This window comes from Gossypium arboreum, chromosome 3 (genome assembly GCF_025698485.1).
Source record: "Gossypium arboreum isolate Shixiya-1 chromosome 3, ASM2569848v2, whole genome shotgun sequence".
NCBI classification, from domain to species: Eukaryota; Viridiplantae; Streptophyta; class Magnoliopsida; order Malvales; family Malvaceae; genus Gossypium; species Gossypium arboreum.
Window position 1 is genome coordinate 124,261,560 of NC_069072.1, and position 72,089 is coordinate 124,333,648.

The following is a 72,089-nucleotide window of genomic DNA, read 5'->3' on the forward strand; positions in this document are numbered from 1 at the left end:
CATAACTAAAAAGGAAAACATCTCAGAATAATAATGAATACAAAACATAAAGAAAACCAAAACTTCTGAAGGGAAATTAAGGGGAGATCTTCAGTCTTGATGATGAATCCGGCTTTTGAGATGGATCAATCGGCTTTCTTCGAGTAATTTCTTCCTTCCTCTCTATGTGTCCCCTTTTCTTCCTCCTCTAGGGTGTACTTATAGGCTTTGGAATGCCTAAGAACCCTCGAAATTATCCTTTTCTGAATTGGACTCAACTTGGGCTCGACAGAGACACGCCCGTGTATGATTACTTCAGGCCATGCACGAACTTGTTAAATAGGCACGGCCGTGTGGTCCATCCGTATGTCGTGCTTCGATTCTGCCAAATTGACATGGCCGTGTGGTCTACCTGTGTGAGGAGGTCCAGGCCGTGTTGAATTCATACTTTGGTCCATTTTCTCCGTTTTTGGCCCGTTTCTCGTTCCTTTCGCTCTCCTATGCTCTCCTAAGTATAAAACATGAAATTAAGGCATTAGGAGCATCAAATTCACCAATTTTAAGGGAAAATCATCCAAAAAATGTGTTAAGTATGGGGTAAAAATATGTATAAATTACGGTTTATCATAAACCATAAATCTCTCGCTGAACTATTTGGAATACCATAGGATATTCAATAGCCCTAAACATGGAATAAGATGCCGAGACGATGTCCCAGACAGGTCTTACACTGACTTTCATATATCAAAGCTGATGCTGTGTCCCAGACAGGTCTTACACTAGCTCTCATCTATCAATGTGGATGCCATGTCCCAAATAGGTCTTACACTGACACACAACAAGCAGACGCCATGTCCCAGACAGGTCTTACACTAGCTTGTATGTCTCGAGGCTGATGCACGTCCTAGACATGTCTTACACTAGCTCTCGTCTAAAAGTCTATGTATGTCCCAGACATGTCTTACTCTGGTTGGTATATCTCGAGATCGATGCATTTCCCAAACATATCTCACTAGCTCTCATAATGTGGCCGATGCATGTCCCAGACATGTCTTACACTGGCACACGTATCACCCAATGTCATGGCATGAATACCCAATTCTATTCCTAGTGTTCAACCGAGATTCTTTATTACATTAATTTCTCAACATGCATACCCATACTCACAAACAAAACAATTTTCACAATATCAATTCAATCACATATCATAACAATATAGTTGCATTATTAACATACAACTTACCTCGGATTACAAAACGTAGGCGACTAGTTGGTTTTAGTCTACTTGCTTGGCCTTCCTCTGGTCTAAGTTCAGATTTTGTATTTCTTAATCTAAAATAATAAAAATTCATCTATTTAATCACTAGATAATTTATACAATCAAAAATTCATATTTTGGCAAAATGACTATAACGCCCCAATTTCGGGTTTTCTGTGTTTTTGTGATTTTTAAAATTTGTGTGTGTTCTGGTTGGTTAATATATATATTTTAGTAGGTTAGTGGGCCTTTGGAAGGCCCAAACTTAAGTTAAATCCGTGGTAGTTTTCAGAATTTTAATTTATGAACAGGTGATGCAATTGGCGTTTGGGCTTTTAAGAGTAAAGGGGTAAAAGATGACACAAAAAGGAGTGTGGTGTAGTGGCAAGGTGGCGCCACTTAGGGGACAAGGAAGTGATGCCATAGAGGAAGCAAGGGGTCCAAGGTTCAAGTCTTGGCTCTTGCAATATATTTTGGTTTTTCTTTTCAATAAATTTGGAAGCAAGTAGGTGCGCTTTAAAGTTTAATGTGTTGGATTTATGACACAAATGAGTTGATGGCCTAGTGGTGGTGGCGTGAGTTGGCATGTGAGGGGACTTTGGTTCGAATCCCTTGGCACGCAAAGGTTGATTATTTTGATATGTTGGGACGGCAAGAGTTGGTGTTGGTTTTAAACTCTAGTGATGGGGGGATCCCATATCAGGAAGCTAACATAAGAGTAGATGGAGAGCTGGCTTTAAATAGAGCAAACCATGATGAGAGTAGGCATACCCTTCTTGGCTGATCCCTTTCGCTTTGTTACGTGTTCGTTTGGGTTGGGCGTTAGCTAAAAGTGTTTGGAGCGCGGATTAACTGCAGTCTCCTAATAGGTGTGTATTTCTCATTACTTTAGCAGTAGGACGACTATTTCGAGCCGCGATGGGCTGAAATGGGCCATGTGGTCCCAATGGGTTCGTAGGCCCAAGTGGATAAGTTGTAGAATTACCGAAATACCCCTGTAAGGTAGAATTATCGAAATACCCCTATAACGTAGAATTATTGAAATACCCCTGTAACGTAGAATTATTGAAATACCCCTATAGGATAAAATTACTGAAATACCCTTGTAGGGTAGAAATACCAAAATACCCCTGTAAGGTAGAATTACCGAGATACCCTTGTAGGGTAAAATTACCATTTTGCCCTTAGGGTGTTAAATGACTATTTGGCCCCTCGTGCGTAAATGACTAACTTGTGTGATGATTGGGTTAGTTGACATGGATTTATGTTAGTTATCGTTAATTCGTAAGTCTAATGTGTTAGTGATCGATTGTAGGATTATCGCGTGGGATATATCGTCATCAATCGTCATTAACCAGGTGTGTAAACGACACCTTCCCTTAGACTGAATCGGTAAAAGCTGAAATACCGAAACATTGGTATTTTGTGAACTCACGAGCGTGCGAGCACTCCTTAGACAGTTGTTAATGAATATGGTACGTTTGGATGATTATAGTGCAGAGTGTGCATTTTCGTGCACAACGGTATTTTTGGGCTTAATGGGCTGAAAACGGGCTAATAGGCCAACGGGTCCACTTTGGTAAAAAGACGGGGTAAGTACTTCTGATTACTTGGTAAATGTTAGAATGAGCATGAGACCTTAGCAATAGGTAATAATTACTAAAATACCCTTATGCATGCAAAATTACGATTTTACCCCTAGGTTTATTTTTTTCTGAAAAGCATGATGTTACATTTACGTATCGTATGCCATGACATATTATTTACATTGCATGGGACATGGGTTTATATTGATGGAGGAAGTGTTACGCGACCTCATTTGCAATCGATGGCCTCGCCACATATATACGATACGGTGACTTCGTCACAATATCCGGCGACTTATTTGCAATCTGTAACCGTCACATATATACTGCTACGTGGCCTAGCCACAATATTTATATCTGGTGACTTCGTCACAATATCCGCAACCTTGCTGCAATTTTTGTGGTGTGTAGCGGTTGGGTGGGTCGAGTAGTCTCCCACATGGTGTAAAATTTGATGCGGGGTGTTATGGATGGCTCGGGATAGGATTTACGCATTCATGATATATTTGTTCAGTATCCGCTATGGGCCTATAGGTTTCATTCGATTTACATCTTGGGCCAAGGCCCGATAAGTCTGACTCGAGGTTTGATTTGTTTTGGGCTATGGTTGGGTTATGTTACACACTGAGTTTACCGAACTCACCCTTTATTTTTATTATTTTATATTCTGATTTAATTTTAGGTTTTAAGTTGTAATAAGGCCGCTATTTAAATTTCTTTTTTTCCACTATGGTTTTATTTTCTGATTATATTTATACTATGTCGAAACTACTAGTGTTAGGCTGTGCGGGTTTTCAAAATAAATAAACGTTTCCAAGACTCAACAAGCACAACAAATGGATAGCCTAAAGATTGATAAACAGACTTTTCATTAAACCGCTGTTTTTACAAAGACCACCCCAATCACTTAAACCAATGAATGCATACTAAGTCGTAAGTCCATGTGACACGTCAGATCTGGCCATAGCATCTGGGCCGGGTTTGGGGTGTTACATTTAGTGGTATCAGAGTCAAGTTGCAACAACTCAGCTGTGGAACGGGTCTAAAAATGGGAGTTTGTAAAGAAACGCTGAATAAAGGTTTTCGAAAATCATTTTTTTTGAACTTGATTATAAATTATTTTTGAGAATGTTTCCAATATTTTCTCTTTACAAATAGATGATTTTAAAGATTAAAATCGGTTTTCTAAAATTAGGTGTTTTTTTAGAAGGTGGCACACCGAATCTCCAACCCAAGTCAATAAGTTTTCTGAGCATTTCTGATTGTTTCTAAAATATCTGTTATATGCTTGTACAAAACCTTATCATGGTACTTTAATTAGGGTAACATTGGAATCGTAGAAACTCTGATAAGTAGACTGAGACTGTAGCTAGGCTACCACAAAAGGAGACAAACTCAAACTCTGAATTACTATTATTCATAAGATATCTGTAATAAACACTGAAATATTAAATTGATTCATAAAATTATTAATCAGATAATACGAAATGTGTACACGAGCAGCTCGTGGAAGAGGCCGTGGATGTGGCCGAGGTAATGCTCAGGCTGAATCTTCATGTTCAGGACATGTGCAGGCAGTAGATGCATCGGTACCACCGGCAACAGAGGTAGAGTCTCATGATCGAGGTGCCGGGGACGATGCTCTGTCCCAGGCAATGCTCCGAGTTTTGGAAAGGGTTGTTGGGGCAAGTACAGGAAACATAATTCGGGGGTCTATTTCTGAGCGGCTCCGGGCCAATGGAGTAGAGATATTTAGGGGCGTATCTGGTGTAGCTCCGAATGTGGTTGAGTATTGGTTAGAAGCCACAGAGCGAATTATGAATAATCTGGACTGCTCTGTGGAGCAGAAGCTGAAGGGAGCCATATCGTTACTCAAGGATGAGGCTTATTAGTGGTGGCTCACGGTGAGAGATGGAACTCCTGCTGACATTGTAACTTGTGAGCTATTTAAGACAGCCTTCAAAGGGAAGTATGTTGGGGCTAGTTACGTGGGCGCTTCACGGAAAGAATTTCGAACTGGTCCAAGGGAGTAAGTCGATGGTAGTATGAGTCTGAGTTTCGAGACTAAGCCAAGTATGCTACGGGATTGTTGCTACAAAGTATGAGCGTAGCGTCGCGCTTGAGGATGGTCGAGAGATGAACTTAGAGTCTGATTGCTCATGAGAGGGAGCGTAACTTTCTTGCTTTAGTGGAGAAAGCTAAGATAGTGAGAAGTGAAGCATCTGAGAAAGATGTAATCGTGAGAAAGATCAAAACTATTTTAGGAGAGATTCAGGACTTTCAGGTGGTATGAAGAGGAATGTTAAGAGAGCAAGGGTAATGGAGCTAGTTCGAGTAGTATCGATGAATGCTGTTAGGCCACAGGGTTGTCGGAATTGTGGGAAGATGCATATGGGTAAGTGTCAAAAACGTTCTAGTGCTTGTTTTCGATGCAGATCTATGGAGCATAGGGTTAAGGATTGTCCCCAGGAACTAGATCAGGTTCAAGTTTTAGAACAGAGGGTCGCTCAACCAGTGAGGGGTGGACCACAGTTTTCGAGAAGACGTGGGCAAGGCAGAGGTGGTAATGGAAACGATCGAGGAAGAGGAATGCCTGGAAGGGGTGCTGGATTTGCTGAGGCTCATCAGCCGACGTTGATATATGCAGCTCGTCGCCGAGAGCAGGGTGATGCACCTGACTTCATAACTGGTACATTTTTTATTTCTAATATGCCATACACTGCGTTGATAGATGTTGGATCTACCCATTCATATGTTGCATGTGCTATATCTGGGTCGCTGGTTGTGCGCTCTGAGGAGACCGTGAGTGGGGTATCTGTACTAAGTCGTTTGGGTCACTCGGTTAGGGTAGATAAACTGTATAGAGATGTACCTGTAGAAACTCAAGGAAAAGTTTTCTCTGGAGATCTGATAGAGCTACCTTTCGGAGAATTCGATCTCATTTTGCGAATGGATTGGCTTGTTAAGCATAGGGCTACTCTGGATTGTGCTGTTAAGTGAATAATGTTAAAGACCACAAAGAATGGGGAGGTTTTGGTGATAGGCGAGCGTAGGGATTATCTGTCTAATGTGGTGTCGACATTGAGAGCCGAGAAGTGGATTCGAAAGGGATGTGAGGCTTATTTGGCATTTTTAAGCCAATCAGAAACTGAGGATCTGACAGTGGATAAAATTAGAACCGTCAAATATTTTCAGGATGTTTTTCCAGAGGAGCTTCCGGGTTTGCCCCCGAACCGAGAGGTTGAGTTTGGAATCGACTTGTTGCCTGGAACGGCATCGGTGTCCATTGCACCTTATAGGATGGCACCGAAAGAGTTGGTAGAGCTGAAAGCCCAAATTCAAGAGTTATTGGATAGAGGCTTCATTAGACCAAGTGTTTCTCCGTGGGAAGCACCAGTGTTGTTCGTAAAGAAGAAAGATGGGTCGATGCGGATGTGCATCGATTATCGGCAGTTGAACAAACTGACGATTAAGAACAAGTACCCACTGCCGAGAATTGATGATTTATTCGACCAACTTAGAGGAGCTTCAGTATTATCCAAGATTGACCTTTGATCTGGGTATCATCAGTTGAGGGTTAAGGAGGTGGATATTCACAAGACGGCATTCAGAACTCGGTATGGTCACTATGAGTTCTTGGTTATTCCATTTGGGTTGACGAACGCACCTGCCGCATTTATGGATCTGATGAATTGAGTGTTCCAGCCATACTTGGATCGATTCGTGGTCATCTTTATTGACAATATTCTGGTTTATTCTAAAACTGAGGAGAAGCATGATGAGCACCTTCAGATTGTCTTGCAAGTCTTTGAGGAGAAGGAGCTTTATACGAAATTCAGTAAGTGTGAGTTCTGGTTGAGAGAGGTAACTTTCTTGAGGCATGTTGTCTCTACTGAAGGGATCAAGGTGGACCCTCGAAAGATTGAACGATTCTGGAATGGAAGCCACTGAGGTCAGTGTCAGAAATTCAAAGTTTTCTAGGTTTAGCTGGGTACTATATAAGGTTTGTGGAAGGATTTTCTGTGATGGTAGTGCCTTTGACAAAGCTTATAAGGAAGGGAGTACCGTTTGTTTGGATTGAGAAACAACAGGAATATTTTGAGAAGCTGAAAAAAGTTTTGACTGAGGCACCTGTTCTAATTCAGCCAGAGTCTGGAACAGATTTTACCGTATGTAGTGATGCATCACATGTAGGGTTGGGCTGTATGCTGATGCAAGAGGGTAAAGTGGTTGCTTATGCATCGCGATAGCTTAAACCACATGAAGTTAACTATCCTACTCATGATCTGGAGTTGGCAACGGTAATCTTTGCACTTAAGATTTGGAGACATTACCTGTACGGAGAAAGGTGTATTATATACACAGATCATAAGAGTCTTAAGTACTTGCTGACTCAGAAGGAGCTGAACCTTAGGCAGTGGAGATGGATAGAGTTGCTTAAGGATTATGATATGCGATTGAGTATCACCTGCAAAGCTAATATGGTGGTGATGCCCTAAGTCGTAGAAGCAGATGTCGATCCGAGAGCCATGTTTGCTCGTTTAAGTCTGTATGATGACGGTAGTCTGTTAGCAAAACTGCAAGTTAGGTCAACCTAGGTGGATAAGATTAAGGAAAAACAGTCGAGGGATGAGTCCCTGGTTTCTCAATTTCGGCAGGTTAAGAATGGGGATACTTCTGAGTTCAGATTGAACAGTGAGGGAGTTCTGTGTTACCGAGGTAGAGTTTGTATTCCGAAGGACTCTGACTTGAGGAAAGCAATTCTGAAAAAAGCTCATGGAGGTCTGTGTGCTATGCATCCTAGAGGGAGTAAAATGTATCGCGACTTAAAGGAGTTGTATTCATGGCCTGGATTGAAGCGAGAGGTAACGAAAGTTTTGGGAAAATGTCTGACTTGTCAGCAAGTGAAAGCTGAACATCAATTACCCTCCGGACTTTTGCAGCAAGTGAAAGTACCACTTTGGAAGTGGGAGAGGGCAACCATGGATTTTGTGAGTGGTTACCCTTGACAACGTTGAAGAAGGACTCGATTTGGATAATTGTGGATAGGTTAACCAAATCTACTCATTTCATACCTGTCTGCACTGATTATTCACTTCAAAAGTTAGCTAAATTGTATGTGGCGGAAATAGTGCGACTTCACGGAGTGCCAGTGTCGATTATTTCTGATTGAGATCCTAGATTCACATCTCGGTTTTGGAAAAATTTGCATGGGGCATTGGGTACGCGGTTGAACTTTAGTACAGCCTTTCATCCTCAGGCTGATGGTCAGTCGGAAAGGGTTATTCAGATTCTGGAAGACATGTTGAGAGGATGTGTTATCGACTTTCGAGGCAGTTGGGAGGATTACTTACCGTTGGCAGAGTTTGCATACAACAACAGCTATCAGACAAGTATTCGAATGGCTCCTTATGAGGCACTGTATGGGCGAAGATGTCGTACACCTAGTTGTTGGACTGAGTTGGGTGAAGGACAGGTTCTTTGACCTGAGTTGGTGGTAGATACTGAGGATAAGGTCAAGTTGATTAGAGACCGGTTGAAGGAAGCATCTGATAGACAGAAGTCATAGGTAGATTTGAAGCGCAAGGAAATTGAGTACTCTGTGGGTGATATGGTCTTCTTGGAGGTTTCACCTTGGAAGAAAATATTAAGGTTTGGGAGGAAAGGCAAGTTAAGTCTGCAGTTCATTGGGCCTTATCAGATTCTTAAGCGAGTGGGTCCAGTGGCTTATCAGTTGGAGCTACCTCCAGAGTTGAATAGGATTCATGATGTCTTTCACGTCTCCATGTTAAGGCGGTATCGTTCTGACCCTACTCATATTGTGCCAGTTGCAGAGATCAAGGTCCAAACAGACTTGACTTTTAAGGAAGAGCCTGTGCAGATTTTGGATCAAGATGTTAAGATTTTGAAGAGGAGCTAGATGAGTGGCAGACACGGAAACTGAGAACACCCGATGAACCAAAACCGAGCCAGGACAAGCTCAATACCTCACCAAATCAACTTAAGGTTGGAGACAAAGTACTACTAGATGCAGCAGATCCTCGCTTTGCCACTCCTGAACCTAATGAAGAAATTCCTCTTACGGTACTCAGTATTTTCCCATATGGTACAGTTGAGGTAATTCATTCCAAATTCGGCACATTTAAAGTAAAAAGTACCCATCTTAAACCTTATGTTGATAAAGTTGATAGCAGGGATGAGGAGTGTAAACTTCTCGCACCACCTTGACCCTGCAGAAGAGAGTTAAGTCGAGCTAAGACTATAAATAAGTGCTTATCAGGAGGCAACCCGAGCACTAACAGTGTTAATTTCTTTAAAATTTAGTTTCTAATATCTAACATATTAATCGAATCATGGAACGCAGACTTTCAAAAGACCACACGGCCGGACACACAGGCATGCATTAGGCCGTGTGAAAATAGGGCAAGATTTTTTCCTAACACGGGATGCAATAAGTTGCCACGGCCGTCCGACATGGCTGTAGGCAAAACTGCCAAAACAACACAGGCGTTAGACACGCCCGTGCCTCGAAACCGTGAATGTAACACGGGCGTGCGACACGCCCGTGCCATCCACCCGTGGTCGACACTGTCAAAACGAACACGGGCGTGGACCTATGTACACGAGTGTGGGAGAAGCGAATGAAGTAAGACACAGCCAAGCGACATGGTCGTGTGCACCCACACGCCCAAAGAACACGGGCGTGGGCCAAATTTCAGATACGCCCAAATTCAAAATTCGTAAAATACACAGGCAAAAATTAGGCCACACGGGCGTGTCCCACGGCTGTGTGCCCCAAAATCTTTATAAACCCCTCACTATTCATCATCTCCCTCCCCAAAAAACACTAACCCTAGTCGCTGCAACTTCACATGTCCTACCACCATGCCCGTGCGACTCCTACAACACCGATTCTGACGCCCCAAGCTCTTTCTTTTTGTGTTTGTTTACTCTTTTCTCTCTAGTTTCTTTAAATATGTTGCTTATTTCATGATTCCGCTGCTATATTTTACTATTTTGAATGAATATTCATAGTTAGAATATTAAAATACTCATGCTTGTTTAATAAAAAATTTTGTCATTTTAGTTACTACATTATGCTATACTCTTTCAGTTTTCCTTGTCATGAAATTTATGCCTACCCACATTCATTCATTATCTCCATAATCCTCTAACTTGATATATTTAGTGGTTTTACTTTGTATCATCTCGTACATAAATCTCAAAAAATATTCATATTTTGTAACACCCCAAACCCAGCCCAGACGTTATGGCCGGATCCGACATACCACATCGAAGCATTCAAAACATTTTATATTGTTGATCCAGAAAAACCTACTTAGTGTTTTAAAAGATAATTTCATTATAGGTTAAAGTGAATGGAAGTCATGCACCGTAGGAAACCGAAAAGAGGAGGTGAGTCTATCGGACTACTTAAGTACCAAGCTCCTTGGATCCAATCCTAGACATGCACACCGCCATTACCACACCTTAACGTCATGTATATTTCTAGGAAACCGATTTGATTAAGTCATTTTTTGGAAAAGTGATTAATTTTGGAAAATACTTTCATTGCGGAAGCTTTGCTTGTTGCCGTGTTATTTTGAAATCAATTGTTGTTGTTTTTTTTGAAAACGCCTAAAGCTATCCAATTTCAACAGTTAAAATAAGTAATACCTATCTTAGTAATACATATTAAAACCATCAAAAATAATTAAGCGGCCTTATTACATTTAAAACCCAAACCTCAACGTAAATAATAGGATGTCCAGTTCACGGAAGAAAACCAAACTTTCAGAACGGGTGGCCACTCCGAATTCCCTCACAGCTCCAAGCCACTATGGTTGGGGATTTCCTGCATGGATGAAAATAAAAGGGGTGAGTTTGGGGAAACTCAGTGTGTAAGGAAAACCCATTCAAAGCCCAAGTCACTCAAGCCTATTGGGCCTAAGCCCATTCAGTAACAATGGTCTTGGACGAGCCCTTTTGATTACAATAAACCGGGCCTTAGCCCTTATTCAGATAACATGATGGCCCATAGGCCCATTTCGAATACATGCAACATCAATAACATATGCAAGCCCATTTGGGAGACTACTCAACCCACCAACCACTACACTCCACCCGTACTAGCCCTACACTCCATGTGGGGAATAGCTCAACCCACCCAAACCAACACTTCACAGATTCTTGACCTTGCTACTCGATTAACGATAAATTGAGGCAAAGCCTCCAAGACATGGACAAGCCACTTTCAAGACTTCCTCCGTCAATATCCCAATCCCATGCATCGATAATAACAACATGGCATGCGATAAATAACAACAATCAAACATGCATTTAGGTCAATTTAACTCTAGGGGTATTTCTAATTTATCTACTAGGGTAAAAGCGTAAATTTTCCCTTTTAAAGGTATTTCAAGAATTTATCTATTTTAGGGTTTTTCATGCATATTCCTACTTTTCGTAGTAATGTAATCATGTACCGAGGGTTCTTCTTGAATTGGGCCGTTGGCCCATCATTCCAATTTTGGCCCATTAAGCCCAAAAATATCGAGGGCAAAGAAATCATGCACTTTGCAGTCAAATTTTGCAGCTTACCAAAAACATTAATCGATTTACCTCACGAGCATTCGTACACTCGCAAATCTACAAAATATCGGTTTTGGCATTTCGCTTTTGACTTTTGCCGATCCGACTAAGAAAGAGGGTGTTAGTTACACACATTTGCGACGATATCTTGTGAGATCTACACACGAACTGCCTACAATTGGATTACTAACACATTAATCTAACTATTCAAATAAAAACTACGTATTAACCCTGTCGAAACCATTTTTAAATCGAGTTTTGGAAAATGAAAATCGATTTTAAAAACGAAAACGAGAGTCGACACCAATCTTTTTAGGTGTGATTGGATCACCTTTAAAACATTTTGTTTTAAAATCATTAGTTTTGGTCCACGAAATAAAAGAACGGGTCCGGGAGTCGGTTACGTACGAGGAAGGATTAGCACCCTCGTAACGCCCAAAAATTGGTACCTAATTGATTATCAAATGTCTTTAATGTCGGAAATTTAAAAAATTTTAAGATGTAATCCTCTTTAAAATATTTTTATTTTGAAAATTTGGGTTCACTCGTATCAACATATTGACACTAAGTTAGCCCCCCTTTTAGAAATCCCTATCTCGAAACGACAAAATGCCACATCCAATAAGTTAGGACACAACGCTTTGAAATTCCAAGACAGTTGCTCGTATTTTGAAAACCTTAAAAAAAAATTAGAAGGGTACTTGACTATTCGAACTCAACGAGAAAAGTTGCAACCCAATAAGTTAGGGCACTACTTTTTTGAAGCTTCCAAACACCTAGCATTGCCTTTTTATTTTTGAAAACTTTGAAATCTCGTTTTTAAAACTGATGCATGAAGGAGCACATCAACATAATAAAACATAACATACAAGATAACATATTATAGAAATAGGTAAATAAAAGCATAATAACAATAACATAAATGTCATACATTAATTAATATATATATATATATATATAAGAAATATAAAATATGGCAAATTTTAAATAAGTAAAATATACATACAAAAAACAACAAATATTAAAGAAGAATAGATAAAACATATAAACATGTAATTCAACATATATTTAAACATATTAATAAACAAGAAAATGATGCATGATGTATGATTGTATAAAACAAAAGAAGACAAACAAATACAATAATATATAAAAATAATAATAATAATAATAATATAGTAACATATGTTATCAAGCAATCAACACTTTATAAAATCATGAAAATAGCATTTAATACATGGACAATTTATAATATAAAAAATATAAAAGGTTTAATAAAATAAAGTGAGTAATTTGGATATATATGTGTATATAATTAAAATACAATTTAGAAATGGGTGATACTAATATATTATAGATAAACTTTAATTTTAAGATAAAATAATAAAAAAATATGATATTGTATTATATCAAATAATATAAACATTTAATAATACATAAAAATATAATATTTAATAGTGAATTTTAAAATAGATAATATATGATAGTATATAAAAATAATAATAAATGAAATAATTTATAATATATAATATAAAATGTAAGTTTTAAAATAATGTATAATATAAATAAATAAATATATAAGATATATAAGTTAAAATATAATATATAATAATAATTTACAAATTTTGAAAATATAAATAATATATATAATAAATTAAAAATAAGTTTAAAAGTATATAAAAAAGGGGTGAAATAAAAAAAAAGTTGAAAAACTAAGATAGACGAAGAATAAAATAAGAACAAACCAGAGAGAGTAAGAACGCAAGATGGAAAGAAATTTGAGTGAATGCTCTCAAGAATTCTTATTGCTTCCCAAAACTCCAATCCCTTTACAATAAAGGGAGAGGCCTCTATTTATAGTTGAGCCTCCCCAAATCCAACGGTACAGATCAATTACATCAACGGTTAAGATTAAAGGATATCTACAAATTAAATCTTCAAGATTACAAAATCATATCTTTTAAGATTGTATATCATATCTAAGATTGCAATCATATCTAAGATTGTATCATATCTAAGATTGCAATCATATCTAAGATTGCATATCATTGAAGATTATATTTCCATATGAGTCAAGCTTGTAGATGGACCTTAAATCTTTTCAAGTAATAGGCCATTCCGATCGGGCCAAATTATATTTGTAATTCTGGACTGAACTTAGACTTCGTTTTTTTTTGGGGTTTATTATTTTAAATATTGAAATGGGTTGGGCAAAATTGAGTGTCTACAACTACCCCTCTTTGCTCATTGCTATGTAATAGGAATTGAGCAAAGACCATAAAGGACAAAATTTGCCCGGCCTAGCCCAATCTTTGCGATCTTTTCCTCGAATGGTCTTCTACCTTCTCCTCACGACCTCAAGAATGCTATGTTGATATCTTTGATCTGACTTTTCCTTGTCGAACACGAGTCTGTTTGAGACACCGAGTCTGCTTCTTTGATTTGTAAGGATGTCAAATCATTTTAAGTCTGTTTGAGAACATTTGAGAATCATATCGCAAGGTCCTCGACTTGTTCCTTGTAAGCACAAGGATGCCTAAACCATCTTGAGTCTGCTATTTGAGAACATTTGAGAGTCATGTCTGTTATATTTGAGAACGCAAGGTCCTCGATTTGTTCCTTGTAAGCACAAGGATACCAAACCATCTTGAGTCTGATTTGTTCCTTTGAGAACATTTGAGAGTCATATCTTTGAGAACGCAATGTCCTCGATTTGTTCCTTGTAAACACAAGAATGCCAAATCATCTTGGATCTGCTTCAGTATAAACATTTGAAGGTTAGATCTGCTATCTTCGATCTGTTCCCTATAAACAGAGGGATGCCAAATCTGTTATCTTCAACTTGTTCCCTATAAACACAGGGATGCCATGCTGAAATCTTCAATCTACTTTGCTGTAAGCACAGGAATGTCAGATCTACTATCTTCGATCTATTCCCTATAAACATAGGGATGCCAAATCTTGTTTCTTTGATCTACATTGTCCCATAAAAGACATAACCCGTAGAATGCGTATGAGTTCATGCCTATTATCGAAGTGAGTCAAATTCTCCTAATTAGACATGTTATAATGCAAAATGTTATGAATATGACCCATATTTCGGGCGTCATCACTCATTCCCTCATCGAAGTTTTAACTTTATACTTCTTGATGTATCAATCATACTCTGCTTGTATGCTTTGATTCAACTTAGTCCTATTGTGCCATTCTCCAAATGTTGTGACCCGCTGGAGATGTTTATGAAATGATCCTTTCTTAAGATCAATTTAAAATGTCCAACCACCTTTTGAACTGAAGAAGAAATTTCCCCGAGTACATCCGACCCCCAAATGTGGAAATTCTTTAAACAATTGTCTTGTTTCAGTTTCTTGTATTATCTAGAAATTTCCAAAGTAATATGCAAAACTTCGTTTGTAAAGATTTTTAGTTCATCAATCATTATTTCTAAGCAACACACTTTATGAATAATGGGACGAATAAATTGATCTTGAGGGTAATGATTTATCAAAAAGACAAAGGAGGTTAATCTAGGAATCTATCTTTGAGAAGAAAGAGAATCCAAAGATAGTAAATAGGACAAAAAATCAAATGCCCCAGATATCGCCGCTTGAGCGTCTATACACCAGCTCTATGAAGACTTTCTTGAGTTCAACATGTGTTTAAAAGATCCAAATTAATTCATTGATGCCTCGATATGTAACATACTTCACTTCTCGTCGAATCCGGTATAGCAGGGTCACTGCATGACTTTCCAAATTTGAGCTGCCCTTTCGGGTTTTCAACTCAAAACCCCTCTAGTCTCAAGGCGCCCTTTGCGGGTTTTCACCTTGGCCTCTCCATTTTTTTCTTTTTTCTCTTTATTTTTTTCTCTTTCTCTTTTTCTTTTCTTTTTTTTTCTTTTTTTTTTTGAAATAGAAGTCCCAAAGTGCCCTTTGTGGGTTTTCACCTTGGCTTCCCTTCTCCTTCAGACAAAGTACTCTTTGACTGAGTCCGAATTCACTGGATCAGATAAATTCTTCCTATCCATTTCTTGTCAAAATCAATGCACCTCTAGAGAAAGCCCTCTTCGTAACATATGGCCCTTCCCAATTCGGTATTCTTTTGCAAGGTTTCCTTTATAAGATTCTTTTGGACGAACCTTCTTTGTCATAAGTCTGTGTCATCCATTCTTGGTACATTTGCTTAGGATGAATACTTTCAAGTTAAGTTTACTAGAGGTATTCAATTCTTGACTCCATCAAAGCTTGGAGGAAAAATCTTGATTCATAAACCCATGAGAAAGGGATTACCCCAGCAGCCGTCCTGGCTGTTGTTTGTCAAACCCTACAAAAAGATGGTTCAATGATTCTCAGCAGACAAGAATGAAATTTCTGACTTTATCCTTCAACCTGGAAAGCTGAGGTACAGAGATTACTCTTGGAGCATACATCCCACCATGACTCGATGATGTTTCTGAAGCATCCCTAAGCTTCATAAATTGCCCCCAACTGTGAAGCTGCCAAATGAGCGTAGCAAATAGGAGGCACAATAAATATGGCTGTAGTGCTCCTTTGATACATATAGGATAGAGAATGAACAAACTTTTGCAGATCATCAGCCGAAAACCCAGCCTGGTCTAAGAGAACATGATAGTGGGTCTGCCTCATGATTCCAATCATTCCAGCATGGGTACCAAGGTAAAAATCATTGTTCTTTGGATGGCATACTTTGTTGTCAATAACAGTACCATGTAGCACATTGTCAGGAGATCCCTACTGAAAAAAAACTTGGTATGATGGTTTTTCGTACAATAATAACCACAATCTTTAGGGTTCCACTTCTCGCCAAGGAACTTGCAAGCCTCAATAACTTGATCAAAACTTGATTGAATTGAGACTCGCTAACCCTCTCCCTGAAAATAATGATTTGATCAAGTTTCCTCTTCTCTGAACTTGTATAGAAGTCTAAGAGAGCTTCCTTCATGATACCGTCATCAACTTTGTCAGAAATTGGTTTTGAAGAAAGAATCTATCATTTTAAGCTTCAGAGACTGTGTACGGCCTGATGCCCCATAGCTGAAAATCAATGGCCACCGCCTGGAGCTAACCATCGCAGCTATTGACGGCACATCAGACTACTCAGGAAAGCCAAACAATGTACCTATTCCAAGGATGATGGTTGGAACCTTTGAAACAACTGGAATTGAAGGTGTTTGCCCCAGCGTAAGCATAGAGAGTAGGCGGTAGTTTCTTATGCCAATTTTTACCAGTCTCGGTCATCTTTTGTAATTTTTTTTTTCTTTTTTTTTCTTTTGCCAACCTCTGTTGTCTTGTGGTATGGCGCATTATCTTTGAAAAGACGCAAACTTTTGGCATTGTGCGTTAAATGCCCTCAAGCCCTCAAACATTGGGCCTAGAAGAGTTGGGCTTTGAGTTGGGCTTTGAGGATTCGGATAGAAGAAAACCCGAATATTGAGAAGTTTTAAATATTACTAGTGTTTAAAAAATATATATATTGATAAAATATTTATGTTATTACTAATATTTTAATTTTTATGAAAATTATTATCATTATAATTATTAGATACAAATATATTTATAAAATTATTGTTGTTAATTTAGTGTTTAAATTAACATATTATTAGAAAATTTTATCTGTATCTATTTTTATTGATTTATGGAAATTATAATTATTATTAGGAAAATATATATATATTATCGTATTTGAAATTTTCATTATTATGCTTATTATTATTATTTTTAAATAAATTACAATGTAATTAAAGTGTGGGAAAAATTTGGACCAAGACTTTAGCAAAATTATTATTTTTGCTCCTTTAAGGATCCGGGCATTAAGGTTTATTAATAAGTTGGGCTAAAATTGGACATAAGGAGGAATCGCCTAGTGGTTAGGCGTGTTAAGCGAAGAGGTAGTGAGCAGGGTTCGATTCCTCACGTGCGCAAATGTGAGTTTTATTTTAGATATGCAGATCGTGGTGGAACAAGGGTTAAAAGGAGTTGCGGGTATAATTTAACATAAAGAGCGCTGTGGCGCGATGGCGCAGCGTCTTTGGACATATGGAGAGGGCGCGTTCGATTCCATACGCGAGCAAATCTGCTTTTATTTTTAAAGTGGGCGAATCAAGGGTAAGGTTTATAATTTATTGTGACAAGATATAAGTAAAGAGAGAAGCATGGTGCAAGTGGCCAGCAAAGACGGGCGAAGGCACAAGGGCGACGAAGGTTTGGGGTTCGAGCCTCACCTCGCGCATGGAAGGCTTGGATTTTTGCTGCTCACGTGGAGGAGAGTCGAGTTTGACCGAAACTCTTCCCAGCAAAGAGTGAAGCGGTCAAACGGTGGGTAAGGTGCTAGGAGGTTGGATAAATTTCAAATGCCTAATTCATGGAGCAAAGCAAGGAATTTGAAATTAGAAGGAATTTTATTAAGCATTAAGTCCGTATTTTATTCTTTTAATTTTGGCTTTTATGAATTATTCCTTTTGTTCATCTTTCCTTCATTGATAATAACCGAACCTATCTTCTTTTACTCTTCTTTTCTTTCTTTTCTTTTATCTCATCTCTTCCTTCTTTAATTTCCTTCAAAGCCTAATCATCTTGTCATCTCCTCTTTTCTATTTTTCTATTTTCTCTTTTCATTATACTAAAATCAAACATCCATATTTTAGTGATTCGGAGTTAATATTTAGATCTATTTTCACGTGCGCTTAAGTTGGATTCACAACGGATATGGGGTAGGAAGCTATTTGGAACGTTCTTCAATGAGTAGATCTCTTGGTAAGTATTCGAACCTTCTTTCCATTTGTATCTTGTGGTTTAAGAAAAGTGAAAACCCTCTCGTCGACTAAGGCTAAAAGGGTTTTTGGTGTTATTTGGTCTGTTGGTGCTAGTGAGGATTAAAGGCTACCGATCGAGGAGTGTGTGAAAAGCTTGGATCATCGGAGTGACTAAATCTAGTCATCAACTTCGACAAAGGTAAGGTGCCTAAGGCCATTATGGATGGTGGACGAATGTGTAAGTGTTAATATTGGAAAGTTCTTGATTTGGTTCAATTATTAACATGGTCTGATCTATTTAACAATTGATTATAGGAGAAATCGCATAGGAGATCTCGTCAAGGAATATCGCAAATCAGGTGTGTAACGAACCCTTTCATAGCTTAAAGCGATAAAATGCCGAAAAGCCGAAATGTCGAAATTCTGGCATTTCGAGGACTTGTGAGCAAGCGAATGCTCACTAGTTAGTTAGAATCGATGAGACGGTGATCGAGAACGATGGAAACGGTAAGAATGTGATTTTTGGGGTTTTTGGTAAGTTGGGCCTCGAGGGGCCGAAGTGGGGCCCATTGGGCTTTCGGGCCCATTTGGGTAAAAATTGGTAGAAAACGGAAATCTATTATATGGCATGATAATACCGTTAAAACCGTTATGGAATATAGGCTAAATGGGCCTAGATGACGAAATTGGCTAAGTATGGCCCATTAGGGTTTTAGGCCCAATAACTCGATTTCGCTAAAATGGGCCGTAATCACTGTTGCACCCATGGATTGTTAGTAATCGTTAATGAACATGGAAACCCTAATTTTGGTAAAATTACGAGATTACCCTTATACCATGAAAATGACCGCTTTGCCCCTAGGTAAAATGACCATTATACCCCTAGGGTTTATGTATGATTTTAATACATGGGATTTTGATAAATATGGTATGTATGATATGCACATGAAATGTATGCTATGCACATGATATGTATGATATGCACATGAGGTAATCATAAATGCATTGGGTTGGGTTTTATATGGATGGAGGAAGTGAAAAGGGCTTATGCCCTGCTTATCAAAAGGGCTTATGCCCATTATCAAAAGGGCTTATGCCCAGCTTATAAAAGGGCTTATGCCCCGCTTATTGAAAGGGCTTTGGCCCGATTATTAAAAGAGGCTAGGCCTCCAAGATATGATAAAGCACTATCTTTGCCAAAGGAGAGTTTGGCGGGGTGGGTCGAGTTAATCCCACATGGTGTGTTGGTTGGTATGGGTGGAGAGTAGCGGATGGTGGGTTGAGTAGTCTCCCAAATGGGTTGCATTCTTTCATTGAAATTATATGTGACATTGAAATGGGCCTAAGGGCCATACTGCTTTCTGATAAGGCTTGACCCAAGAATATGAAATATGAAAAGGCTTCACCCAATGTTATGAAATATGAAATATGAAAAGGGCTATGGCCCAAGGCATGATTGAGATTGGATTTGGGCTTAGACCCAACAGTCGTTATTGTTTTGGGCTCTGAAAGGGCTTGTTGCACACTGAGTTTCCAAACTCACCCCTTTCCTTAACCTTGTAGGTGAGCCTTGATGTGGGGACTTGGGCGGAGGGGATTCAGAGTGGCCACGGTGATCGTCTTGGGCTTTAAATAAAGTGTTGGTTTCGTTAAATTTCCTTTAACTATTATTTATTTTGGGTTGTAATAAGGCCAATTTTAACTTTTCTTTTATTTTCTTTTGGGATTATTTTAATTTTAATAACTTTAAAAACTGGTTAATAATTATTCAAATGGGCTAGACTTAGGACGTGTTTTCAAAATGATACTTGTTTTCAAATTATCTCAACACCACGATTCATCGGTTAATCAAAGACGCCCACTTAAACAAATTTAAACTCGAAATGACAAAGTGTGGCTATGGTTGTGGGCATGTCTAGGATTGGATCCAATTAAAGAGCTTGGTACTTAAGCGACCTTCATGGCTCACCTCCTCCTCTCTCGGATACCTACCTAGTGCTTAGCTTCCATACACTTTGTTAACTCAATAAAACATATGGCTTTTAAAACTCTAAAATGAAACTCGATTTTCAACTTCGATGTGGCACGTCAAATTTGGCCATAACGTCTGGGCCGGGTTTGGGGTGTTACATTTAGTGGTATCGAGCCTAGGTTGCAACAACTCGGTTGTGGATCGGTCCAAATTTTTTCAAAACTTAGGCCTAAGAAGGGTATTTTTGGAGATGGTTTTTGAAAAGTTCATTTTAAAGATATTTTATGAGTATATTTGTTAAAATGGTACAAGTTTTTATGTTTTAAACAAGAGTTTCAAAATAAGGGTGCTTTCAAATCAAAATTTTAAATTTCTACCTTCTATAAGCAAAAATATGGCTTTTGAGTTTTAAATGGATTGAGAAAGAAGTGGTGCATGAATCCCGGCACCAAGTCTGTAAGTATACTCTCTTTACGTTATGTGATATTGATATGATGCTATGAATAGAACTGAGACCCTACTATGATACTCTAGATAAGGTAGAGCTGTAAAACCCTAGAATATCGAGACTATAGCTAGGCTATGATTCTGTGAAAATAGAAACTTGAAAATACTATCTCTGCATAAGACATGTGAATAAATAGTAAAATTTTTGAGATCTTTGTAGTTAATTGATATGTGTACTGGTAATGTAGAGTATTGATATGGATTCTGAGGGTAAGAAAAGTCCACCAACTTCGGGTAGCGGTAACTCAGATCTTGGTACTTGAGGCACTAGCCGAGTTAGTAAGGAAAGTGGTAGAGGAAGTATTGGATACAAAATTTAAGGAAATTAGGGAAGCGCTTCAAGCAGGGTGCTTGGAGTGTAAGAAAAGGAAGGATTCTAGTTCTCAGAAAACCAAGCCTCGTTCTGTGAAACATGTTAAGGCACGACCAAACTATCCAATCTGCAAAGACTGCAACGGACGTCATTCAGGTGAATGCCATAGGAAGACAGGAGCATGTCGTAGATGTGGGTCCAAGGAGCATCGAGCTCGGGATTGCCAAGTTTATTTTATTTAAACATATGTTACGAGTTGTATGCGTGCCTGATAAACGTTTCTTTATTTCGGTAATTAGATGTTCTGGGTCGTATTAAAATTATTTAGATCAAAGTCTTGTATGATATCATAGTAGCATAGTGGTTTGACTTATACAGCTTAATTGATAGTTGGAAATTTCGAGGACGAAATTTTTTAGAGGATAGAGTTGTAACGCCCAAAAATTGGGCCTAGAAGAGTTGGGCTTTGAGTCAGGATTCGGATAGAAGAAAACCCGAATATTGAGAAGTTTTAAATATTACTAGTGTTTAAAAAATATATATATTGATAAAATATTTATGTTATTACTAATATTTTAATTTTTATGAAAATTATTATCATTATAATTATTAGATACAAATATATTTATAAAATTATTGTTGTTAATTTAGTGTTTAAATTAACATATTATTAGAAAATTTTATTGTATCTATTTTTATTGATTTATGGAAATTATAATTATTATTAGGAAAATATATATATATTATCGTATTTGAAATTTTCATTATTATGCTTATTATTATTATTTTAGTTTTTAAATAAATTACAATGTAATTAAAGTGTGGGAAAGATTTGGACCAAGACTTTAGCAAAAATTATTATTTTGCTCCTTTAGGGATCTGGGCATTAAGGTTTATTAATAAGTTGGGCTAAAATTGGACATAAGGAGGAATCGCCTAGTGGTTAGGCGTGTTAAGCGATGGTAGTGAGCAGGGGTTCGATTCCTGCGTGCGCAAATGTGAGTTTTATTTTAGATATGCGATCGTGGTGGAACAAGGGTTAAAAGGAGTTGCGGGTATAATTTAACATAAAGAGCGCTTGTGGCGCGATGGCAGCAGCGTCTTTGGACATATGGAGAGGGTGCGAGTTCGATTCCATACGCGAGCAAATCTGTTTTATTTTTAAAGTGGGCGAATCAAGCGGTAAGGTTTATAATTTATTGTGACCGTATATAAGTAAAGAGAGAAGCATGGTGCGGTGGCCAGCAGACGGGCGAAGGCACAAGGGCGACGAAGGTTTGGGGTTCGAGCCTCACCTCGCGCATGGAAGGCTTGGATTTTGCTGCTCACGTGGAGGAGAGTCGAGTTTGACCGAAACTCTTCCCAGCAAAGAGTGAAGCGGTCAAATGGTGGGTAAGGTGCTAGGAGGTTGGATAAATTTCAAATGCCTAATTCATGGAGCAAAGCAAGGAATTTGAAATTAGAAGGAATTTTATTAAGCATTAAGTACCGTATTTTATTCTTTTAATTTTGGCTTTTATGAATTATTCCTTTTGTTCATCTTTCCTTCATTGATAATAACCGAACCTATCTTCTTTTACTCTTCTTTTCTTTCTTTTCTTTTATCTCATCTCTTCCTTCTTTAATTTCCTTCAAAGCCGAATCATCATCGTCATCTCCTCTTTTCTATTTTTCTATTTTCTATTTTTCATTATACTAAAATCAAACATCCATATTTTAGTGATTCGGGAGTTAATATTTAGATCTATTTTCTACGCACGTTTAAGTTGGATTCACAACGGATATGGGGTAGGAAGCTATTTGGAACGTCTTCAACGAGTAGATCTCTTGGTAAGTATTCGAACCTTCTTTCCATTTGTATCTTGTGGTTTAAGAAAAGCTGAAAACCCCTCTGTCGACTAAGGCTAAAAGGGTTTTGGTGTTATTTGGTTTGTTGGTGCTAGTGAGGATTAAAGGCTACCGATCGAGGAGTGTGTGAAAAGCTTGGATCATCGGAGTGACTAAATCTAGTCATCAACTTCGACAAAGGTAAGGTGCCTAAGGCCATTATGGATGGTGGCCGAATGTGTAAGTGTTAATATTGGAAAGTTCTTGATTTGGTTCAATTATTAACATGATCTATTTAACAATTGATTATAGGAGAAATCACATAGGAGATCTCGTCAAGGAATATCGCAAATCAGGTGTGTAACGAACCCTTTCATAGCTTAAAGCGATAAAATGCCGAAAAGCCGAAATGTCGAAATTCTGGCATTTCGAGGACTTGTGAGCAAGCGAATGCTCACTAGTTAGTTAGAATCGATGAGACGGTGATCGAGAATGATGGAAACGGTAAGAATGTGATTTTTGGGGTTTTTGGTAAGTTGGGCCTCGAGGGGCCGAAGTGGGGCCCATTGGGCTTTCGGGCCCATTTGGGTAAAAATTGGTAGAAAACGGAAATCTATTATATGGCATGATAAGACTGTTAAAACCGTTATGGAATATAGGCTAAATGGGCCTAGATGACGAAATTGGCTAAGTAGGGCCCATTAGGGGTTTTAGGCCCAATAACTCGATTTCGCTAAAAATGGGCCAGAATCACTGTTTGCACCCATGGATTGTTAGTAATCGTTAATGAACATGGAAACCCTAATTTTTGGTAAAATTACGAGATTACCCTTATAGTATGAAAATGACCGTTTTGCCCCTAGGTAAAAATGACCATTATACCCCTAGGGTTTATGTATGATTTTAATACATGGGATTTTGATAAATATGGTATGTATGATATGCACATGAAATGTATGCTATGCACATGATATGTATGATATGCACATGAGGTAATCATAAATGCATTGGGTTGGGTTTTATATGGATGGAGGAAGTGAAAAGGGCTTATGCCCTGCTTATCAAAAGGGCTTATGCCCCAGGCTTATGCCCCAAAAAGGGCTTATGCCCCGATTATTGAAAGGGCTTTGCCCTGATTATTAAAAGAGGCTAGGCCTCGGTTATATGATAAAGCAACTATGCCGCCAATGGAGAGTTTGGCGGGGTGGGTCGAGTTAATCCCCACATGGTGTGTTGGTTGGTACGGTGGAGAGTAGCGGATGGTGGGTTGAGTAGTCTCCCAAATGGGTTGCATTCTTTCATTGAAATTATATGTGACATTGAAATGGGCCTAAGGGCCATACCGCTTCTGATAAAGGCTTGCCCAAGAATATGAAATATGAAAAGGCTTCGACCCAATGTTATGAAATATGAAATATGAAAAGGGCTACTACCCAAAGGCATGATTGAGATTGGATTTGGGCTTAGACCCAACAGTCGTTATTGTTTTGGGCTCGAAAGGGCTTGTTGCACACTGAGTTTCCAAACTCACCCCTTTCCTTAACCTTGTAGGTGAGCCTTGATGTGGGGACTTGGGCCGAGGGATTCAGTGGCCACGGTGATCGTCTTGGGCTTTAAATAAAGTGTTGGTTTTCGCTAATTTCCTTTAACTATTATTTATTTTTGGGTTGTAATAAGGCCAATTTTAACTTTTCTTTTATTTTCTTTTCGGGATTATTTTAATTTTAATAACTTTAAAATTGGTTAATAATTATTCAAATGGGCTAGACTTAGGACGTGTTTTCAAAATGATACTTGTTTTCAAATTATCTCAACACCACGATTCATCGATTAATCAAAGACGCCCACTTAAACAAATTTAAACTCGAAATGACAAAGTGTGGCTATGGTTGTGGGCATGTCTAGGATTGGATCCAATTAAAGAGCTTGGTACTTAAGCAGCCTTCATGGCTCACCTCCTCTGCCTCGGATACCTACCTAGTGCTTAGCTTCCATACACTTTGTTAACTCAGCAAAACATATGGCTTTTAAAAACTCTAAAATGAAACTCGATTTTCAACTCCAATGTGGCACGTCAAATTTGGCCATAACGTCTGGGCCGGGTTTGGGGTGTTACATTTAGTGGTATCAGAGCCTAGGTTGCAACAACTCGGTTGTGGATCAGGTCCAAATTTTTTTCGAAAACTTAGGCCTAAGAAGGGTATTTTTGGAGATGGTTTTTGAAAAGTTCATTTTAAAGATATTTTGCGGAGTATATTTGTTAAAATGGTACAAGTTTTTATGTTTTAAACAAGAGTTTCAAAATAAGGGTGCTTTCAAATCAAAATTTTTAAATTTCTACCCTCTATAAGCAAAAATATGGCTTTTTGAGTTTTAAATGGATTGGAGAAAGAAGTGGTGCACTGAATCCCCGGCACCAAGTCTGTAAGTATACTCTCTTTACGTTATGTGATATTGATATGATGCTATGAATAGAACTGAGACCCTACTATGATACTCTAGATAAGGTAGAGCTGTAAAACCCTAGAATATCGAGACTATAGCTAGGCTATGATTCTGTGAAAATAGAAACTTGAAAATACTATCTCTGCGTAAGACATGTGAATAAATAGTAAAATTTTTGAGATCTTTGTAGTTAATTGATATGTGTACTGGTAATGTAGAGTATTGATATGGATTCTGAGGGTAAGAAAAGTCCACCAACTTCGGGTAGTGGTAACTCAGATCTTGGTACTGAGGCACTGGCCGAGTTAGTAAGGAAAGTGGTAGAGGAAGTATTGGATACAAAATTTAAGGAAATTAGGGAAGCGCTTCAAGCAGGGTGCTTGGAGTGTAAGAAAAGGAAGGATTCTAGTTCTCAGAAAACCAAGCCTCGTTCTGTGAAACATGTTAAGGCACGACCAAACTATCCAATCTGCAAAAGATCGCAACGGACGTCATTCAGGTGAATGCCATAGGAAGACAGGAGCATGTCGTAGATGTGGGTCCAAGGAGCATCGAGCTCGGGATTGCCAAGTTTATTTTATTTAAACATATGTTACGAGTTGTATGCGTGCCTGATAAACGTTTCTTTATTTCATAATTAGATGTTCGGGTCGTATTAAAATTATTTAGATCAAAGTCTTGCAGATATCATAGTAGCATAGTGGTTTGACTTATACAGATTAATTGATAGTTGGAAATTTCGAGGACGAAATTTTTTTAGAGGATAGAGTTGTAACGCCCAAAAATTGGGCCTAGAAGAGTTGGGCTTTGAGTCCAGGATTCGGATAGAAGAAAACCCGAATATTGAGAAGTTTTAAATATTACTAGTGTTTAAAAAATATATATATTGATAAAATATTTATGTTATTACTAATATTTTAATTTTTATGAAAATTATTATCATTATAATTATTAGATACAAATATATTTATAAAATTATTGTTGTTAATTTAGTGTTTAAATTAACATATTATTAGAAAATTTTATCAGTATCTATTTTTATTGATTTATGGAAATTATAATTATTATTAGGAAAATATATATATATTATCGTATTTGAAATTTTCATTATTATGCTTATTATTATTATTTTAGTTTTAAATAAATTACAATGTAATTAAAGTGTGGGAAAGATTTGGACCAAGACTTTAGCAAAATTATTATTTTTGCTCCTTTAGGGATCTGGGCATTAAGGTTTATTAATAAGTTGGGCTAAAATTGGACATAAGGAGGAATCGCCTAGTGGTTAGGCGTGTTAAGCGATGAGGAAGTGAGCGGGGTTCGATTCCTCACGCATGCGCAAATGTGAGTTTTATTTTAGATATGCGATCGTGGCTGGAACAAGGGTTAAAAGGAGTTGCGGTATAATTTAACATAAAGAGCGCTTGTGGCGCGATGGCGGCAGCGTCTTTGGACATATGGAGAGGGTGCGAGTTCGATTCCATACGCGAGCAAATCTGTTTTATTTTAAAGTGGGCGAATCAAGCGGTAAGGTTTATAATTTATTGTGACCGTATATAAGTAAAGAGAGAAGCATGGTGCAAAGGCTGCAAAGACGGCGAAGGCACAAGGCGCATTTAAGGTTTGGGGTTCGAGCCTCACCTCGCGCATGGAAGGCTTGGATTTTTGCTGCTCACGTGGAGGAGAGTCGAGTTTGACCAAAACTCTTCCCAGCAAAGGTGAAGCGGTCAAACGGTGGGTAAGGTGCTAGGAGGTTGGATAAATTTCAAATGCCTAATTCATGGAGCAAAGCAAGGAATTTGAAATTAGAAGGAATTTTATTAAGCATTAAGTACCGTATTTTATTCTTTTAATTTTGGCTTTTATGAATTATTCCTTTTGTTCATCTTTCCTTCATTGATAATAACCGAACCTATCTTCTTTTACTCTTCTTTTCTTTCTTTTCTTTTATCTCATCTCTTCCTTCTTTAATTTCCTTCAAAGCCGAATCATCTTGTCATCTCCTCTTTTCTATTTTTCTATTTTCTCTTTTCATTATACTAAAATCAAACATCCATATTTTAGTGATTCGGAGTTAATATTTAGATCTATTTTCACGCACGTTTAAGTTGGATTCACAATGGATATGGGGTAGGAAGGTATTTGGAACGTCTTCAATGAGTAGATCTCTTGGTAAGTATTCAACCTTCTTTCCATTTGTATCTTGTGGTTTAAGAAAAGTCAAAACCCTCCGTCGTCGACTAAGGCTAAAAGGGTTTTTGGTGTTATTTGGTCTGTTGGTGCTAGTGAGGATTAAAGGCTACCGATCGAGGAGTGTGTGAAAAGCTTGGATCATCGGAGTGACTAAATCTAGTCATCAACTTCGACAAAGGTAAGGTGCCTAAGGCCATTATGGATGGTGGCCGAATGTGTAAGTGTTAATATTGGAAAGTTCTTGATTTGGTTCAATTATTAACATGATCTATTTAACAATTGATTATAGGAGAAATCACATAGGAGATCTCGTCAAGGAATATCGCAAATCAGGTGTGTAACGAACCCTTTCATAGCTTAAAGCGATAAAATGCCGAAAAGCCGAAATGTCGAAATTCTGGCATTTCGAGGACTTGTGAGCAAGCGAATGCTCACTAGTTAGTTAGAATCGATGAGACGGTGATCGAGAACGATGGAAACGGTAAGAATGTGATTTTTGGCGTTCTTGGTAAGTTGGGCCTCGAGGGGCCGAAGTGGGGCCCATTGGGCTTTCGGGCCCATTTGGGTAAAAATTGGTAGAAAACGGAAATCTATTATATGGCATGATAAGACTGTTAAAACCGTTATGGAATATAGGCTAAATGGGCCTAGATGACGAAATTGGCTAAGTAGGGCCCATTAGGGTTTTAGGCCCAATAACTCGATTTCGCTAAAAAGGGCCGAATCACTGCTTGCACCCATGGATTGTTAGTAATCGTTAATGAACATGGAAACCCTAATTTTGGTAAAATTACGAGATTACCCTTATACCATGAAAATGACCGTTTTGCCCTAGGTAAAATGACCATTATACCCCTAGGGTTTATGTATGATTTTAATACATGGGATTTTGATAAATATGGTATGTATGATATGCACATGAAATGTATGCTATGCACATGATATGTATGATATGCACATGAGGTAATCATAAATGCATTGGGTTGGGTTTTATATGGATGGAGGAAGTGAAAAGGGCTTATGCCCCGCTTATCAAAAGGGCTTATGCCCTGTTATCAAAAGGGCTTATGCCCCAATTAAAAAGGGCTTATGCCCCGCTTATTGAAAGGGCTTTGGCCCTAGTTATATTAAAAGAGGCTAGGCCTCGGTTATATGATAAAGCACTATCTTTGCCAAAGGGAGAGTTTGGCGGGGTGGGTCGAGTTAATCCCCACATGGTGTGTTGGTTGGTACGGTGGAGAGTAGCGGATGGTGGGTTGAGTAGTCTCCCAAATGGGTTGCATTCTTTCATTGAAATTATATGTGACATTGAAATGGGCCTAAGGGCCATACTGTTTCTGATAAAGGCTTGACCCAAGAATATGAAATTTGAAAAGGCTTGACCCAATATATGAAATATGAAATATGAAAAGGGCTATGGCCCAATGCATGATTGAGATTGGATTTGGGCTTAGACCCAACAGGCCGTTATTGTTTTGGGCTCTGAAAGGGGCTTGTTGCACACTGAGTTTCCAAACTCACCCCCCTTTCCTTAACCTTGTAGGTGAGCCTTGATGTGGGGACTTGGGCCGGAGGGGATTCAGAGTGGCCACGGTGATCGTCTTGGGCTTTAAATAAAGTGTTGGTTTCCGTTTAATTTCCTTTAACTATTATTTATTTTTGGGTTGTAATAAGGCCAATTTTAACTTTTCTTTTATTTTCTTTTCGGGATTATTTTAATTTTAATAACTTTAAAAATTGGTTAATAATTATTCAAATGGCGTAGACTTAGGACGTGTTTTCAAAATGATACTTGTTTTCAAATTATCTCAACACCACGATTCATCGGTTAATCAAAGACGTCCACTTAAACAAATTTAAACTCGAAATGACAAAGTGTGGCTATGGTTGTGGGCATGTCTAGGATTGGATCCAATTAAAGAGCTTGGTACTTAAGCAGCCTTCATGGCTCACCTCCTCTGCCTCGGATACCTACCTAGTGCTTAGCTTCCATACACTTTGTTAACTCAATAAAATGTATGGCTTTTAAAACTCTAAAACGAAACTCGGGTTTTCAACTCCAATGTGGCACGTTCGCCAAATTTGGCCATAACGTCTTCTTTCTTTTTTAATAACTTTAACTAATTATGGTCTTTTATAATTTAAATGCATATAATGCGATGTGATGTAATACAAATGCATGAATGCAAAAGGTATCGATCTCGACTTAATTTCATTTAGAAAACTTTATTTAGAAAAAGAATATCTTTACATATGAATGGATTACAAATACGCCTTCATCCCATGGCCCAAAGTTTTAACTCAACAAAGCTAACTCTTAACAAGGATCTGACTGTGCTCAATGTATCAGCTTGTACCTTCATGGTCCGTAAATGATCTACTACCATCCCTAATTTGAGCTATGGCTTCACCCATAAGATAATCCCTACATCTATGGACACCTCTTCCAATGTCTGTGAAGTTTTTCTGATTATCTTGAAAGAAAGATTGGCAAACAAGTGGGCATTCCTGCTTAACATGCTACCTTAAAATGATATCCAACACCTTTAGGGTTTCTTGAGAGCTTTCAGATTCCTGTCCATGCAAAGCATTTTGAAATGCTTAGATGGGTATCTTCTCAGTATAGTTAATCTCTACTTTAAAGGTCTTTTAAATGATATGGACTTCTTTAATCTCATTCTTTTGCGTCCATTTTGACAGATCATCAGGGCTTGCATTTCCATTATCTCTGATAAGTGCAACATAGTGAACTCATGCTTGTTGTTTGGTCCTATAATAAATAAGCCTTTTACCATCATAGGCACAATTCTTTCCATCCAACTCACCTTTGTAGGTCCATGCATTATGTCAATCACTTTTCTTCCAACACTCTTACCATCGACCATCTTCCTATGAAAGAGAAATGTTGTAATGGTGGAAATGTCCATCAATACTCTTCTTGTTCGCCTTAAAATGATTGGTGAGTACATTACCTTTTGCCCTGCAGCACGCCTTGCCATAGAGTGTCGAACAATCTTCTTCGTATCCAATTCTGCTTTGATTGGAAACAACATTAAGACGCACTAGTGGCGGAAGAGGCAGGAATTCCAAGACTGCCCCTTTTCCCTCATGCTCTTTCCATTTTAGCTCACTCCCTCTCTCTATGACATTCATCAACTTCCTCACAAAAGTTGGAATACAATTAGCCCTTGAGTAAACTTTATCAACTTGAGTCATAGGACAACGCCACAAAATTGAATATTCCTCCACCACGGGTACCATATAGGCTTTTCCAAACGTAAAGCAACTGTATACAAGATTCCAATGCTGAGTGATGGCCCGAAACAAATTTTCGTCTATTCCCAAGTCAAGCAAGTACTGCAAGTCCCCATGGTTGTTGTAGAACAACTGCTTGGCTTCGCTACCCCATTGATCCCATATTTCCTTTAACTCATGCTGATTATCCTGTGTGATACGAATGTAGTCTGACAGCTCTGACACATATCCCATGGCTAGACTATTTTCCTTTACTAACTGAGTTTGCTCTGACCATATCTGGATGTTAGGGTTGTCTTCCACTCTATCAAGAAGTCCATTCTCCATAATAAAACTCTCTAACTTAGAAACTGACCGAAAATCGATACCTTTTAAATGCGAAATGATATGCAACAAAAGAAAGGAGATAGTTAGTATCACATGATAACAATAAACTCAAAAATAACCTGCAAGGGTAATAATTACAGTATAATTCTATCTAGGTTGAGCTCTTACGGTCCTTCTATATGTGGTTTAGTTCTAAAGTTGAGGTACTGAACCAGCAGATTCCTCGATCCTCACCCATTATAGGCTCATTTGAATCGAGTTCGATTCAGGGGACACATTTCCTATGGCTACGGAGATGAAAATCTCACGAAACCATAGGTACGGATGTATCCCAAAGTGATCCACTATCCTTCACGAGGCGAAAACCTCACGAAGACGTAGCTTCTCACTCCCACTTAAGGGTGTGACCACAACGGTCATGCAAATGCAATGCGTATTAGAATATAGCAACACATGCAATAACACAAACACATGTAATGCAAAGAAGATTAAATTTTAAAATTTTTAATTTCCGACATCAAGACAAGAGATAATCAATTACACGGCTTGACTCTCTTATTAGTTCCCCAGTGGGTCGCCAAGCTGTCGAAACCATTTTTAAATCGAGTTTTGGAAAATGAGAATCGATTTTAAAAACGAAAACGGGAGTCGCCACCAATCTTTTTAGGTGTGATTGGATCACCTTTAAAACATTTTGTTTTAAAATCATTAGTTTTGGTCCATGAAATAACAGAACAGGTTCGGGAGTCGGTTACGTACGAGGAAGGATTAGCACCCTCGTAACGCCCAAAAATTGGTACCTAATTAATTATCAAATGTCTTTAATGTCGGAAATTTAAAAAATTTTAAGATGTAATCCTCTTTAAAATACTTTTATTTTGAAAATTTGGGTTCACTCGTATCAACATATTGACACTAAGTTAGCCCCCCTTTTTGAAATCCCTATCTCGAAACGACAAAATGCCACATCCAATAAGTTAGGACACAACGCTTTGAAATTCCAAGACAGTTGCTCGTATTTTGAAAACCTTAAAAAAAAATTAGAAGGGTACTTGACTATTCGAACTCAATGAGAAAAGTTGCAACCCAATAAGTTAGTGCACTACTTTTTCGAAGCTTCCAAACACCTAGCATTGCCTTTTTATTTTTGAAAACTTTGAAGTCTCGTTTTTAAAACTGATGCATGAAGGAGCACATCAACATAACAAAACATGACATACAAGATAACATATTATAGAAATAGGTAAATAAAAGCATAATAACAATAACATAAATGTCATACATTAATTAATATATATATATAAGAAATATAAAATATGGCAAATTTTAAATAAGTAAAATATACATACAAAAAACAACATATATTAAAGAAGAATAGATAAAACATATAAACATGTAATTCAACATATATTTAAACATATTAATAAGCGAGAAAATGATGCATGATGTATGATTGTATAAAAACAAAACAAGACAAACAAATACAATAATATATAATAATAATAATAATAATAATAATAATAATAATAATAATAATAATAATAATATAGTAACATATGTTATCAAGCAATCAACACTTTATAAAATCATGAAAATAGCATTTAATACATGGACAATTTATAATATAAAAAATATAAAAAGGTTTAATAAAATAAAGTGAGTAATTTGGATATATGTGTATATAATTAAAATACAATTTAGAAATGGGTGATAATAATATATTATAGATAAACTTTAATTTTAAGATAAAATAATAAAAAATATGATATTGTATTATATCAAATAATATAAACATTTAATAATACATAAAATATAATATTTAATAGTGAATTTTAAAATAGATAATATATGATAGTATATAAAATAATAATAAATGAAATAATTTATAATATATAATATAAAATGTAAGTTTTCAAAATAATGTATAATATAAATAAATAAATAAGTTTTCAAAATAATGTATAATATAAATAAATAAATATATAAGATATATAAGTTAAAATATAATATATAATAATAATTTACAAATTTTGAAAATATAAATAATATAATAAATAATATATATAATAAATTAAAAATAAGTTTAAAAGTATATAAAAAGGGTGAAATTAAAAAAAGTTGAAAAACTAAGATAGACGAAGAATAAAATAAGAACAAACCGAGAGAGTAAGAACGCAAGAGGAGAGAAATTTGAGTGAATGCTCTCAAGAATTCTTATTGCTTCCCAAAACTCCAGTCCTTTACAATGAAGGAGAGGCCTCTATTTATAGTTGAGCCTCCCCAAATCCAACGATCTGATCAATTACATCAACGGTTAAGATTAAAGGATATCTACAAATTAAATCTCCAAGATTACAAAATCATATCTTCTAAGATTGTATATCATATCTAAGATTGCAATCATATCTAAGATTGTATCATATCTAAGATTGCATATCATTGAAGATTATATTTCCATATGAGTCAAGCTTGTAGATGGACCTTAAATCTTTTCAAGTAATGGGCTATTCCGATCGGGCCAAATTATATTTGTAATTCTGGACTGAACTTGGACTTCATTTTTTTGGGGGGTTTATTATTTTAAATACTGAAATGGGCCGGGCAAATTTGAGTGTCTACAAACCCCTTACAATATTCGACCAACCACACCTACAGATCATAGTAAGCTTATAAGAAATCAATAAGCAACTCATTCACAAATTTTTGTCAATGTTTACCACATAATCATAATCTCACTGCAAGCTGTCTTCCTAAACAACAGTCACTAAATCATTTATAACTGGAGCTATGAAACTCCAAATCAAGTGCCGTTAATTTTACCTGAAAATAGACTCATATATATTCTATCCATAAAATTTTCAGAATTTTTGGTTTAGCCAATCAATACCAGATTTTTCTTAAAGTTTCCCATGTTTCACTGTTTGACTAATCTGACCACTCTTCATCACGAATCAAATTTCTTATTGTACAGAATTCAAAATATGTTCTCGTTTATTTCATTTGAAAATAGACTCATTAAGCTTTAATTACATAATTTATTCAGCTTCTAACTCATCTCCCACAATTTATGGTGATTTTCCAAATTCACGTTACTGCTGATGTCCCAAGCAGATTTATTACCAAATCACTCTTTCACACATAACTTGCATGCATTTTCTTTTAAACATGAATATCACCAATCAATCATCACATATCTATGATTTTTCTTAAGTATAATCTCCATTTCATCATTTTAAAGCACAACATATTAGCCGATTTTTCCCCTTAGCATCTAAGCACATGCATGCTCATTTGTTTGGCTCAACTTCACATATCTTCCATTTTTCATCAAAAGAACATGAAACAACAACCATTTCCTTCATTTTAATTCATGACCAAATGCTCACAACACAACCAAAAACCAAAATATGCTTCGAGAGTTAAGGTAGAATCAAGAAGAACTTATGAACATCAAGATAGAAGCAAACTACCATGAACTTACCTTCAATATTCTTCCCCAAGTGACCGAACATTCAAGAGCTTTCTCCTCTCCTTTCTCTTCTCTAACTTTAGGCTATGATGAAAAAAGATGGACAAAACTTTGTTCTTTTCACCCATTTTTTTTAATAAAATTTCATATTTCATCCATTTAATTCTTTAATACAAAAGACATGAAATTCCCATCATGGAACATTTACCTAACCCATTATCATGGAACATTTACCTAACCCATTATCATGAAACATTTACCTAACCCATTATCATAGAACATTTACCTAACCCATTATCAATTTGTATCAATTTGTACCATAAATTATGGATATCAAGTGCACATTTTGTCTACAACAACATGATGGCCGGCCACTTAATGTAAAATGGGGGGTTTTTCATGCAAATCCTCCTATTTTGCACTCCTATTTATTTGGCCACTTCAATTTAGCCTATAGCATTTTCAAACATTTTCACATAGGTCATATTTCTTAATTTCACCCCATTTTTCTTATGGAACAAAAATTAACTAAAATTGCCGGGTTCTATCTTAAGCTTGGGCCTTCTAGAGGCCCACTAACATAATTAAACCTATGCCAACATTCACAGAATTCCCGAAAATTGGGGCGTTACATATTTAGCCTTGATTTTCCATACTATTCTTGGGGCATATTGGTTGAACTTCGATTTTTCAATGCAGGTACAATGTCATCCTCATGTGGTAATAAGAAAGCTGTTCTCGCCTCGAAGAAGAGGAAAGGAGCAGTGTCATCCTCGGGTCCTATCATGGATATTAGGCACCCATTCCTCCAGGTTCCCTTGGGACCCTAGGAGGAATTATATCAGATATTATAGGCCCAACCCCTAGGTGTGGGCCGCTGCATTGACTGGGCCGCACTCGAGCAGATTTAATTGGCTGAAGAGGTCTGAGCCCTCCTAACGACTGACCCATGGGGGCTCTTATTTGAGATTGTTGAGCCAACATATCTCGAGTTTACATTGAAACTCTGCTCAACGTTCCATCTTCAGACCTTCATGACAAACTTCAACGATCCTGGAACGGTCTAGTTTTGTCTTGGTGGTCTAGTACGCCAGTTGAGCGTACCCGAGTTTGGGATTGCACTAGGGCTATACACGGAGGAATTCATGGATGATAATGAACTCAACACCCTCCACCACCACATCCACTACTCCCCCTCAAAATGCTGGAGGGACCTCATCCCTGCCTTGGCCACCTATGACCCTAGCCGCTCCAAGGTATCGGCTCTTCCTCCATCCTTGAGTTATCTACAAGCCAACTTGGCTCACACTCTGACAGGGAGACAAGAGAGCACCGGTTTCGTCACCACTCACGACGTCTATTTCTTATGGAGTATGGCAAATGGGCACGTCATCGACCTCGCCTACTTTATTGCCCTCGCCATTCGCCACCAGATGGAGTGACACAGGAAATGGGTCATCTCTATCAGGCCCTATGTGACTCGACTGGCTCGGCACTTCGGGCTCCTCAACATAGCAACCCAATCATCCTCCCTCACTCTCATTGGCCAGATGTACCCACAGAGCATCTCGAGCATGCTAAGTATGAGGATGATCGAGAAATGACGTGGCACCTACCCTCCTCAGTACCGCCTCGTCCAGTCCACCGAGGAGGAGGATCCAGAGGACATTACTGATGATGTCCCTCCACGTCATGAGGACCCACTGTCTCAGCCACCACCCCCCTCTTGTCTAGTTCATGCGGAGGCTTCATACACTGACATCTCTGAGCGCCTTACTCGATTCGAGCAGCAGTGTTTTCAGTGCTTCGATAACATTGATGCTACTCTACAGCAGATTTGTCAATACTTCCACATCTCATCGCCACACTCACCTCGCAAACCATCTAACGATGAAGATGTTTAAAAACTTTTATTTATTATTTTATGTTGTTACTTTCATTCTATTTTAGGACTACTTTTTATTTTTCTTTAAGTTTATTTTTATTAGGTTTTATAATTATTATTTTACAATTTTTAATTTTGCCTATTTCATTATGAGTAATTATTCTTTTTATATATTTCCTAAAAAAGTTCCTGATTCTATCACAGTTATAAAGAGCTCCAAATCTCACTATTACTTAGGAACTTGGAACTCCACTGGGAAAGGTTATCCACGACTGCCATGCCCTGCTCGACCACGACCATAGCCAACTTGAGATATAATAATCTTTTGGCATAACATTTGTGGAACCTAACCTCTACCACCACTGGAGTATCCTCCTCCACCCTCATTATTACTTTGGTTGTTTATTCTCTATGACTCTAATTCAAAGAGTCCATTCATCATTCAGGAAGTTTCACTTCTCTCCCTATCTTATGATTATAAATCTAGCTTTAGCAATATAACTTTCTTTGTACATTGAGGGCAATGTACATCTTAAGTGTAGGGCGTCTTTTATATCATCATTAGAAATCCCTGAATTTTGTCTTATTCTCATGTGAATCACTCATTTCACTATTAGAATGAATTTTGATTAATTTATGATTTTTATTGATATGCCTTGAATTAAAACATAGGTATTTATGCATTGATTGTTTAAACTTTAAGAAATTAGGGAATCAAGCATGATAAGTTGATTTTTGAAGAATTAAAAACTTGTAGGTTGTTTCTTTAAGTTTAGGTATTATCTTGAGTTGAAATTCACAAGTTTAAACATCAAAAAGCCATAATTTTTGTGAGATCTTGAGCCTTTAGAGCATATTTTATTCCTTTCATTTCACTTTCATTATGAGTGCGTCAGTTTTGATTTGTTATTCTAGAACTTGCTTGATTATGCATGTCAAGACCGCACCATTTGATTTGATATGTTAAGATGATAAAGGTACTTAGGTTTAACCCACTCACTCTACAAAAGCCTACCTCCATAATTAACCCTTAGTGAACCCCTTTTGAGCCTAACAAAGCCATTAATTGATTTACCCTCAATATTAACCCATAACCCATTATTATTGAAATCCCCTAATTTGATCCATATTTTTGTCGAGATTTGATTTGACCAAATTGCTTAGTTATGTTTTGTTCTTCTAAATATTTGACTTGTTCTTAAAAAAAAGAAAAAAAAGAAAAAAAAACAATACTTACATACATATTAGTAGTAATTCGTCATTTTTGAGCTTGAGTGTTAATTCCATATTCTGAAAAGAAACTCACTTGTAGTCAACTGATGACTAGTTATTTTTCTAGCTAGGTAAATTTTCAATTCAATCTCGATTCTAACATCTTCTTTTAACTTGTGACCACACCCCTAACCAAAGCCACGTTACAACCCTCTAAAAGACCTTTTTGATTGATGTATCAACTCAATATATAGTGGTGGAGATTTGATTTTCAAGCAAGCCTATGGTAATAACTTTTCATATTGACTAATGAGTGCTTTTATTGATGTCCTTAAACACCTTGAGTGATTTGAGTGAATCTTTAGTGAGGATGTTAAACTCGGTGATATTTTGATTAAAGGTCATCACTTAGATGAAGGGAGACACCTATGTTTTCGTGATAAAATGCTCAACTTGGAATGTTTGAAACTTTGATGTACTTTTAGTTAATTTTTCATTGTATGAGTACTTATGGATTATTATGAGATATTATTGATAGATATTATAAATTGAGAAGAATTTATTTTGATTATGAGTTGAGGATTTTTGCTTGAGGACAAGCAAATGCTTAAGTGTGGGGGTATTTGATAAACCGTAATTTATACATATTTTTATCCCATGCTTAGCCTATTTATGAATGGTTTCTCCTTATATTTGGTGAATTCGATGCTCCTAATCATTTAATTTCATTTTTTATACTTAGAGAGTATAGGAGAGTAAAAAGAGCAAGAACGGGCCAAAAACGGTGAAAATTGACCCACGTAGGAAATCAACACGGCCTGGGCTTTCTCACACGGGCGTGTCACACAGCCGTGTCTCTTTGGAAGGATTGAAGCACAACTTACACGGGTATACAACACGTTCGTGCCTGTTCAATAGCCTTGACCACAGTCTAAAGCAATCACGCACGGACGTGTCACACGGGCATGTCCCTGCTGAGTCCAAGTATAACCCTATTCAAAAAAGGCCAATTTTGGGGGCTCTTAGGCATTCTAAAGCCTATTTAAACACCAGAGGAGGCACTTAGAAGGGGGACGCAGAGTAGGAAGCAAGGAATTACTCAAAGAAAGCCGATTAATCCATCTCAGAAGCCTGATGCATCATCAAGACTGCCTTCAAGTTCCTTCAGGAGTTTTGGGCTTTCTTATGTTTTTTTATCTTTATGCTTTTGAGATGTTTTCTTTCATAAGTATGAACTAAACCCCCTAAATACCTAAGGGGAATGAAACCTAAGACGGATATTGTTATTATTACCTGAATTGTATGATAAATATTTGACTTGTTCTTAATTATGTGTTCTTAATTCTTGTTTTGATATTCCAGGATATTGATTCAAGTTAAGCTCTTATTCAGAAGAGGAATAGACCCTGTCTAAGAGTAAATTTGTCATAATTAAGTGGAGTTGATTACACGCCTAGAGATAGGGTGATAAGATTTTGCCAGATTAGGGTGAAACCTAATAGGGGAATCCATAGATCCAGTTAATGCAATTCTAGGGTGTTAATTAGAAAGAGATTTCAATTATTCAACCTAGGGTTAGACGTTATTAGTATCGGAGAGATAATAATATAACTTAAGGATTTCTATGGATCAAGTCAAATGAATAAATCGTCTGATTCAGAGTCAAATAACAAGTGAAGTCTAGGTGGATTTTTCCTTAGGTATTGTCTTAATCAATCGAATTTTCCCAAAAGTATTTTCCCAAATTTTCTTTCTGTGCATTCTTAGTTAATAATTAGTTTAGATAACCAAACCTCTTAATTTTTAGGCTAGATAATAAAAAGGAAGTAAATACTAGTACTCGTAGCTCCTTTGGGTTCGACAATCCGGTCTTGCTAAACTATACTACTGTTCGATAGGTACACTTGCCTTAATCGTGATAATAAGTTAGTCTCAAGAACGATTCTTTCATAAATCTTTAAAACCTGTCACAATTATCACGTATCAGAAATAATCGAAAAGGGTACTCTATGAAGTCTCACGTCTTAGAAACATAAAATGCAGTCAGTTTCTCAAGGGAATAGTCTGTGCACACTGATATAAAACATGCCGACTTGGTAAGCCTATCAACAACAAACCAAATGAAATCCTTTTTCCTTGGCGTCAAAGGTAACCTTGACATGTAATCCATGGTTACACGGTCCCATTTCCATTCGAGAACCATTACGGGTTGAAGCATACCCGAAGATACTTGGTGTTCAGCCTTTACTTGCTGACAAACTAGACACTTAGAAACAAACTTAGAAATGTCCTTTTTCATTCCCGATCACCAATACAATTTCTTCAGGTTATTATACATTTTTACACTACCCGGATGGATAGACAAGCAACCACTATGTGCTTCTCATAGAATCTTCTGAATAAGTTCATTGTCCTTAGGTACACAAACCTTATCTTTGAACATTATACACCCATCAATACCAATCCGAAAGTCTGATTCACAATCTGTGTTGTTTTAAGTCATCTTGGCTTGCAATTCCTCATCACCCTTCTAAGCTTCACAGATCTCTTGAAGGAACATCGGTCTAGCTCTCAGTTCTGCTAGAACCGCACCATCATTGGCCATAGACAATTGAGCGTTCATGGCCCTCAAGGCGAATAATGACTTTCTACTCAGAGTGTTGGCGACTACATTTGCTTTTCCTGGGTGGTAGTCGATTATAAACACGTACTCTTTTATCAACTTCAACCATCTCCATTTTCGTAGGTTCAACTCCTTGCGAGTCATCAAATACTTGAGGCTTTTTATGGTCGGTGAACACTCGACATTTCTCACCATACAAATGGTGTTTCCAAATATTCAACGTGAACATGATGGTGGCCAACTCTAAATTGTATGTCAGGTAGTTTTTCTCATGTGGCTTTAGCTGTCTCGAAGCATAAGCTATGACCTTACCTTCTTGCACGAGTATGCACCTCAATCCATTCAAGGAGGCGTCACTATATACCACAAACTCCTTTCTCGATTTTGGTTGCACTAAAACCGGGGCCTCAGTCAACATGGTCTTTAATGTCTCAAAGCTTTACTGGCAATTATCTGTCCACTCAACTTGACCTCTTTTTGTAGCAGTCTAGTCATCGGAGTAGCTATCATCGAGAATCCTTTAACAAATCGTCTGTAGTACCCAGCTAAGCCCAGAAAGCTTCTAATCTCTGACACATTCCTCGGCAGTTTCCACCCTACAATAGTGAGACCTTACTTGGGTCAACTCTAATTCAATCACCTGACATGATGTGTCCTAAGAATTCGACCTCTCAGAGCAAAAATTCACTTTTACTAAACTTGGCATATAGTTGCTTATCCCTCAAGGTCTGCAAAACAGTTCTCAAATGCTCTACATGTTGACTCACATTTCGAGAATAAATCAATATATCGTCGATAAATACCACCATGAACTTATCCAAATACGGTCGAAAAATGTGATTCATCAAATCCATAAATATCACAGGGGCATTTGTTAAACCTAAGGGCATAACAAGGAACTTATAGTGCCCATACCTCATCCTAAACACGATTTTCGATACATCTTGCTCCTTTACTCTGAGCTGATAATAACCAGACCTCAAGTCTATCTTGGAAAACATAGTGGCGCCTTTCAATTGGTCAAACAGGTCGTCTATCCTTGGCAAGGGATACTTGTTCTTTATAGTCACCTTGTTAAGCTGTTTGTAGTCTATACATAACCTCATCGACCTGCTTTCTTTTTCACAAAAAGCACCGGAGCACCCCACGGAGAATAGCTCGATCTTCGAAAACCTTTAACCGTTAACTCTTGTAGTTGAACTTTCAACTCTTTTAACTCCGTCGGAGCCATCCTATACAGAGCAATCGAGATGGGTGCCGTACCAGGAACTAACTCAATTCCAAATTCAACTTCCCTCACTGGAGGCAATTTAGGTAATTCTTCTGGAAACACATTTGTGAACTCACATATCACTAGTACTGACGCATTCTTCAATTCAAATGCTTGGGTATTCAATAGAAAAGTGAGGTAAGTTTCATATCCTTTTCTTAAATATCTCACTTTCGACATGGATGATATCACTACAGGCGAATTTTCTAATTCACCCGTTCCAACCCGAAGAACATCCCCGTTCCCACATTTTATCTTGATAACTTTTCGTCCACAGTCTACGACAACACCATGACAAGTCAACCAATTCATCCCAAGGATTACAACAAATTCATTAAATGGAAATAACATCAAGTTAGTCGGAAAACAATGTCCTCTAATTATCAAAGGACAATTTCTACATACTTGGTTAACTAACACATGTTTGCCTAACGGGTTGGACACTTTTACCACAAATTCAGTGGACTCGACTAGCATGTTCATACAGGGTATCAATTTCATACAAATATAGGAATGGGTAGACCCCGGGTCAATCAAAGTAATAACAGATATATCATGGATAGAAAAAGTACCCGTAATCACATCGGGAGACTCTGCCTCTTCACGGGCACGTATAGCATAAGTCCTTGTAGGCGCTCTGCCCTCGGACCTCACAGCAGCATCTCTAGGTGCACCTCTACTGCTAGCCCCACTTCCTGGGTTCTTATGTGGTCTACCCCTTGAAGGAACGTTACCTGATCTCATACTTTGATCCTTATCTTTCTCGACCTTTTTAGGACAGCTAAAAATAAAATGGTTCAATGACCCACATTTAAAATAGCCTCTTTCATTACCTTGGCACTCTCCAAAATGACGTCTACCGCACTGTGAACATTCTAGTCTATTCGGACGAGCAATACCAACACTCGTGAGTGAAGTGGTTTTGGCTTTTGTCACCGCATATTGCTTATTCTTGCTCTTGCTCGAGAACCCCACTGACATGTTTGATGGAGTTGTAAACTCTCTCGATATCTTGGATGAGGTTTGATGTGATTTCCCCATCTATCTCTTCTTTAAGTCACGAGACTCAATGTCAGCTCTTCTCTTCTATTTGGCCAATTCTTTGGCCTTGCAAGCTCTCTCGACAAGTACTACAAACTCCCTCTGCTATTAGTTGCCAACTAATAGACGGATGTCTTCATTTAGACCATCTTCAAACCTCTTGCACATGATGGCTTCTATAGATACGCAATCCAGAGCATATTTGCTGGCCATCACAAACTCATGCCCGTACTCTGTCACTGTCATACGACCTTGCTTCAGCTCAAGGAATTCTTTCCTCTTTTGATCAACGAACCTTTGGCTAATATACTTTTTAAGGAACTCTTCCTGAAAGAATTCCCAAGTTATTCTCTCTCTCGGTACCACTGACACGAGAGTATTCCACCATTGATAGGCCAAATCTCAAAGGAGTGACACTCATCAAATACCCTAATGGTATTTTCCAACCAAAACTCTACTCTCTCCAGGTCATCATCTATGTTTGCCTGATACGTGATATCCGTGACAGGTTTTAAATATTTATAACGAATCATTCTTGAAACTAACTATTATCACGATGAAGGCAAGTGTACCTATCGAGCAGTAGTATACCTTTAGCAAGCCCAGATTGTCGATCCCAAAGGAACTAAAAGTACTAGTAATGACTATCTTTTTATTAACTAGGCTAAGAATAATGGGGTTTATTTTAACTAACTAATTAACTAAACTAAGAATTCACAGAAAATAGAATTGGAGAATTACTTTTGGAAAACTCGATTGATTAAGACAATACCTAAGGAAAAATCCACCTAGACTTCACTTGTTATTTGACTCTGAATCGGACGATTTATTCATTTGACTTGATCTGTAGAAATCCCTAAGTTATATTATTATCTCTTTTGAGACTAACAACGTCCAACCCTAGGTTGAATAATTGAAATCTCTTTCTAATTAACTTCCTAGGGTTGCATTAGCTCGATCTATGGATCCCCTTATTAGGTTTCACCCTAATCCGATAAAATCTTGTCACCCGATCTCTAGGCGCGCAATCAACACCGCTTAATTATGACAAACATACTCTAGACAGGGTCTGTTCCTCCTCTGAATAAGAGCTTAACTTGAATCAATATCCTAGAATATCAAAACAAGAATCAAGAACACATGATTAAGAACAAGTCAAATATTTATCATACAATTCAGATAATAATAACAAGATCTGTCTTAGGTTTCATTCCCCTTAGATATTTAAGGGTTTTAGTTCATAACTAAAAAGGTAAACATCTCAGAAGAATAATGAATACAAAACATAAAGAAAAACCCAAAACTCCTAAAGGGAAATTGAGGGGAGATCTTCAGTCTTGATGATGAATCCGACTTCTGAGATGGATCAATCGGCTTTCCTTGAGCAGTTCCCTACTTCCTCCTCCCTGGCACCCCCTTTCCTCCTCCTCCAGGGTGTATTTATAGGTTTTATAATGCCTAAGAACCCTCAAAATTGGCCTTTTCCGAATTGGACTCAACTTGGGCTCGACAGGGATACGCCCATGTGACACGCCCGTGTGCAATTACTTCAGGCCATGGTCAAGCCTGTTAAATAGGCACGGGGGTGTGGTCCACCCGTGTGAATCATGCTTCGATTCTGCCAAATTGACACGACCGTGTGGTCTGCCCGTGTGAGGAAGTCTAGGCCGTGTTGATTTCATACGTTGGCCCATTTTCTCTATTTTTGGCCCGTTTCTCATTCCTTTCACTCTCTTATGCTCACTTAAGCATAAAATATGAAATTAAGGCATTAGGAGCATCGAATTCACCAAATCTAAGGAAAAATCATTCATAAAATGTGCTAAGCATGGGATAGAAATATGTATAAATTACGGTTTATCATTGCCCGAAATTCCTCGGCCCCGTGCTTTCTAATTCTATCTACAGGAGGTTTCTCTCTTCTAGCCATTTCTGCTTCTTGAGGAGCTATATGAATGGGTTGAGGAATTGGGGGAGGTGGGGGAGGTGGAGTATTCGGTTTCGCACGAATAAACTCCGAGTACCACGCGTCCATCATATGAAGGGAAGCTTCTCTAGCCCCTCTGTCCTGACTCATTGTCACAGGCCCACTATCTATAGGTGCGATCCCTTTAGTAGAAGCCGGCGCATTACTTTCCACATCATCCGCCATAGCCACGTCAGGATCCATTTACTATATATAAAAACACAATTTATTTCGTCAAGAGTCATCACACTATCAATATACAACTATGGCATGTATACCTATGCTCGTGCTCATACTAGGTTAGTCTTAGAATCGACTAAACCATAGCTCTGATACCACTAAATGTAACACCCCACCCAAGTCTGAGGCCAGGACTAGGCACGAGGCATTACTTAACTTAAATGTATGCATACAATCATTTTCGTGTTATAAAAACTAGATCAAATTTAAAACTTTTCACTCTCAATCTAGAAATTTTTAATATGGGCCAACGAGGCCCGAAACACACTTTGGAAATGATTTGGGATTAATCCGAACACTTTTGAAAACTTCAAAAAATGTTACTTGAAACAGAGACACATGCTCGTGTTAGAAAGGCGACACGCCTATGTGACCATTTCGACATGGCCGTGCTGATGGCCCATGTGGTTCACACGGCCTGAGCACAAGGGGACACGCTTATGCCCCAAACCCATGTGTATTTATTTCGTAATTCGAACCTACAGGGGTTTTCACACGGCCAAGGCACACACCCGTGTCTATGGCCCGTGTCTCTCACACGGCCATGACATGCCCATGTCGCAGCCCATGTGTAAAAACCTTGACATTCTATTTCTGACGTCAGCAACAATTTAGGGGTACACGGCCAAGGCACACACCTATGGCCAAAACCCGTGTCCTCTTGAGACACACGGTCGTGTCTCTACCCGTGTGTTTACTACCACATACTGACTTGCAAATTCAGGGTGTAGGGGACACACGGCCTGACAACACGCCCACGGGGCTGACCGTGTGTCACACATGGCCTAGGCACATGCCCGTGTGTCTAGCCGTGTGGATAAAAATAGGCTACCTACCAAGCCTTTTTTCCACCCTTACTTACACCAGCCTACAAAAACAATACATACCACCAATTTATACGGCAACACAAGGCCAATTTAACCATAACAAGATATCTAATACAACCACATTACACTTTAACAATCTAACAAGAACTTGATCAGTCATGCAATTTACTCATCTATGAAATCATCATCATTTGCACTTATCAATAACCAATATTAGCCACCATCCATGGCATTATACAAAATGACTAAAGAGCTACGACAAGCCACTCGTTTGGCCCAAAAAAATGTGACTATTACAAAAATGACTAGTTCCTATATATGCCATAATCAAAATGATAAAACTAACTATACCAATTGCTTCAGAGGTAGTGTGACTCGCTTCCCCGACGTAAGGCAATGATCCACGAGCTACTTTGGCAGCTAACAAAATGGAAAGGAAAAGAGGTAAGCATAAAGCTCAGTAAGTCGCATGCAAATAATGAGTAACTATAAGCTACCATAAGGGATCACACTCCCAACATATCTCAATTTGTACATGAAAGTAAGGATTTAGAAACATTACTTACTTATATTTGTTCCTCACCAATCATACAACATTGGTTTGAATTCACAATTCATAATTCGTGTAAAATACACAAGTAGTCATATGCATAACTTACTCACTTTCCTCATTTACTAAACATAAAACTTAAATGAAGCTCGTATGTCATAATTCTCATTTAGGTACCTGTACCACTTGCCACATGGTCCTAAGTTCTCTCATTTCGATATAAACCATAAATCTCCAGCTGAACCATTTGGAATACTACAGGATATTCAATAGCCCTAAACATAGGATAAGATGCCGACACAATGTTCCAGACATGGTCTTACACTGGCTAGCACATCAAAGTGGATGCCATGTCCCAGATATGTCTTACACTGACTTTCATATATCAATGCTGGCACCGTGTTCTAGACAGGTCTTACATTGGCTCTCATCTATCGCTGTCGATGCCATGTCCCAAACAGGTCTTACGTTGACATACAACAAGCTGACGCCATGTCCCAGACAGGTCTTACACTAGCTTGTATGTCTCGAGGCTAATGCATGTCCCAGACATGTCTTACACTAGCTCTCATCTCAAAGTAGATGCATATCTCAGACATGTCTTACTTTGCATGGTATATCTCAAAGCCGATGCATGTCCCAGACATGTCTTACACTAGCTCTCGTAATGTGGCCAATGCATGTCCAAAACGTGTCTTACACTGGCACACGTATCACCCAATGTCATGGCATGAATACCCAATTCTATTCCTAATGTTCAACCGAGATTCTTTATTACATTAATTTCTCAACATGCATACCCACACTCCCAAACAAAAAAAATTATATAATATCGATTCAATCACACATCATAACAATATTGTTGCATTATTAACATACAACTTACCTTCGACTATAATGTAGGCGACTAGTCGATTTTAGTCTACTTGCTTGGCCTTCCCCAGTCTAGGTTCAGATTTTGTATTTCTTGATCTAAAATAATAAAAATTCATCCATTTAATCACTAGATAATTGATGCAATAAAAAATTCATATTTTGACAAAATGACCATTTTGCCCCTAGATTTTCACAAAATTACCATTTTACCTCTAGGCTCGAAAATTAATTTTTATCGAACTTCTTCATGCCTTGAGCCTAGACGAACCTTTTTTACTCTTATAGCAACCTAAAATTTCCATTATTTCACCACATTCTATCTATTTTACAATCTTTACAAAATGGCCCTATTAAGGTTTATGAGAAGTTCTTTCACAAAAGTTATTTATTTCACAACCATAACTCATATTCTTCCATAAAATTTCAGTTAACAACATATATGCTTTCATGGAAAAATCGTAAAATCTCAACCATTTTGCAAAATAGTCCCCTCATTAGTTAGCTCATGCTACAATGGTCCCAAAAGTACAAAAATAATAAAAAATAATCATCTAAATCACTTACTTGAGAGAGGAATTAGTGACTGAAAGTTTCAAGATTCAAAACCCTTACTCTTGCTGAAAATTTTGATGAAGAAGAAGATAAGAAAGGGATGATATCATTCTTTGTTTATTTTGTTTCTTTTTAGTCAAACAAGCCACCAAATTTCACTTAACATTTGACTATCTCAATTCGTTGGTCTCATGGCTGGCCATCCCTCAATTAAAGGTCTAATTTCAATTTAAAAACCCCCTAATTTTGGTTCTCTAGCTATTTGGTATATCTACCTTGTAAAATAAGACCTTTGCCCTTTATGCGATTTAGCCCTTTTTCATAATTAAGCTCATAAACGCTAAAATTAATTCATCAAATTTTTCATGCACTCTCATATTCATACTATGACACCAAAATAATAATAAAAATAGTTCCTCGGTCTCAAATTCATGGTCTTGAAACCACTGTTTTGACTAAGGCCAAAACTAGGTTGTTACAAACACTCTTATGACAAGGTCATTAGATGAGCACTTATTGAGTTGCTTTCACAATGAGATGCTATGAGGGAGAGCTCAGTGACGATACTATAGTCGAATGAATTTATGACTAAATGAGTTTAGAATTACTAGAAGAAAGTTGGAACTTAGTTATAGATCATTTGAGCCCTAATCATATATGACCAATCGGTCCCTCTGCTAGTTCTTTGAAACTAGAAATGAATTGCATGTTGAATCAAATAAACAGAAATGAATAGAAATGGTGAAAATGGTGAAATGGGAAACATTTGGAAATGATTATGGTTTTCTCCAAAATGAAAATAGAAATGAAGAAATAGGAAATATTTAGAAATGATTATGGTTTTCTCTAAAATGAAAATAGGGAAGTGGAATCATTTGGAAATGAATATGGTCTTCTCCTAAATAAAAATAACTTGGAAATGAATTTATTTGTTTCAAATTAAATGAAATTCAAAAATGGAAATAAATCATTTGGTCATAGTAAACCTGTTAAATGAAGAAATATTAAATATATTTTCCCATAGATTCTTTTACGATAAAGTCGTCATGATTTTAACGGAATTAGAATTAGGTTGAGAAGATTATTTAATTGGAAATATATTGAGATGTTTATTTGGGGAAATAGAAAAACAAATATCGAGTTGGATCGAATTATAAATTATTAGATTAAAAGTATGGAAAGCACTTGTAATTGGATCCAATATGAGAAAGAATAAAAAACCTTTCATCTTAAAGGGTGGGACGACAAACCTAGTTAAATATACTAGGGTTGTCGCCTCCTATACTTCTAGTTACACTAAGATTTTCTTTTTTAGTTGAAATAAACTTCTATAATCCAACAAGGGCTTTACTTTTCCCTATAAATAGATGGCACCGGTTGGACTATTAACACAACTTTAAGATATTTTTACTCTGCCTGAAAATAGTGAAAGTTTATTCTCAAGATTAAATCTATTTTCTGGAATAACAATTCTATGGTTTCTATTGAAAAGAGAGTTTTCGTTTTCACACTAAAACAAAGAAAACTATTTCTGGTACGAATTATAAAGTTTGATTTGAATTATTCAAGCCTATACTCAAAGTACTTCATGGTACGAGAACAGCAGAGAAGATCGTTCAGTTGGAAACCAGGAATGACAAGGATCTATGTTGTAATAGTTCGTTTTCAGTGAAGCCGGAACACTGGTTTTAAGACCACAAATTCGATGTCAAAAAATTTATTTTATTATTATTTTCATGTCTACAACATGTTAGTAATGTTGTATAAAATTTTCGTGAAAAAATTTTATCGTTTGCATGCTTAATTTGATAAAAAGGAATAATTTGCAAAAGGTGCAAAACTTGAGTTCTATAAGCTAAAGGGATTAAATAGCTTTAATAATAAAAGGTTGGAGGTTTTATGCTGTAATTAAACCATCCATAATATGAGTGGACAAGTATGGACACTTTTTACATGATTTTCAAGGTTATTAGTTAAGGTTAATTTAGTAATTTAATAAATACAAAATAGTAAAATGATTAAAAAAAGATATCTTCTGTAACACCCCTCAACCATATTTACTGTCAGAATAGGGTTACAAGGTATTACCGAGCAATACACATCATTTATCATACATAACTCATACATTTATGCATTCATATTCAAATACCATTCATCACAATCACATTGTCCCCTATAAGGGCCTACCAGGCCTTAAACATGTTTTAGAAGTGGTTCGGGACTAAATCGATAACATATAAAAATTTTAGAATAAAAATTTTAGAAACTTAAAAAATTTTCAAAAAAATAAGGATCACATGCCTGTGTGAATAGGCCGTATGCATACACGCTCGTGTCACAGACAGTGTGAAAATAGAGCATACATACTGACTTGGGTCACACGGCCGACCACACGCCCGTGTGTCTAGCCCGTGTGCCCTTCGAAGCGGCCACACACGCTCGTGTGCCAGGCCGTGTTATAGGCCATGCCAATCCTGTAGGGTATACTGACTTATGCAACACGGCCAAGTAACATGCCCGTGTACTAGGCCATGTGCCATTTAAGGGGTATACTGACTTGTGCCATACGGCCAGTCACACGGGCATGTGTCTCAGCCGTGTGGAGCATACTGACTTCATTTTAATTTAAACACCAGGGGACACACGACCGTGTAGCATGACCGTGTTTCACACACGGCTGAGACACACGCCCTTGTCCCTGCCCATGTGGACAAAAATAGGCCATTTGCAAGGCCAATTTGCCATTCTTTTTCATGATCACCTAAACAACCAAAATGGTACCAATTCATCATACAATAGGTACCCAAAATCATCATCAATATACACAATTCATACCATATTCATTTCAACAAAATTAATACTCAAGTCAATGCCAATTACCTATTCAAACACTTATATCATCAAGCATTAATTCACAAGCACATAACTTCTCAAGTTAATAACTTCAATCATACCATATAGATCATTTACCAAACTCAAAATATAACCATTTGAGAAAGTATGAAACTATAACCACATTTATACCAAAAACATACCAAAATAAGCCATCACTCATGGCTATATGTACAAAACAAACATATACATTTACAAGCCAACTCTCATGGCTATATTCACAACCAAAGTATCAAAACTAACCTATACATGCCATATACCATATATACACAACTCAAAACTACCAACTTAGGTGTTTGATAGTGCGATGATGTTCCCAACGACTCCCGGATCTGAGCTCGCTTTGATTCTCTATAAAACATAGACAAATAACATAAAGTAAGCTTCATAGCTTAGTAAGTTTGTTAAGCTTCATATCTTAGTAAGTTTGTAAGTGAATAACTCAATTCAATCAATTACACATTACCAAATCATAACCACATTAACTGCAAACCTTTCTCATGTCTCAAAACATGATTCAGTACTATCTCATTGAACTTTCTCTATTTAATACTAGAATAGGTTCCATACGTACCTGTGTCACCTCGTACTAACCTATTTATCAACCACATCATTCGTTTACCTGTTGGACCATTCAAAATAGAAGTCGGATACTCAAAGATCACAATTAATAAGTACCTATACCATGGCCCATAGCCAAATCAAGGTAACTTATCCCGGAGTACCTATACCATGGCCCGTAGCTAAATCAAGGTATCATTCACACCCAAAGTACCGATATCATGGCTCGAAGCCAACACAATAACCTAATGGCATGTCACTAGCATATTAACTATTCCTAACGTTCAACCGGGAAGTTTCACTTGTCAATTTCATCGTCGAACACATCCGTAGAGTTGTATTCACAATTAAAACATTATCCGTAATCTCATAATCACATTTTATGCAATATTAAAGCATTTAACATTCGTTTATAATGAAATTAACACATACAAACTTACTTCATATCCGGAATTGATGAATCGGATCGATTACTCGATAACCTTGCTTTTCCCCCGATCTGAATCTAAATTCTTTCTTTCTTGATATATATGAATTCAAAATTAACTCATTTATTCATTGGTTCATTCAATTCAATCCACAAGCACATATTTAGGAATTTTTACAGTTTAGCTCCTAAAGTTCCACATTTTTACAATTTAGTCCTTAACACATAAAAACACAAATTACACAATTTCTTTATAAATTCATGAGTTCCAAATTTCTATAGGGTCCTTAGAATCCCTAAACTTTCATTTATTTTGCATCTCAATGAAACAATTTGCATATTTTACAATTTAATCCCTATTTGACATTTTTTTTCAAAAATTACTTTACAAAACTATTAAATCTATCAACAAATAGTCATTTTCCATTATCAAACATTCAAAAGTTCAAATATTCATTAATGTCACTTCATGAAATCATGAACAAATTCAAAAATTAAGGCACGAGCTAGTTAGAATACGAAGTAACGATTACAAAAACTAGAAATCATCAAAAACCGAGTTAAAACCTTACCTTAATCAAGCTAGGAGTGTGCCGAATGCTAGAACCCTAGAATAGATTTCTCTTCTCTTCAATAATCAGTTATGAAGAAGATGATAGCTTAAAATTATTTTATTTCTTTTGTTTACTAACATTAATACATGAATTATTATATTAACCTTAGAAATAAAACATTTAAAACCAATAATGGTTGTCCATAATTGTCCACTAATATAATTAATGGTAAAATTACCACTTAAGGACCCTAACAATAAGGTTTTATAGCTATTTAATACCTTTAGCTAATAGAACACTACTTTTGCACTTTACGCGTTTAGTCCTTTTTCTCGAATTGACTATTCAAACCATAAAATTAGCTCAAGAAATTCACGCATACATGCTATCATGCTGTAAACACCAAAAATAATATTAAAATAATTTTCTAACATCGAATTTGTGGTCCCAAAACCACTATTCTGATTTGACTCAAAAACGAGCTGTTACATCATCTTTGTTCTTTCTTCTCTACCACTGATTTTCAACAAAAAAAAAGCCATATTTGAAGCTTGAAGGATTAGCCATAGCTCATCCTTGCATGTGAGGGATACTTTGTCCTGTTTTTAATGATTTCTATGTTTTTGGAGTCGTTGTAGCATAATCTAGCTAGCCCAAGGATTAATTTGCAAAACTATTAAAAGTCTAAGGTTCTACCATGAATGTATATTGGTTGTTTTTTATTTTTGATGGATGAAAATGAATATTTGATGATAATTGAGCAACTTTTGTAAAGGAATTTTTGATGAATTTGTCATTTAAGTATTTAATTGAAAAATAGAAAAATGTGAATTAAATGGAATATAAGGTTTTCTATGGACTAAATTAATATTCGGCAAGCATGGGTTTGTATTAAATTGAATGAATTTACATTTTTATGAGCTAGGGACTAAACTGAAATGAATTCAAAATTTTAGGTGAAAAAGTGTAATTTTGCCAAATTATGATTTTTGGATTAAATTGAATAGAGTGAAAATTGAATGAACTAAATTTGATTATATAAATCAATAAAAACAACGTACGAATTTAGATCGGGGAAAAGAAAAAGTATTAGATTAATCGATCGTATTTCTCTGTTTGTGTTTGAGGTAAGTTCATTAATTTAAATAGCATTGAATTATGTTCAAATTAAAATGCTTCTGTGTCATATATTTTGATATTATGACTCTACGAAAATATCCAACAAAGTTTTAGCGACTTTCGGATCCCATTTGAACCTTAGGAATATATAGGATATAAATGACATGTCATTAGGGGTTACCGTGTTCTAGGTGTTGGTCTTGTACATCCTACCGGTGGCTGAGTTTCTAACATGTGTTGCAGTTACTTGACAGCTTGTGTGAGCAGCACCATGTAGCTATATGACTGATAGCTTGTGTAAGCATACTCATTTATGGCTCGAAAGAGAGCATTGATACGAGATATGAGATAGTAGTGGTTTCAATCACATGTTGGCACATAGTGTGTAAGATTCCCATGTATCTGATATTATCCTAGTGGATCAACGAGTATGAAAAAGGGAAGGTTCGGTAAATGCTTCAACAAGTGATGCTATGAAAGTATGAAAAGGTATGAGTTGATGATGTTTGAAATATGCTTAGCTATATGCTTGAAAATATGAATGCTTATAAGTAGTGTGTATAAAAGCTATGATGTTTTTAGCTGCTTCGCTAAGCTATGTGATTATCTAACTTGAAAGGTTGTTCTTGCTTAGGCTAATTCCAAGTCAAGTTGGATTGTCTCAAATTGTTTTTATGCTTATAAATTGAAATGGTAAGCTTTGTTTTTGAATTACGAACTTACTAAGCATTATATGCTTACTTCACGTTATTTCCTTTGTGTTTCTAAATAATCAGAAGCTCATTTTGGTTGGAAGTTGTCGGGGATTTCATCACACTATCCATCGATTATATCGGTATACTTTGATAATTTTGAGTCATAGTTATAATGGCATGTATCGGTGTTTTGTTTAATGAATTTAGCCATTATGTGTGGCTTGTATATATGTTATCTTGGTTGATTAACAAGTTTGAATGATATTAAAATTATATGATATTTTGTGTGGTAGTTAATTTGATGTTGTGTTGGTTAAGATAATGGTAATGTAATGTTGTTGGAAATGGTATGGTATCAATGAATTGTCGGTGTGGAATGAATGTAGCATGATGTTGAAAATGGCTAGTTTTGGTAGTTTGGAAGTGATCGTCTTTTGGTCAAATTGGTATGGTATATGTTAGTTGAGAAGTGGTCATTTTGTATTGGTTGTAACATCTCGAAATAGAGCCTAGTTAGAATAGTAGTTTTGGGACCACAAATCTGACACCAAAATATTTATTTTATGATTATTATGAGGTCTAGAATATGAGAATATGCATGTGTTAAAGTTTCATGAAGAAATTATTTGAGTAAGGTGTCCAATTGGAAAATAAGGACCAAATTGTATAAATTGCAAAACTTGAATTCTAGATCGAGTTTGTATGAAATTGCTTTAGATTATTTATTAGAGATATTTAGAGAGTAATTTACCCAATTTCTAAGTTTTTGGACAAAAATGGGCTTGTATGGATGAAATTTTAAAGAAAAGGCTCAACGGCATTTTGGTCATTTGGCATTTTAATGAAATAAAATGGGAAAAATAAGCCAAAAATCAGCTCATTTCTTTCATGTTGCTGCCGAAAATTTTGGGTTCTCCATAGCTAGGGTTTTCAAGCTTTTCAAGCTTAATAGTAAGTGCTCCCAAGTCTCGTTTTTAATGTTCTTCGTATTTTTGAAATCCCTGTAGCTTACTCTCTCTATTTCTACCCATATTTCATGCTAGGGTTCATGTTTAAAAATTTACCAATGCATGAGTTACTTGTATTTTGATGTTTCATGGAGGAATGTGAAAGTTGGATGTGTGTTAAACATCTTTTCCTAGGTGATTTTCAAGAAAAACCCCTAAAAGGACCTTTTTGCAAAAAGGTGTAAAGTATGAGGTAGAAATGTGAAATGATGGAAAAATTTGGGCTACCATAAGAGGGAAAAATGTTCGGCTAGGCTTTGGTAATGTAGAAATAGCATGCATTTCATTATACGAGCTTAGGGACTAAATCGTAAAAATGTGAAAGGTTAGGGGCAAAAGGAAATTCGATGGATAAACCATGATTTACATAACTTGAGATCCTGCATGTGTTCTGGAAAGGATTTAGCCAGGACGGATAATCTGTTGATCTCAAATATAGAGAAGGATTTAGCCCGGACGGGTGTTCCTTGAGTGACCGAGCCTTCCAAAGAATATGTTCCTTGAGAAGGATCTAGCCCAGACGGGTGTTCCTTGAGTGACCATATGGCCCCACCTACACAAGCGTGTGACTCACTAAAGTAAGAGAATCTAACAAGTTGCCCAAAGTTTATCGAATGTTCTCTGTTTTATCCTGAATCGCCCCGATGTATGTTTTAGGTCTCGAAGGCCTGTATAAGGGATGATATGCATGTGATTGAAAAGTTTTAAATTTTAGGTGAAATTAGGTGACCCGATTTAGTGTGTTTATGAATGTGTAAGCCCGATAATGCCTCAAACCCTGTCCCGGTGTTGGGTATAGGTGAGGGGTGTTACATTGGTTGTATATGAGTTTTTGGTATATGATCATTATGGCAAATGTGATAGTGACTTTTTTCAATTGGTGTTTAAATGATGAATGAATTGGATAGTTGTTTAGGTAAGTTTGATTGTGAAGTTGTGGTGTCATTTTGGCATATTGGTTGAATGGATAGTTATTAGGTTGTTAAAGCTTGAATTTGCATGTGTTAAGTGAGTCTTGAATGCTTGTTTATATGTGTGTTTGGTTTGTACAAATGGTAGGAAATTGCATGAGAAAAATGCCTTGATAATGGCCTATTTTTCATCCACACAGGTAGAGACACGACGTGTGTCTCAGTCATGTGTGACACACAGCCAGGCGACACGGCCATGTGTCCCCTATAGCTTTCAAAGGGTTGCAAGTTAGGCTGTTGCACGGCCTAGCACATGGCCTGTTACATAGGTGTGTGAGGTTATTTTAAAGGGTACATGGCCTGGCACACGGTGCGTGTGGGGTTATTTTGAAGGTACATGGCCTGGCACACGAGCAGGTGGCTTGGTCGTGTGGCCCAAGTCAGTGAGTTACACGGGTACGGACGTGGGCTGGTACACTGCAGTGTGTCCCTAATTTGAATGACCACACGGCCATGTAACCCCTGCAATATAAAAATTTTTAACTTTTTTCAAAAAATTTCTTATGCTTCCAATTTAGTTTTGATTTGTTTCTAATGTCTTTTTAAGGCCTCAAAGGCTCCTAAAAGGGACCGTATGTATGGCTTTGGTTGATGTTGCTATGATTTATGTGATGAATTGTTAATGGTAACTAAATGTTCATTGTATGATGTTATGCTCCGGTAACACTCTGTAGCCCTAATTCGGCGATGAATACGGGCTAAAGGTGTTACATTGGTAGCCGAAAACACAAGTATGAATTTGGTTAGGGGTTTATTACTCTGAATATCACAACCCAACTCGGTTTTCAATTTTTTTTATATTTTGTTGTTTAAGAAAACCATTCGAACTAGATTTTTTCCATCACCTCGAGGATAAAATGAAGCCCAATGATTATTGTGCTGGATCTAGTGCTTTATGTGTAGTATATTCGTCTATGTATACTTCTATTTTTCGAATATATTGGTTTAATAGAATAACCATTAGTTGCATCAATACCTTTTTTATATTGTCCTCAATATTTTTGCATGCAAAGTAAAATGGAAAAAAAAATGTTGACTCACTAGTTATTTAACATTTAACTAATTCTAAATGGTATTACATGGTCAGATTGTAATAAAGAAAGACAATTTATCTTAGTAGATAAACTTAAACATGTCCTTAGTCTAATTGAAAAGGGGCAAACCAACTAAAAAACTAGTATGTTGTCTATCAAGTCCAATTGAGGATATGCTTTGTCTTGTGCATTGAAGCAAATGACTCCTAAAAGATAAAGACATACATATGACTGACAGAACTGACACGACATCAAACATGAACTAAGCAAAATAGATGCTAGATCCGTTTATGAATTTATTCACTTTTGACATTCATAGAGTGGCATACCTTAATCTTGAGTGGATGATGGACTATGTATGCATGACTCGTATACTTTGATGCAAGTAAAAGCCTGAGTTCAAATAGAAAAGGAACCGAAAGCTGCTGCGTTAGGTATACAACTTCTGCAGTATGTAGCATTATTCTTAATAGTGGAATTCATAGCCCAACTAATGGGTAAACGATATATTCTCATCAGCACTACATGATATATGAAAAGTAAATATGGCCACAGGTCTTTTATCTTTGCGATAAATGACCTGATTGTTATTTGATAGTAATTGACCTTTCATGAAGGAATATGTAATGGTTATCATGATGTTGGAATCCCATGGAGATGTACAATTTCATAAACGTAGATCTCAACCAACTTTTCCAACAAATAATACATGCGCACAAGCAAGAAATAGACTAATTTAGTAAGTCAATCTATGATTACCTAGACTGAGTTCTTCTTTGAAGGATTGAGAGGAAGACCCAAAACAAAACCCATGTTGATCTTGTCCCACTTCCACTTAGGTATCTCTAAGGGGTCTAACTTGCTTGAGGGAACTTGATATCTTGCCTTTATTTGTTGGCATGTCAGACAACTTGAGACGTACTCTAATATTTCTTTCTTCATTCCAGGCCCAAAACCTCTCTCACATCGGGTTCAATAACGAGTACCTCATGAGCGTTTTTGACCTAGTACTCTGTAATATGATCTAACCTGATTCAATTTTTCTATTTCTAAAAATAAACTTTAATATCTACATATTAAATAATTTTCTCATCCCAATTTTATCCCAACAAAAATTTGACAATTTTACCCTTAGTAAAATTTTAACGATTTTAACCCTAGTAAAATTTCGAGAAAATCCGTTCAATATGTCACAACTCGACATTTTCACTATGAACAAATGATTTATTTTCATTTTCATACTTCAACATAGTCCGAAAACATAAACTCATTCTTCCATCATTTTTTAAATAATCCTATATAAGATTGCAAGTTTCCATTTTCATTTTCATTTTTATTTCCATTTCCATTTCCATTTTTAGAAACCTATATTCATTTCATAATTATTTTATTTCTCCATTTTGGAGAAAACCATAATCATTCTTGAATGTTTCCCATTTCTCTTTTTCTGTTCATTTCTTTCATTTATATTCAAACACGTAATTCATTTATGGTTTCAACGAGCTAACGGAGGGACCGATTGACATATGTAGTTGATGCTCAAATGATTTATAATTAACTTTTGGCTTTTTCCCTATTCATTATAAACTTATTTAGTCACAAAGTCATTCCACTATAGTATCCTAACTGAGCTATCCCTAACGACATACCATTAGAAAGCAACTACTCAGTGCTTGTCCAATAACCTTGTCATTAGTGTGTTACCCTCATAGGATATCCTTGATGTCTTTGGGATAATATTCATTCTCCTAATGTGATCCTATTTTATCTTATAGTAACCATTACATTTTCCGTTATGAAAATTTAATAATTATCAATAAGTGATCAAGTCATCCATCACAAAAGCGGACAACCCGTGGCCATGTTTACTTTTCATTAACCATGTAATGCCAATGAGAGGATATCATTTACCCATGTTTTTTCTATGAATTCTACTATCATGCATGACGCTACATACTACAAAAGTCGTACACCCAATGCACCAGCTTTCGATTCCTTATCTATTTGAACTTAGGCTTTTACTTACATCAAAGTGTACGAGTCACGCATACATAGTCCGCCATCTACTCAGGATTTAGGTATGTCATACTATGAATATCACAAGCGAATGAATCCATAAACGGATTCAAGATCTATTCTGCTTGGTTCTTGTCTGATGTATTGTCCATCTATGTCTCTGTCTTTTAGGAGCCATTCGCTCTGATGCCTAAGACAAAGCACCTCTCCAATTGGACTTGATAGACAACATATTATTCTTTTAATCGATTTTCATTTTCAATTAGAATAAGAACATGTTTAGGTTCATCTACTAATACAAACCTATCTTTCCGTACCACGATCTGACCACATAATACTGCTTAGTATCAGTTAAACATTTAGACAACCAATGAGCAACATTTGCTTTCAATTTTTTTTTGCATGCAAAAACCACGTGAGGACAATTATAAAAAGTATATTAATGTAATCAATGAATTTGTTTTATTAATCAATATGTTCAAAAAAATTACTAGTGTTTATTAACGAAAATACTACATTTAGGGCACTAGATCCAACAGGTCAAACAATCAATTCCACAAGTAGTGATCCATCATCTGTCACAAAAACATTTGCTCAAAGAGATGCCAAAGCTACCACAGTTTTCCTACTCAAGGCATCTGCTACTGCATTAGCCTTTCCAAGATGGTATTCAATTTTCAAATCATAATCTTTTAGAAGCTCCATCCAACGCCATTAGCACAGTTTTAAATTTTTTTGCATCATCAAATACTTTAAACTTTTATGGTTTGAAAACACGCGACATTTCTCCCCATAAAGGTAGTGTCTCTAGATCTTTAACACTAGCACCATCATTGCAAGATCTAATTCATGAGTTGGATAATTCTTTTCATGCGGCTTGAGTTGGCGAGATACATACGCCACAACTTTTACTCTTTGCATAGGCACACATCCTAGCCCATTTAGAAATACGTCTATGAACACAGTATACTCCATGCTAGATTGTAGTTGCGCTAAGATCAGTGCTTTACTTAGAATTGCTTTCAACTTATCAAAAATCTTATGACATGCCTCTGTTCATTTGAACTTTTCTTTATTCCTTAACAATCACATGAAGGGTGTTGCCAACATGGTGAATCCTTTTACAAACCTCCTATAGTAACCCGCCAAGCCCAAGAAGCTACATACTTCAATGATGTTTTTTTAGCGGATTCCACTCAAAAATAGCTTTGACTTTATCAAGGTCTACCTTGATGCGTTCAGTAGAAATAACATGACCAAGAAAATGAACTTCTCTGAGCCAAAATTCGCAATTACTGAATCTTGCGTACAACTTGTTTCTCGTAAAGTTCTTTGTACAATCATTAGGTGCTCCTCATGATCAGCCACACTTCTAGAGTTGACTAAAAGATCATTTATGAATACAACTAAAAGGCGATCCAAGTAAGGCTAAAACATCCTATTCATCAAATCCATAAATACCACCGACCTATTCATTAACCCAAATGAAATCACAAAAAACTTATAATGACAATATCGTGAGTGAAATGCAATTTTTGGAATATTTCCACCTTTGATCTTCACCTGATAATAGCCAGAACGCAGATCGATTTTGGAGAAGATGCTAGCTCCACTTAACTGGTCAAACAAGTCTTCTATTCGAGGTAGTGGATACTTGTTTTTCACAATCACTTCATTCAGTTAGTGGTAATCAATGTATAAGCAGAGAATCTCATCCTTCTTCCTTACAAACAAGATTGGCGCGCCCTAAGGTTAAACACTTGGTCGAATGAATCCCTTGTCTAAGAGATCTTATAGTTGTATCTTTAATTCTTTCAGTTCTAGTGGAGCCATTCTATAAGGGGCAGAAGATATGAGCTCAGTACTAGGCTCTAACTCAAAAAAAAATTCTACTTTTCTATCTGGTGGCATATCTGGAAGTCCTCCCGGAAACACATCAAAAAAAAATTTTACAATCAGAACTTGGCTGATATTCATTCTTGACTCAAATGAATCCATAATATACACCAAGTAGGCATCCGAGTCCTTAACCAATAACTTTCTGATGGTTGCTACGGAAATTATTCTACTCGCCAAACCAGTTTGTATGCCAGACAGCAACACTTCTTTACCTTCTGCAGTTAACAAACGTACAGCTCAAGCTCTGCAGTCAACTACAGCGTTGTGCCTAGTTAAACAATCTAACCTAAGGATGGCATCAAAATCATAGAAACTTAATAACAATAAGTCCACAAAAAAGGTGTGCTCGCCAAAAATTAATGGATAGCTCTTAATCACTCTATTAACTATCGTACTTTAAGCAAGGGGGTTGGTCACTAACACTGTTAGCTCAATATAGAACACCGAGTATCCTTACCACATAAAAGGGTATCGATAATTTTTGCAATAAATTCTAAATTTAGTGACCGTTAGAGATTTGTTATCAAATACCAAAAACACTTTTATTGATACTTATAAAAAGGTATCAATACCGTATCGATACTTTGTAAATTTTGTTAGAAAAAAATTCTATTTTGGTATCGTTTTTAAGATGAGATATCAATATTTAAGAAAATATCGATACTTTACCAAAAGGTATCAATACTTAAATGGGTTTGTGAAAAACAAAATTTTTGGTATCACTTTTAAGAAGGGTATCGATAATTCAAAAAAATCGATACTACACCAAAAAGGTATCGGTACTTTTTGGCCTAGAGCAATTTTGACTTGTTTGAAATTTTTTTGACTTGATAAAATGAAAAAACACTTTTTTACTTAGTCAAAATTATTACAACTTGATTTTAAAATTGTTTCAAAAATTTTCTAAGAGTACAAAGTTTTTATCTCTTAGACTTCAATTTTAACAAATCATTTTGCCAATTTTGTTTAATTTTAACTTTTATTTAAAAAACACTTTAATTTGTTATATCAAAGTATTTTATCAAATAAAGCTTGGTTTAAGAAACACATTTGTCTTGAAGGGAACAATTTCTAGACTCATACCTTCTATAAGCTTTGTATAGATATACGAATGGATTAACCCTGGATCTATTAATACATGTATGTTATGGTCAAGAAAATAAAATTTACCCATTATACCCTCTGGTAAACCAGCGTCTTCTTTGGCTTTCATCACATAAGCTCTGGCGGACACTCCAAAGTCGGGTTTAGTGTAGCTTTTTCTCGAAGCTCCTTAAATTGATCCTGATTTTTCTACCACTCCAGATCTATCTTCCTGCTAAAATTTTTGTGTCCCACGCATGGATTGTTCTGAGCTTACTTCAACCTTAGAAGGGTAATCTCTAAGCTAATGGTCTAAATACGCATATCCAAAACAAGCTCTCGTTTGTCTCCAACACTTTCCTCGATGATTTATCCCACAATGTTCGCAGACAGGGTCCCTCATCATTTTGGATCTACATGTACTCGCTATTGAGGTAGCTTGTCGATCACTTCCATCTCGTCTAAAACTCGTGGGCTGAGAATCTCTTCTAGATGCAGAAAAGCTTCTGTCTTTCGGCTTCTTGAAATTCTCTGAGGGCGGTGGACTAGAAATTCCATGTTTCATTCTTTCTCTGTCATGTGTTCTACTCTTTCCTTGAACAGTCAACTCCATTTTATAGGCCTTAGCTGTCATGGCCACTAAACTCTAACATTCAGATGCCGCCACCAGGGCGTGAATTTCATCCCTTAAGCCCCATTCAAACTTCACACATAAGGTTTTCTCAGTCTGAAACATATCTATTACATAGCGGCTAAGTCCAATGAACTCTCATCCGTATTCCATCACTAACATTCGTCCTTGCTTGAGATATAAAAACTCATTCATTTGTTCAATATACTTATGTTTCACATAATTTTCTCTAATTTTCTCTAGAAAGAATTCTCAGTCTATCTGCTCATCAGTGGTTACACTTGTCAGCATTTCCCACCATTGATATGCCTCCCCTTCTAGAAAAGAGATTACACACAAGAGGATGTCTACCAGAGTGCACTTTAACTCATTAATTACACTGAAAATGCGTGATAACCAATGCTCTACTATCGTGGGGCCATCGCCCTTATCCCTCATAAATTCCTTGGAGACTCTTTTTAGTATCTCATAGAATCACCCTTAAATTGGGTCGCAACTGGTACTGGAGGTGCAGGAGGTACTGGCTATACCATTTTAGGCTCAGGTTGTTGAGGAGGAGGTACTTGGGCTACTCCAGATCCCATAAATTGGTCAAACCATTGATCCATCATCATGACAAAGGCATTTCAGAAAGCACTTCTGACTATGCCCTGATCAGGTGCAAGAGCCTGTCCCTGTGCCTGATCTACATGGCTCTCAAATTCTTAACTCGTTGCTTCTCTCAAACTTTCAAACATATTCTTTAGTAGCTACAACACAACTGAAGTTAATTTTTAAAACGACATAGACTATAGACTAAGCTAGAAATATATCTTGCATGGCAGGAAGTAACTTAGCATTTAGTTTTCTAAGAATTGGCTTAGCTTAAGCTCTAATACCAAAACTTATAACACCCACGCTTGACCCAATCACCGGATCTGGGCATGTTATGTCACAACTTAAATCCATTTGAGCTTGACAAATACAATTGAAACTTTTATACCTTTGAGGTCTTGACATATACCCCCGAATTAGCGACAACCTCAGTATAACAATGACAAAACATTCAAGTCAATACTACGGCAAGTAAAATAAAACATAGTTTAAACAAACATCTGGAAGGAGCCTTATAAAAGCTGACAAGGTTATATAAAACACAAGGTGAGTTATTTCCCATACAAAAGTTTCAAGTGCATCATTGGCAATTAAATATAATTTAAATCAGTAAGGCATATATGACTAAAATATGATTTCATAAACCATAATATCATTTAAATAGTGATTTGGTGAAAGATGTAAATTATTACAACAGTTGGTTACAAAACAGATCTACATGCCACCTACTCAAATGGTCATGCATGATATAGAATTAGTCAAGTGGCTCACTATCAACAGTAATTCTAGTGTAGTCCCCTTCTACAGAATCTATTTTTACTATCTACACGTCTGAGAAAGAAAAGATAACAAAGTAAGTTCAAATGAATTTAGTGAGTTCCATACAAAAAGAAATTCATAAACAATATACAAGGATACCACTGGTAAACAAGCACTAACATTCATAAAGAGTATCTGACCTCTGTGTGAAACCATGAGATTCTAACATGACATGCCAAATGGTGTACACATTACTTAGACAAACCCATTTCGCCAACATAGACAAAACACGTGGGTGGTACTACCCGCTAACTTAACCATGAATTTCCACGATCGTGTACATTTGTAAATGACCCATCCTTGTGCCAGCCACGGACCCAAAACTTTAGAATCATATCATTCAGCCATATTTGTATACATATACCACCTTAACTCGTGTCAATTTTGCTAAGCTGAACACATGTTTTTGTGATTTGCCTATTTGCAATATAATTTTTCTACTGGAGGCATCACAATTAGATCTCCTTCTCATATATAACATATTACGTATCACATATAATCGGCACTAGGCTCATGCAGTAAGCAGGGTATTTACATCAGAACTGACCATACTCATGCAAAACAACGCCGATTGGTACACAAAGTATAACCAGACACCACTCATTAACTTATTAGAAGTAAGAATACTTACCTTACGCAGTTTATATTACTTGGGAAGTTTACAATACATAGGAGTAAGAGGAACTCACCAGAAATTCTAAAATAGGAATCTACTCTACAGGTCCTTTGCTTTTATTACTCGAATATTCTAAAGCTTCTTGAGTTAGATGAGAAACAAATATAAATATCAAATTATTAAACTACTGAAATTTAACATGCATGCATGAATCAGTAGCATGCAAACTAGAATTATTAACTTTCCCTCCTTACAACCAATTTAAAAAACCATGCATACACAATTACAAATAAGTAAATTCCTACGATAATGACCTAAGGGTTTAGCGAAAATTACCAGTAAGCTGTATTGACAATGGTTTTGACTAATTATTGAGAACATTCTTCGTTTGAAGCTTTCTACCTTAAGGTTTTTCAGAAATTTAGAGGATAATTCAGTAAAGAATATGAAAAGTATTACAAGCACACAATCAATATACTTATATACTCAGGCAACGATGACACGGTTTAATGGTTCGATTCTAACTAGGTCTAACTAGATTTTAAATTCTAATCATCTACAGTACCCTAGTTCAGTTCTAACTAAGTCTCAACTAAACTTCAACAATACTTACTGAGCCATTGTATTCACCTTAAAACACATAAACGAATCTATCAGGCTACGAACTAACAAGTTTGCCCAAAACATCTCGGGTTGGCGTATTACTTAATAGAAGAGTCTGCCAAATCTCAGAGTTTACCAAATCCTGGAGTCTGCCAAATGACGAACCCACAGAATATGCCATCTAGTCAAAAAACGGATATAATCTTTGTGTAAATGACATAAACGCCAAATAGTGACTCGATATAGTCTTTGTCAAGCGGGCTATTACAAACCAAGTGACATAACTTTTGGTATTCAAGATACATTACTTATCACTATGAAAAGTGACAACTTTTAACCAAAAGTTACAACTTTTGGTTACTTGCAAATTTTCATTTGCAACTATTAGAACACTACATATATTATGAAAATGTTCCCATACATAGTGAATTGTTCAACAATTTTGGTCATTGACCAATAATCTTTCCAAGGCTGCTCTACAATAGCCAAGCTAAAAAAAAATCAAAAGGGCTTATAACCCTTTGGAGCATTATTCTCACTCACAGTAATCAGAATTGGACGATGATCAGATTTAAGACATTCAAGATGGTAAACTTTAGACAATGGGAAAACATCATCTCGTTCTTAATTACAAATAACTCTACCCAATCTTTCAAAAGTATTACTCTTGTTCTAAGTAAATTCGGGGCCTATAAACCCCGTATCACAAAGGTTGTAATCAAACATGAATTCATGAAACCAATGGCATCCATGTAAAGTTAAAGCCACCCCTCTTTTTTTCCTTATTGCAAAGAACAAAACTGAAGTCTCCTAAAGAAATCCATGGACCTTGCACTTCATTTGCAACCTACGAAGACATTGTTGGTATGTAGGCATAAAAATGAAGTTTTGAAAAATTTACGAAGACTTCAAGACGTACACCAATGCCATTTTCTTTAAGGTTCTATTCACCTTAACCTATATTTTGGTGTGCAAAAAAGTTACTAGCAAATGAACCTTAACGATACAATGAAGCCTAATGAATATCAACATTTTGCATTGACGTAAACAGTCCACTTAGCATTGAGCGAGGCATAACAAGAATATCAATTTTCATAGAGAACTTCTAAATTAATTCCTTACAGAATAATCTAAGAATATTAAAAGTTGGAAGAGAATATAAAGAAGTTTTTTTATTTGTTTCTAGTTTACCAAATAATGAATTTTAATTCCTATTTATAGGATTTCTCATGTCTCTTTGTTGAAACATAACTATTCAAATGGATAGTTATATATTTTAGCAATAAACATTATTATTCAAAAATATCTACTTGAATAATTAGGACTCTTTATCAATAAGTAACAAGAAGCATAACTTATCACTATAAATAGTGACAACTCTTGAACAAAAGTTATAACTTTTGGTTACTTACAACTTTTCATTTACAACTATTGGAACACTATATATATTGAAAATATCTAACAATCTCCATCCATTTTTAAAATATTCTATACTTTTGATAATCTTGGAAATCAATTGCATAAATTAATGTGTCTTATAATTGAACCTTTAGCCAGTGAAAACATGTTAAAGTTAATCAAATTTACATGGTAGACTAAGTTGTGAACCAGCTATTCCATTTGATTAACCGAACACATATCACACAACAATTTCAACACCAATCAATGCACAGTATCCAATGACCCTCTTATGGCAATGTGTTTGTAACATCTTTTCTTGAGTGTTGTCAAAGCCAACCCTTTGAGCTCCTAGAAGCGAACACACTTCCACTCACATTAGTAGATCCCATCAAAAGTATTCCTATAATTATAACACTCTAACATATTTATGTTATGGGTCTATTAAAGGTATAATACTTTCATCATTTCCTTATAAACATAGATCCTAACACGTTTTACCTTAGGATGATATATTATATATTATTTCATACTACTAGCAATCACATACCGATGATGTCAATTATCTAATTGAACACAAGACGTGACGTTTTACCAAGAGCTGAGTTGAGTTTCTAGCATAGGTGAGTTTAATATTTTATGATTGTACCTCATCCCTAAATTTTCAAATCTCCAACATACCTATGTTAATTTTTTATAGCACATGGTGAAACTTTATATTTATTTGTGTTGTCCCGCCCCAACATTGGTGGATTCAAGAAAAAGGGCAAGTAGGCATTCATGTTACCTATTTTGGTGCACTATGGTAGCATAGTCCGCCATTTTACAGAATTCTGGCATACTAAATTTTTCCGCATAAAGTATCCGCCCGTGGAAGTATCTAAGTATTTTATCTTGAGGTATTCTTCAATTTAAGAAAGAGTATGAAAAATGAAGAGTACGCCTCAAACTTTGGCTAAGCATGAAGCGCCTACTAAGTATACGAGAAAGATGTAGGGGAATAAAGTGCATTTAAGACCACGCCACATACAAGTTACTTCCAAGGGTATACTAGCTCAGTTTACTCAAAAACTATGCAAGTAGGTCCTACAATAAGATTGGATAAGAGTCAACTGAATGGACTTGACTAGTCAAATAGTAGCTGCATCCGAATTTGTTTTTTATATTCCTAGTTTTGGTAGGGAACTTAAGTGACAATTTCAATATGCATTTGACACTTGTTAAGATCCACTAAAAGGGAAACTTATTATATATAGTAGGAAGGGAACATTTCAAATGGTCTTTCTACTCTACATTCTAGTTCTTCTTATTAAACCTAAGTAATCTCTTCTTCTTCACTAGGAATGGATGTTTGGTTTAATCAGTGGATGTTCAATCTCCTGGTAAGGTCTATAATTCTACATGTTGAGATTTATGAAGAATAAGGATGTTATAAGGCATAATAACAATAGCGAATGAGTGGGAGGCCCTGCATGGGGGTCACATGAAATTGATATGTCAGTAAATTTTCAGTAAATGGAGTTTTAATAAAACTTCTATGATCTTTTAAACAGTTGTTGCTACTAGTTCTGGTAGGACTATTAGAAAAGGAACTCTGGGTCAAGGTAAAGGTAAGTTTGAAGTTTAACACCCTTACTCTTGTCTAAAGCCGAGACAGGTTCGAGGCTTTACCAGACTTAAACACAAATAAACATACAAAATGGAGCCATAAAGTTTCAACCACATTTAAAATTTTTCAATCATATGCAAATTGTCCCTTATGAAGGTCTACAAGACCCGAAACATACATCGGAAGCAGTTTGGGACTAAACCAAGAACTTTCAGAACCTTTTTAACACTTAAAAAATTTTCTTGTTTTAGAAAGTCACACACCCATGTGACATGAGACATGCCTGTGTCCTCAGCTCGTGTAACTCTTTGACTATGAAGTCATCAAGCAAATAATGACACACAACCAAGTCACACGTCTGTATGCTGAGGCCGTATGGCGAATTAAATTCCAAAAATTAAGTGCAGATTTCACACGGCCTGGGCACACGCCTATGTCCTATGGTCGTGTACTTCACACACTAAGACATACGGCCGTGTCTCTGCCCATGTGTTCACTACAAGGCATTCTGTTTTGCAAAATTAGGGTGCAGGGGACACACGGTCGGATCACATGCCTATGGGGCAGATTATGTCATGCACGGCCTAGACACATGCCTGTGTGTCCAACCGTGTGGACAATTTTTAGGCTATTTCCCAAGCTATTTGCCACCCTTAAGCACTCTCAAACTTAGATCCACTTCATGACATGCAATATGACACCTTTAATCACTTAAGCAAACACATTCATGGTTAAATTATGACTTGACAATGTCAACATATCACCTATCCAAACTATTATACTTTCATATGGCATTCCACACCAATTTCATATTTGACTATTATCATTACTAACTTATTTTCAAGTTATACATTTGCACCACATTTATCGTCCAACATATTAATCATATTTCATACACCCAACATACATGCCATCCATCACACTTATTAGCCATAAGCAACTATAACCACATTAAAGCATAAGAACATTTGCATACATGCATCAATAATTAGGGTTACAACCCAAGATAATCAATATGAGCCACCTCTCATGGTCATATACAAAATAATCATAATAACATCATGAGCCAACACATTGGCTAATCAATATGACACATAACAAAAAGGCCAAGTCCCTATACATGCCATATCTAAAATGATAAAGCTAACTATACCCAAATGTTCAATTGATAGTATGATCGAGTCTCTGACATTCTTCGATCCCCGAGCTAGCTTGGCGAAACTATAAGAGATGGAAAAGAAAGAGGGTAAGCATAAAGCTTAGTAAGTTCACATGCAAATAAAAAGAAACTTAAACAAGCTTAAATCATGCATTTAACATAACGAACATAATCTTGCATTTTATCAATTCTCATAAACTTATTCCTTATATATATATATAAATACATGTTCTTACCATGAGCTCATCATATTTCATGTCATTCACACGAATTCAATGTACATACCTGTGCCCACTAGCACATTATAATTTACTTTCGTGTCTTGATGCAATTGTTACGATTACTCATAGAACTTCTTTGAACTACTTGTTGAACACTCGGAATACTATCAGATATATCGGAAGTTTGCACATAACTACCTTATATGTAGCCAATGCTACTTCATACCTTAGATCACATGTTGCTCTTTTACAAGTACTCATGGGTCTACTCATGCAGGCTGTCAGGTATTCGCAAAACATGCCAGACCACCCGCCATCAATAAAATATATGAGACCAGTATCCGGATACCAAAACATGTGTCACATATATCATGAACTCAAACCACAACTCAATGAGTTCGGATGTCAGATATATCATGAACTCAGACCACAACCCAATGAGTTCAGATTACATAATTCTGAGTGACATGTCACTTGTATCCTAACTATTGCTAAGGTTCAAATGGGATTTTTTGATACCACATTTCTGTTGAGCTTGCTCATAAAGTAAATTTCAATATTCATGGCACCAAACACATACTCATGAAATAATCAAAGTATATTTCATGATAAAATTTAGGCAATAAACACATAATACAACAACATATCAATTATGTAAGTATTTATCATACATGCAATATTAAAGTGTTCAATGTATGGTACATGTTGCATTATTTACAAATGAACTTACCTCGGTACAAAAATGATAGCAACGAGCCTAATCCTTGTAAACCTTATTTTTCTGTCAATCAAGACCCAAATCACGTTTTTCTTGATCTATAATACCAAATTCAACCTTGTAAGTGCTCCCCAGCCTCGTTTTTTATGTTCTTTGCATTTTTTGAAGTCCTTGAAGCATGATCTATTCATTCCTACCATTATTTTACGCTAGGGTTCATGCATGAAATTTGACCCATGTGTAACATGGTTGTATTTTGATGTTTAATGGAGGAATATGAATGTTTGATGTATGATAAACATCTTTTGCTAAGTGATTTTTAGTGAAAACACCTAAAAAGGACTTATTTGTAAAAGGTGTAAAAATGAGTAGTAGAAATGTGAAATAAAGGAAAATATGGGCTGATATGAGATAGAATATGAATCGGATAGGCTTGGATAACCAAGAAATTTCATGCATTTCATTTTACGAGGCTAGAGACTAAAGTGTAAATAAGTGAAAAGTTAGGGGTAAAAATGTAATTGTACCAAAGTATATGTTATGAGTTGATACGAGTGATGTGTGTATTAAGAAAGTTAAATTTGGCATGATAGATCAAGAAAAACGTGATTTGGATCTTGATCAGGGGAAGAACAAGGTTTACGAGGATTAGGCTCGTTTCTATCATTTTTGTACCAAGTTAAGTTCACTTGCAAATAATGCAACATATACCATGCTTTAAATGCTTTAATATTGCATGTATGGTAAGTACATACATATTTAATGTGATGTTGTATCATGTGTTTATTGCCTAAATTGTATCATGAATTATGCTTTGATTTCTCCATGAATATGTGATTTGGTGCTATGAGCATTGAAATCGACGTTACGAGCAAGTTCGACTGAAATGTGGTATCAAAGAATCCAGTTTAAACCTTAAGAATAGTTTGGGATACAAGTGGCATGTCACTAGGAATTATGTAATCTGAACTTATTGAGTTGTGTCTAAATTCATGATATATGTGACATCCGAACTCATTGAGTTGTGGTCTAAGTTTGTGATATGTATGACACATGTTTTGGCATCCGAGTATTGGTCTCGTATATGCTATTAATGGTGAGGTAGTCTGGCATGTGTTGTAGATACCTAATGGCCTGTAACTCGTAAGTGAGCAACATGTGGTCTGAGATATGGAATAGCATTGGCAACATATGAGGCACTTAGTTGCAAGTTTCCGATGTATCCGATAGTATTCCAAGTGTTCAACGGGTAGTTCAAGAGAGGCTCAATAAGCGATCTTAATGATTGCATCAAGACAAGAAAGTAAGTTATTATGTGTAAGTGACACAAGTATGTACATCGAACTCATATGAATGACATGAAATATGATGAGCTTGTGGTAAGAACATGCATACATATTTATATGAGAAATAAGTTCATGAGATTTGTGACAGCCCTAAATTGACTCTAGTCAGAAAGTGGTTTCGAGACCACGAAACCGAGTCTTATCAATAATTAAAGGTCATATTCTGTGTTTATGATGTGCGTAAATGTTTGTGTGGTAGTTCCATACTTTAATTTGGTCAGTGTATGTGAAATTTATTAGTAGGGACTTATGTGAGACAATTTAGAAATATGCTAGGCAAGTGTTAAAATGGCCTATTAATACATGTGGGAAAGTGTTTATCCTTGCATGTCAAATTAGCCAAATTGAAGCATGATGGCCGGCCATGCTATGGGTGGAAACATGTCTCCAACATGTTAGGCTAGTGATGTATGTAGGAAACAATAAAATAGAAAGCTAGTATTAAAGAAATGGAAAAAGAAAATGATGATAAGAAAAAAATAATGTGTGTGGATTCCCCCCCTTTGCCGTGACAAAACAAAGAAAGAAAGAAAAAAAATTTGTTGTTCATCCTTTGGTTGTCTTGGCCGAATAGAAGAAA

General features: G+C 36.5%; 1 long non-coding RNA gene across 1 annotated transcript; it reads left to right on the forward strand.

Annotated features, from left to right (window-relative positions):
* The first annotated feature begins 18,348 nt into the window (after positions 1-18,348).
* LOC128290353 (uncharacterized) lies at positions 18,349-29,139 on the forward strand. Its single transcript, XR_008280115.1, has 3 exons — positions 18,349-18,386; positions 18,503-18,546; positions 28,988-29,139. It is a non-coding gene; the product is annotated as an uncharacterized LOC128290353 (long non-coding RNA).
* The last annotated feature ends 42,950 nt before the right edge of the window (positions 29,140-72,089 follow it).